Source organism: Coenobita brevimanus, chromosome 115, assembly GCF_032717465.1.
Source record: "Coenobita brevimanus isolate Jiangsu-jjx chromosome 115, ASM3271746v2, whole genome shotgun sequence".
Taxonomy (NCBI): domain Eukaryota; kingdom Metazoa; phylum Arthropoda; class Malacostraca; order Decapoda; family Coenobitidae; genus Coenobita; species Coenobita brevimanus.
In genome coordinates this window covers 169,198-237,500 of record NC_137068.1, presented here as the reverse complement: position 1 = coordinate 237,500, position 68,303 = coordinate 169,198, and the positions used below count along the sequence as shown (strand labels likewise).

Here is a 68,303-nt window from a genome sequence, read left to right as displayed (position 1 = left end):
GTTTGGAGAGGTGAGAACCATGAGACTGACGCTGTGGTTAGTCGTGGGATGCTGCCTGCTGGCCCACGTAGAACCCATTACCGCCACGGAGAGTCAGGTGAGTCAGGGAGAGTGTAGTGTGTGGGAATGAGAGCTGGTGAGAGGGAGTTAGCGGGAGTTAGTCAGGTGAGAGTCAGTGAGTTAGTTGAGAGTTTGTGAGTTAGTCAACAGCAGTCAAGTGCAAGTCAGTGAATCTGGGTAAACTTATGCTATATATACTGTACGTGGCTATTGACTACCGGCATATAAGCTAAAGCCATAAAAACACACTATCAAGACACTGCATAAAACACACACAACACACACACACACACACACACACACACACACACACACACACACACACACACACACACACACACACACACACACACACACACACACACACACACACACACACACACACACACACACACACACACACACACACACACACACACACACACACACACACACACACACACACACACACACACACACACACACACACACACACACACACACACACACACACACACACACACACACACACACACACACACACACACACACACACACACACACACACACACACACACACACACACACACACACACACACACACACACACACACACACACACACACACACACACACACACACACACACACACACACACACACACACACACACACACACACACACACACACACACACACACACACACACACACACACACACACACACACACACACACACACACACACACACACACACACACACACACACACACACACACACACACACACACACACACACACACACACACACACACACACACACACACACACACACACACACACACACACACACACACACACACACACACACACACACACACACACACACACACACACACACACACACACACACACACACACACACACACACACACACACACACACACACACACACACACACACACACACACACACACACACACACACACACACACACACACACACACACACACACACACACACACACACACACACACACACACACACACACACACACACACACACACACACACACACACACACACACACACACACACACACACACACACACACACACACACACACACACACACACACACACACACACACACACACACACACACACACACACACACACACACACACACACACACACACACACACACACACACACACACACACACACACACACACACACACACACACACACACACACACACACACACACACACACACACACACACACACACACACACACACACACACACACACACACACACACACACACACACACACACACACACACACACACACACACACACACACACACACACACACACACACACACACACACACACACACACACACACACACACACACACACACACACACACACACACGTAACAGTTTCATCGTCAGTAGTAACTAACGTTTTTAGCTGTCTTTCTTACACACCCAAATAATCAACCCACTTCAATAAATGCAGAATATGTAAACCTGACGAAACAAAATGATATCTTTCTAAACACTAGACATATGAAAAGCTATATGTAAGTGCGAGAGATAGTTATGTCCGTAGCAACCCTTCCTCGACGATTTATTTTGTGTTGTGTCTTGCAGGATGCGGTTTCGTGTCAGAGCATGATGAGGAGGTGGTGTGGAGTCCGCAGCAAAATCTGTCCTGAGTTATAATGTTCAGGACAAATCGCCAGAGAAGAATCGTTACGAACCTTCCAATGCCACTAAGAATATGATTTTTTTTTTTCTTTTTGATTACAGGATGCGGTATCGTGTGAGAGTATGGGAGGGGAGTGTGTGAAGGATGGAAAAGACTGTCAGCTAGACGTACCATTCTCCTGTCAACAGGGATACGTGTGCTGTGTTGGTGAGTACTTCCCCCTACCATATCTTTGAGCTGCCCATCCTCCTTTCTGGGGACAGGGAAGTAATAAGGAATGTTTGTATAGCCAGACAGTTTGTATAGTCACATGAAGACGCCTCTACCTCCACATAACACAGGTAGGACGGACGGCTGAAGGGATAGCTGTTTGCTGCAATTGGACGATTTAATTTGGTGAGGGCGGAAGGATGAGAGTTATGTGTTGTATGTCCGCAGATATCAGTTCATTTAATAAAGTTTCAGAGAACCACCTAGCACCAATGGGGTAAATAAAAGCAGTATTGTATGTAACTCCTCCATTGAATAAGTCTTTCCCTAGCTGAGTAGAATCGTCTGGAGATTACAGGACTGATATGCAAAAATGGCATTATGTATTTAAATTTCACTGTGTTTATGTAACGTTAGATTATGTTAGGGGTCACATGGAGATATAAATAGCCTTTTCCTTTACTATCCTTGTCTTATTCTAGTAGTTTAGTAACTCTTGTAGGAGCTGTCTAGCATGGGACAGCTAGCCTATTGCAGTAATTCTCTCTTCTTATGTTTTTATGTTCTTAAAAAGATTGTATAGGATCATTCATTCATTCATTGCCAGACGCCATGTATCCCAAACGGGGTGGAAAGGGCTCAGAGTTAATTGTTTTACAGGGAGGGGCACTAATCCTCCACCAACCTCACTTGACACGTAGGGATGCGTATAGGATCACTACACTTAAAAAGCATAAATGGAAATTGACAGGCTGTGTTGTCTCAGAGATGGAATGAGAGGAAGAGGTAGACAGACTGCGAGATGAAATTCGGAGATTCGTTGGGACTGGATGGACCAGGCTAACAACCAATAGGTCAGAGTAAAGAAAGATGGGAGAGACCTATGGCCTACAGTGGACTGACTCAGGCTGATGATAATGATGATAATGACCGTCATATATATATATTTTTTCCTACAGGTGAGGCAGTGGCAAGGTCCCTCAGCAAGAGAGAGGCTGGACGGGCCGCACAGCACATGCGCAAAGGATACAAGCGTAAAGAACATAACGGGGCCGTAAAACACAGAACAAGCAGAAAGAACAAAGGGGTGAATGAACGGAAAAGCAAGAGAAGAAGGAAGGAAGAACACACTGGTGAACGCCGCGGTAAGAAAGGGATGAAAAGTTCGAGGATGCGGTCAAAGAAATTCAGAAAAGAGAAGAAGGATCGAAATATCAATATGAAAAAATTCTCGAAAGGAGATACGCATAAGAAGACTGGGAAGAAAATGTCCAGGACCGAGAATCGAGGCAAAATTAGGCAGAAAAAGAAGAAAAAGCTCCCTCGGTACAAGGAAAACGAGAAAATGGAGAAGACACGCTCAAAAGGCAAGAAAAATAGGAAAACTGGGCTGAAGAAACTCTCAAAAGGTAAGAAAGATGAGAATATTGAGCAGAAAAGACCATCAAAGCGGAAATTAGGTAAGAAAATGAAGAGAAAACTTTCAAAACAAAAGGAACGTCAGAAAAAGCAACGAAAACAACTCACGATGCGCAAGGAATCTAAGAAAATCAGTGATAGTAGGGGATATCAAGAAAATCGATCAGACAAGGGCAAGAAGGGGAAGAAAGGAGAGAGAAAAGAGGGAAGGAAAGAAGGGGACAGGAAGACAAAATCCTTCAGTGGAAGACAGAAGACGGGAAAGATGCCCAAACACGAAAGAACGGAAAAGAGGAGGAAGACAAAGAAGATGACGAAGAAGGAGGAGGAGGAAGAAGAGGAAGAGGCAAGAGAAGGAGAGACAAGAAAATTGAGTAAGTACTTCTTAGCACCTATCCCTGAGCGATTTCGTTTGCATGTTACACTTTATAATTCACGTGTGTTGTTTATAAAGTTACGGTAAAGTTATGTGTTGATGTGAATGTGATTAAAGGGTTAGGAGAAATACTCTGAGATGGTTTGGCCATGTAGAGAGGATGGAAAATGAAAGACTGACTAGAAAAGTGTATGTTGGTGAGGTGGAAAGGGGGAAGGGGAGACTGAGGATGAGATGGAGGGATGAGATGGATATATATAATGAGAGTGGGGGATGTGAATTGGAGCGTGGACATCATGATGGCACAAGACTGGGCACCACGGAGGTGATTTGTTTGTGACCACCCCTTACGAGATTAAGGAATCTGACTGTAGATAGGCAGATGTATATACAAAATAATCAAGCTTTATCAGTCCCATTTAACTATCTATCTATCTATCTGTCTGTCTCTCTATTCGTCCATCTATCATTTATATATGTATCTGTCCACCTGCCTATACTGTATAATATGTGGGTATACAATCCATCCATCTCACTCTGTTATATTTGTCTGTCTAATCATCCATCTGTCCATCTGTTTACCCATTTATCAATCTATCTATCTATCTATCTATCTATCTCCACAGAATGCTGGGCCACCGACAAGTGTACAATGGCTGCAGGAAAATGCAAATCAAAGTGTTCTAAGAAGGAATGGGAAGTGGCCAATGGCTGTGAAGGAAAGAATTGCCGATGCTGTGCCAAGGGTGAGTACAGAGTTTTCACCTAAGGGAACCGGGTCACTACTTGAATACAAAGGTGTGGTTGCTTGATTTAGCCTTAGTTATGAAGTAGAAATGATTCTCCTTGGTTACTAGTCAAATTAACCCCTTCAGTCTGACTACACCTGGTCATCACCCGAGCTCGTAGCTGTTATTAACTCACTCTACCTCACTCTGACTCACTCTACCTCACTCTGACTCACTCTACCTCACTCAAACTCACTCTATCCCTCTCTAACTCACTCCAACTCACTCTAACTCACTCTACCTCACTCTAACTCACTCTACCTCACTCTAACTCACTCTAACTCATTCCATGTCATTCTTCCCCACTCTAACTCTACCCCACCCTTGATTCACTCTGCCCCAGTCTAACTCACTCTATCTCTCTCAATCATTCTACCTCGCTCCAACTCATTCTACCCTACTCTAATTTACTCTCCCCCTCTCACTTATTCTACAGCACTCTAACCCATTCTACTCCACTCTCACTCATCCTACCTCACTCTAACTCACTCTGTATCACGCTGCCTCACCCTGCCTCACTCTAAATCACTGTACCCCACTCAAACTCACTCTACCCCACTCAAACTCACTCTACCCCACTCAAACTCACTCTACCCCACTCTCACTCATCGTACCTCACTCTAACTCACTCTATATCACGCTGCCTCACCCTGCCTCACTCTAAATCACTGTACCCCACTCAGACTCACTCTACCTCACCCTAACTCACTCTTCACAGGCTGCGGTACTACGAAGAAATGCAAGAAAGCTAAAGGCACGTGCAAAATGAAATGTAAGAAGAAGGAGAAGACCAAGACGGGGCTGTGTGGCTCAAACAAGTGCATTTGTTGTGTCTCTAAAGGCAAGAAAGCTGGTGAGTAGTAGTAGTAGTAGTAGCAGTAGTAGTAGTAGTAGTAGTAGTAGTAGCAGTAGTAGTAGTAGTAGTAGTGGTGGTGGTGGTGGTGGTGGTGATGGTGGTGGTAATAGTAGTAGTAATAATAACAATAATAATATTAAAAAATAATAATAATAGTAGTAGTAGTAGTAGTAGTAGTAGTATATCCGTCTGTTGTATTTCTAAAACCAAAAAAAGACAAAAATATATGTTTTCCTTAACACCACCTCTCTGGCGATTTATTGTGCACCTAATATATCAATATCCTCACTTTTATCTCGTTAGTCGATAAAGCCTGTTAATTTTTTATCTTTTTTTTATATATCATTTAATAACACCTCTTCCTTTGCGATTTATTTACATCCCTTCACTCAATGATTTTTATACAGATATCGGGAGATCTTTGAAAGTGGAGTTAATGGATACACACACACACACACACACACACACACACACACACACACACACACACACACACACACACACACACCGTTACTATCACGTTACAGGGTGCAAAACAGTAAAGACCTGCAAGATGGCTAAATGATGATGATGATGATGATGATGATGATGATGATGGTAAGCTTAATTTTCTTTCTTTACTTCAGGATGCAAAACCAAGAAAGCCTGCGAGATGAGTGGTGGTAAATGCAGGAAGAAGTGCCCAGCGGGGTATGAGGAGAAGAAGGTGGCGAAAGGATGTGGGGGCAGAGGATGCCGATGTTGTGTTAAGACTGTGACAGGTGAGAAATTACCGATGTTAGTATAGTGTTCTTGTTTTCATCTAAGGGAATTGGGTTAGTGGGAAATATAAGAAGAAGTGCCTAGCAGGGTATGTGGAGATGGTTGAGAATGGGTACAAAGACACAAGATGCAAATATTATGTGGAAAACTGGACGAGTATGACAGCTGAGACAGTGTTGATTCTAGTATAACGCATTGCCGTTCACCTGAGGGAACTGGGCTAATGGAAAATACGAGAAAAACTGCCCAGTGGGATATGTGGAGAAGCATGCAAGGAAGAGAATGCAAATATTGTGTGGAAGTGATTATGACGGGTGGCATAGTGTTGACTCTATTAAGGGAGGAATGCTGAATATTAGCTGGAAATGCTACTGACTGAGAGTGATGGGATCTGCACTGTACTATCCTTGTCTTGAAGAGAGAAACCTGTACTTTACACAGGAAAAATCATCCTATATTTTACCACTCATATCCCTGTCTCTCATATACCTCTCCACACCACCTCTCTATCTCATCCTTGGCCTTCCCCTCCTCCTCTCCCCTCTTTACCTTACTCTCTCGCACTCATTCATAACGTCTCTCCTCTCTTCTTCAGTGCATTGCACCTCATTATTCTCTTGTTTTTTACTGACACAAACTATGTCTGTATTTATGCTATCCTTGTCTTATCCTTTTAGATGAAGTATGCAAGAGTAAGGGAGGCACGTGCAAAATGACGTGTTCTGTTAACGAAGAGGAGTTGTCTGAAGCCTGTCCATCTGGTGCAAAGTGTTGTGCTCCTATAGATAGTAAGTTGTCACGTATCTAGCTTTCTATCTGTGTGTCTGTGTGTCTGTCTGTCTGTCTGTCAACGAAAAGGAGCTACGGGTCTGGTGCATGATACCGTGCTCCTGAAGACAGTAAGTTTATCTGTCTGTCTATCTGTCTATCTGCCAACGAAGAGGAACAAACTGAATCCTGTGGGCCTAGTGTATGGTGCTGTGCGAGAAAGTTTATCTATCAATCATTCTATCTGTCTATCTATCTATCTATCTATCCGTCAAAATCTTCAGAACGCCTACGAGTATTGATGTCCCCCTCCGACCTAACGCATGGACAATGTCGGTCTAAGTGCTACGGCTGGCAGCACGAATTGCCAAGTCAATGTGGGGAGAAGTCTAGCTGCATCTAACGTAATCTAACCTATAAACCTATCCTAACCTACTTTCTTCTCTATCCCTTTCTCACACACGTTGGTTAGATCTTAGTAGAATACCCTTTCCCTCTCCCCCCCAGCAGATAGTCTCGTTCTGGGTGGTCAGAACAGCCCCTGTTGCTTCTATTTCCTATATACTCCCATGTACTCCTGTCCTAACTGATCCTTCTGAGACCATTGTTTTCTTCTGACTATCCAGAGTGTCTGTTGATGCCTCCATGCGACCTGACTTACGGCCAGTGTCGGTCTAAGTGCTACGACTGGGAGCTTGAACTACCAGGTCAGTGCGGGGTCAACTCCGGCTGCACCTGCTGTACCGCCAGACCCGCCCAGTGCCCTGCCACCAACAGCTGCCCAGGGACCTGTGTCGATAGACGGATGTGCCCGAAACCACTGCCACCACCAGCCTCTTGCTTGCAGAATTCTAGTTGCGCTTGTTGCCCAGGTAAGACAAATATAATAGTAATAGTAACAGTATTAGTAATTAGTAATAAACATCAGTATCATCAGTAACCCGCTGCTAATACATTTCTGGACGTCTGTGTCGACTGACGGATGTGCCCAAAGCTGCTGCTCCCTCTGGTCTCTGTCTGCAATATTTTAGTTGTGTTTGCTGTCCAGGTAAGTACATTATCATCATTATTATTTACATTGCCATCATCAACGAATTCATCTTCATCTTCATCATCATCATCATCATCAGCAACAGCTGCTTGGGTATCTGCGTCGAACGTAGCATGTGCCTGAAACCTTTGCCCCCACTGGTTTCTTGGCTGCAGAATTATAGCTGCAGTTGCTGTCCAGGTATCATCATCATCATCATCATCATCATCATCATCACCATCATCATCATTATTATCAGCTGGCGAAAGAATGTGCCTGAAACCACTGTCCGGGTAAGAATGGGAGAGATATGGATATCAACATCATCATCATCATCATCTACTGAGGCATGTGTATCAGGAATGCATGGTCCTAAAACCTGTGCCTTCACTTGTGTACAAATGCTAGAGCTGCCTTGGTTTAGACCCCTTACAGGAAAGCCACATTAAAATTATTATATTTTCAGCTGAGGTGACCCCCATGGATGAGTGCATGAAGAAAGGAGGGGCGTGCAAGATGAACTGCACCAAGGATGAAAAACCCATCATGGACTGTGGAACCAACGCCACTTGCTGCTTCAATACCAATAGTGAGTATTATGTTCAAAGCACCTTCAGAGACTGACTAGGAGAGTCTGTGGGTGTAAGATGGAGGGAAACACTGAGGGAGAGGTGAAGAGATGGATTGGAGACGTATATAAGCAAGGTCTGTGAATTGGAGAGATGGCAGCCTGATGGCGGAGGACTGGATGACATCCAGGTGATTCGTTTGTGACCACGTCTTCCAGGATTAAGGCATCAGGCTATAGAGGGATAGATAGATAGATAGATAGATAGATAGATATGTAGATAGTCAACTAGATAGATAAATGTATTGCTGCCAGTGTGTGACTTGAACTTGGACCAGTGTAAGTCAAACTGCCATGATTTATTCAAGATGGTAAATGGGGCTTCTTTATACCTTTTCCTTAGCGACTTATTTGTTCCGACAGAGTGTGCGTTGCTACCAGCGTGTGACGAAGGATATGGCCAGTGCAAATACAAGTGCCATGAATGGGAACGTGAAATAGCCGGTCAATGCGGGGGCAACTCTGCCTGTGTTTGCTGCACCACAAGACCCGCCAAATGCCCAGCCAACAACAACACCTGCCCTGGGGTGTGTGTGGACCGTAGGCTGTGTTATAAATCCTTGCCAGCGCCTGCATCTTGCTCGGGAGAAGACTGTGTATGCTGTGAGGGTGAGTTTTAGCGAGTTTTCTCTCTATCTATCTATCTATATTTATCTATCTCTTTACCCATCTATCTGTCTATCTATCCATCTATCCACGCCTGCTTGCCTGTCTGTAAAACTCTGGCATCACCAGCAATATGTGCAGTGAAGGTTAGTCTGTCCTACACTGAAACACATTAAATTCAAAATATGGCCTGTATGTCTCTCCATATATCTATCTGCCTCTCTGTCTGTCTGTATTTGTCTGTCTACCTGTCTGTCTATCCATGTATCTGTCTGCCTCTCTATCAGTCTGTCCCTGTCTGTCTGTCTGTCTATGAGGCTGCCCCACGAGACTATAGTGAAATCCTCAGGAGGCGATGACGGAGCGTGTTAGGAATGTGAGCTCAGTCTGTCTATCTGTTTACATATCTACCAGTCTAATTATTTATCTATCAGTCAGTCTATCTGTCTATATGTCTGTCTGTCTGTCTATCTAACTATCTATCTATCGATCTATTTGTCAATCTATCCATGCCATCACCAGTAGCTTCTCCAAGTGGTGATTACTGAGTGTGTTGTGAATGTGAGTTTAATTTGTCTATGTATCTATCTTCCTATCTATCTGTCTGTCTATCTATCTGTCTGTCTGTCTATGTGTCTGTGTATCCATTTATCCATCTACCTATCCATCTATCTATCTATCTGTCTGTGTATCCATGCCATCACCAGTAGCCTCTTCAACGTACTTGCCCCAAACATTACTTCATTACCTCACAGAAGTCAAGTTAGTTCTCCTTCTGTCAGTTTTTTTTCTTGCCTTATGGACTCTACCTCACCCTGTCCTCAGATGGAAAATGATTTCTGGATGATGGTGATGATGATGATGATGATGATGATGATGATTTTTATTCTTGAACGCAACAGGAATGAAAAAAAAAAAGTTTTCGGACAGAATGGGATACTGTAGGCTTAGACCTTGTAGGAAACCACACTAACTACATGTATTTATTATTTATTTATTTATTTATTCCCAACAGATAACAAACCGATGACTGAGTGCATGAAGAAGGAAGGAGCATGCAAGCTGAACTGCTCTAAGGATGAAGAGAATATCCAGTCGTGTGGTCCCGGCACCTCTTGCTGCGTTTTTGTTGACAGTATGTGTGTGTTTACGTGTGAATGTTTATATCATGTGATGCTTGTAGGTGAAGGGTTATATAAATGTTCAAATGTACGTGTATCAAATGAACGGATCTTGAATTCGGTTCTCTGTTACCTTGGGTTTCCCTTTTCTTGTAGGGAAAAATCTTGCAGGCTTCTAGCCTTTGTTTCCTTCTTTCTGGCATTACCGTAAAAAAGAAGTATCATTAGCACAGTCGGATCTCCAGAAACAGAGGAGCTAAGGAGGGTTCAGGCCCTCTTCTGGGGAGTCCACTATACCAGTATATGCGTATTAACTTAATCTGAACTCGGTTTCACAACATCGTGTGTAAATTCAAAGAAATGCGAAATTTCAAATGGGGGGGGAAGCAAGAGGAGGACGAAGGGTCTGACTGAAGCACCCCCCCGCCCCCGATCCCCCTAGCTACGCCACTGATGAGTATGTGAGTTTATATGTGACTTCATATGAGTTTTGCTGGAACAGGCAATGCAGTTTTTAAGCCGTAATGTATGCCAGCGAGGGACCAAGGCTATGGACAGTGCAAGTCGGCCAAGTACCATGAGTTACTGCAGGTGGCATAGGAGGATTTGTAGCAAAGAGTCTATCACAATTTAGTTCTTGCAGCACAATGTAAGTTGCTGCCAGACTGTAACTAGAGCTGTAAACAATGTAGATGAATATATCACAAGTTATAGGTGGCATGTAAGGCCTCATAGCACCATTTCCTTAGCGACTTATCTGTTCCAACAGAGTGCAAACTGCTGCCAGCTTGTGACCAGGGCTACGGACAGTGCAAGTCGACGAGATGCCACGAATGGGAGCGTGAGGTTATGGGAGAGTGTGGCGGGTCCCCTGGCTGTACCTGCTGCACCACGAGACCAGCCACATGCCCTGCTAACAACGTCACCTGCCCTGGCGTGTGTCTTGACCCCAGGCTATGCTATAAGACCCTGCCTTCGCCTGCATCGTGCTCAGGAAAAGACTGTGTGTGTTGTGCAAGTTAGTATCCCCATGTCTCAGTGCAGAATCAGACATTATAGCAGGTTTGTTTTCATCTGAAGGAACTTGGTCATTTCCACAACTTGAATACTACGTTGTGGTTGCGTAAATACTCAGTGAGCCTTAGTTATGAAATGGGATTGAGTCTCCTTGGTTACTAATCAAATAAGCCCTCCTGTCTGACCACACTTGGTCATAAACTGGGCTGAAAGGTGCCAGAGACTCGTCAGATTAGAGAGAAACATGCTACAGTAACAAATATCACTAAACAGCTGCCTTGCCACTGGACTACAACTCTTGTTTTGTCGCAGCACTGTCTACACAAACAGACTAACAAAATGTACGTTGTCACTGAATTCCCCACTTCGCTATCTCTCTGTCTATAGCCAGACGTCTTAATCCCGTAAAGGGTGGCTACAAACAAATCGTCTCCATGTCGCCCTGTCCTCTGCCATTGCACTGCCCTCCTCCAAGTTACACCTTCTCTCTCATATATCTCTCTACTCCATCCCTCCATCTCCTCCTAGGTCTCCCCCTCCTCCTCCACACTTACATCACTCTTCTAGTCGGCCTCTGCTTCTCAACCGTCTACTGTTCTGTGTTCTTCCGACAGATAACAGACCCATGGTAGAATGTATGAAGAACGAAGGAGCCTGTAAGCTGACCTGTAATAAAGACGAGAAGGCTATCCAGTCATGTGGACCCGGGACGACCTGCTGTACTCCTGTTGATAGTGAGTAGTTCTTGTGTGTGTGTGTGTGTGTGTGTGTGTGTGTGTGTGTGTGTGTGTGTGTGTGTGTGTGTGTGTGTGTGTGTGTGTGTGCGCGCATTAGTAATGACACGATCTCCAGAATGTTTGTTTATTTGTGTGTGTGTGTGTGTGTGTGTGTGTGTGTGTGTGTGTGTGAGTGTGCATTAGTAATGACACGATCTCCAGAATGTGTGTTTGTTTGTGTGTGTGTGTGTGTGTGTGTGTGTGTGTGTGTGTGTGTGTGTGTGTGTTTGTGTGTGTGTGTGTGTGTGTGTGTGTGTGTGTGTGTGTGTGTGTGTGTGTGTGTGTAGAGATTGTTGCCATCGCGTGACCAAACATACAGGCAGTTCAGATCAAAGTACTGTGACTTGTTCTAATCATATGAGGCTTGGTATCATCTTTCTATTGGCGACTTTATAGGAGGCATCAAAACACCTCTTGCTTAGCGATCTTATAGGAGAGTTTGTAGCGCCTTTTCCTCATCGATTTATTTATCATAACAGAGTGCAAGTTCCTGCCAGCGTGCGACCAGGGCTACGGGCAGTGCAAATCCAAGTGCCACGCATGGGAACGCCAAATTGCCGGTCAATGTGGGGGTAACTCTAGCTGTGTCTGCTGTACCACAAGGCCCGCCAAGTGCCCTGCCGCTTCCCCCCACACCTGTCACGGCGTCTGTCTGGACCGAAGATTATGTTATAAGACTTTGCATCCGCCTAATAAGTGTTCAGGAGGCGATGACTGCGTGTGTTGCGCTGGTAGGTGAGATGGGAGGCTTGCTAACACTTCCTCCTTAGTGATTTAGGCTGTACTTTACACCTCAGTAGTCTGTGTCTGTTGCTTCCTCCCCTCCACCAGAGCCACCAGATAAAATTTCTATCTGTCTATCTATCTGTTTGTCTGTCTATCTACCTGCCTTTAGTTCTTTCTTGTAGTGAAATGACTTACAGCGAAAAAACTACAGAGTGTGTCCTCTTCTCGACAGACAACAGACCGATGGAGGAGTGTATGAAGAAGAAGGGGGCATGTAAATTGACTTGCTCCAAGGAAGAGAAGGCTGTTCAGTCGTGTGGACCCGGAACTTCCTGCTGTGTTGTTTTTGACAGTGAGTATCCATAGGCTCTCGCATGCTGGGGAGAAATCTAGCATTATCAAAGAGTAGTGCTGCAGGAAAATGCAGCTAATGTTTATCCCCCCAAAGCTAAATGCCTGGCCCCTCTTGCTGCGTTGGTTTAGACACTGAGCATTCGTGTGTTCTTGAGTGTGTGTGTGTGTGTGTGTGTGTGTGTGTGTGTGTGTGATAAGTCCGTCAACATTATGTGCACAAACATGAGCAGCAAATCGCCGACATTCCTCAGGCACCCACACTAGCCTTATGTCGGGTCTGAGTAGCCTAGCCCCGGGCTCCTATGGGTGTGATGGAGCAAAGAGGATTGGTGATGATGATGATGATAATGACGATGATGGTGATGATGATGATGATGATGATGATGATGATGATGATGATGATGACCATGGTGATAGAAAGATTTTTTTTGTCCGACCACTGGCGGGAACACACAGTCACTGGGGGTGGAACAGATGTATAAAATGGCACATGATAACTGCATTACATTATGGTGCACAAATTTGTCTAACTATCCACATACCCAGATGCATTAATCTTGTAAGGGGCGGCCACAACAAATCGCCTCCATGTCGCCCTACAACATGCCATTTCGAAGCTCTCCCCTCCAACTTAACCCCAACTCTCTCATATACCTCTCTTCTGTATCCCTCCATTTCATCCTCGGTCTTCTCTTTCCTCTTCCCCTCCTCTTTCCACCTCACTCACATACACTCCTAGTTAGTCTCTCACTCCCCATCCTCTCCACATGGTCAAACCACCTCAGTGTATTTCTCCTACACTTTCTATGACATCCACATTCACACCACGACGCTCCTTCACTTCCCCGTTTGTCAGCCTGTCTCTCCATTTATCTCCACATGCTCCTCTCAAACAGCTCATTTCCTCTGCCCTCATTCTTGACTTGTGTCCTTCCAACAAGGTACTTACTGTAGGTGCGGGCACGTCAAGGCCTGGGTGGATGTCAGGCAATGTAGGTGGGATTGGAGGCTTCGTAGCACATTTTCCTTAAATATTTATTTGTTCCAACAGAGTGCCAGTTGCTGCCAGCGTGTGACAAGACGTACGGACAGTGCCGGTCGAAATGCCATGACTTTGAGCGTGAGGAACCAGGTGTCGTATCCATATTTTTCTTGAGTTAGTTTATGCCAAAAACTTTACAACTAAACTAGACTGAAAGAAAATAGCCTCTGATAATATCTCACTGCTCATATTATTTATTTAACTTATAAAATGACATCCTTGTTCAGTTCCATCAGGTGAAAGCAAACCAAGGATACATGTCTCATCAACTTAGGTCAGTGTGGCGGTTCCCCGGGATGTGTATGCTGTACCACACGACCCGCCAAATGTCCTGCCAGCCCCAAAACCTGTCCCGGAGTGTGTGTGGACCGCAGACTGTGCTACAAAACTCTGTACCCGCCGGCGTCTTGCTCAGGAGGCAAAGACTGCGTGTGTTGTGCAGGTTGGTTTGACACTCACTCAAGTAAACATGTCAAACAGGAGTCAAACATACATCACACTCATCAAACACACATCAAATCAAGCGTGTACCCGCCAGCACCTTGTTCATTTTGTTTAGGAGGCGAGAACTGCGTCTGCTGTGTAGGTTAGTTTCTCCCTAACTCAGACATGTTTCACAAACTGAAAACACACGTCAGACACACAAACACACATAAAACACACTTCAAACACTCGTTAAATATATCAAACACACATCAAACAGAAGTTCTGTCTCCCTGTCTGTTTGTAGCCAGATGCATTGATCCTGGAGGGTTCAAATGACTTTGGGAGAGTAACATAAACACTCTTGTTGTTGTTGTTGTTGTTGTTGTTGTTGTTGCTGTCGTGCTTAACCCTGGTTTGTCTGGCTGATCAGACTCATCGACCACAAGTAAGCAACTGCTTCTGTGCGACCATCCTACAGGTATACTACAGTACAGTACATACACCGTGTAGGGATCCGGTACCCTTTTGTGGTAGATGGTGCCTCACACGGGGTCTTTTCCACTCCGAGGTGCAGGGAAGTATGAGAAGGTTGGCTCCCAGGTGGACGCCACAGCTGGGCCACCCATGGTGCTCAACATGTAGGTTCCTCATCAGTGCCACACAAACACCGTACGAGTATTTGTAAATATTGGCTTTATATATTGCTACAACAATGACGGACGAATAGTGTGTCTGTCTACTTGTAGCCAGAAGCCTTAATTCTGTACGAATAAGGGGAGTGGTCACAAACGAATCTCGTTCATATCGTGCTGTCCTCTGCCATCAGTCACCCCTCTCTAAATCCCACTCCACCCTCGTACATATACCTCTCCACCCCAGCCCTCTACCTCCTCAGACAGGACACAGTATCAGCGAACATGATGTGGGTTTAGATATTTGAAACAAAGCCACATTAAAATATTATAGAGACCTGTTTTATTTGATCAGTTTCTTTCTTCATCTTCCTTCTTCTTTCTTTCATTCAAACACTTTTCACTTTGGTGATATTCCATAACTTCTTCAAAATTGGCGTAACCAGGTATTGATGGAGGCGGGGGAGTGCCAAGATAGGCCAAGCCCTATTTTCTTTTTTTTTTATTGAGGGGGGGGGAGGTACAGTCCTCCACACTGTTCACACATTTAGTTTCGAAATTTCAAATGGTGGGCCAGTGGAGAGGGGAGCAAAGGTCCGACTGGGAGACCCGGCCCCCTCCAGGCCCCACATAGCCATGCCACTGTTCCTCACAAAGTCAGTTCAAAGTTAAGATAGTTTTTCCTCAGTCAAATACCCCGGACACCCCTTGTTTTTAAATGTTTTTTTTTTTTTAATGATTTTATGGGATAAAAGGTCAAATCACACAATTTGGGATCCCATGTTCTCGTATGTTCATTAATCTATCTATCTTTCTATCTTTCTTTCTATAGTCAGATGCCTTAATCCAGCAAAGGGTGGCCACAAAGAAATCTCCTCCATGTCGCCTTGTCCCCTGCCTTTTCGCTGTCCTCCCCCAACTTACTTCCCCTCTCTTATGATGATCAATCTAATTAGCACAGACACATGTCGGTGCGCAGTAACTGGAACCCATCTTGCAAGCATTGGAAGTAGTAGCAATCTTTAAGTTTTTTTGTCTTCCTTCCCAAGATACCTCCGCTTTGGACAAGTGTATGGAAAAGAAAGGATCGTGCAAGTTAAGCTGCTCTGAAGACGAGACTGCTCTCCAGTCCTGTGGACCCGGCACTTCCTGCTGTCTTCCTGTTGATAGTAAGTATACCTATCTATCTATCTATCTCTTTAGAGGTTGCTTGCCAACAGAGTGAAGTGTCAGGAACTTTCCAAATGCCAGGGGTTGTAGCTGAGAGGCATTTTACTCTTCTCAGTATATATGGATGTATAATCGAGGTTGGTTTTGGTACATGGAGGATTTTTGTCAGACCAACAATCGACTTTTTTTTTTTTCAACAGGATGCCAGATGCTACCAATGTGCGACAACAAAATGGGTCAGTGCCGAAGCAAGTGCCAGGGCTTGGAACGCCCGGTGTATGGTGAGTTTTGATCGGCAAAAACAGATTAGCAAAAGTCGCTATATTTGCTCTAAAAATGGGTTAGAAAGTGTTAGGCAATGCTAAAAAATACTTGTATGCTAAATCTGCCAGAATATGACTTAGATTTGGTTAGGATCCTTAGAAAATATATATTCACAACTGTGATCGTCGTCATCGTCATCATCATCATCATCATCGTCAATACTGTACATCCTCAGTCAGTTGGGTAGGCCGTACCCACTGTCAGTATAATGGGGGTACGACTTACCCATTATTAAAATAGTGGGGGTACGCCGTAACACCTCTTAACCAGTGGCGTAACAACAGGGGGGGGGGGCAGGAGGGGGCCTACCTCTCCGGTCAGACCCATGGACCCCTACTGTAGCAAAGAATAAATAGTAGATGGACAACCAGAGTAACTGAGTGGCAGCCTAGAGATGGAGTGAGAGGAAGAGGCAGACAGGACGAGATGTCGAGATGAGATTTGAAGATTCGCAGGGATAGGATGGAACAGTTTAAGGGCCAGCTGGTCGGAGTGGGAAAAGATGGGAGAGACCTTTGTCATCAGTGCACTGTTTCTGGGTGATGACTACGACGATGACGACAGTGATGATGATGATGATGATGCAACCCCCAAACTGCTAATCTGACCACCATAAATCTAGGTCAGTGTGGCGGGAAAAGCGGCTGCGTCTGCTGTACCATTCGGCCGCTTACGTGTCCGGCCACCAGCACCTGTTCCGGCATCTGTGTGGACGGGAGAATGTGTCAAAATCCCGCTGTCCCTTACAACACCTGCTCGGGCGACAAAGGATGTATATGTTGTGCTAGTAAGTCGTGTTTCAGTCTGTAATGAACACACACACACACACACACACACACACACACACACACACACACACACACACACACACACACACACACACGCACACGCACACGCACACGCACGCGCACACGCACACGCACGCGCACGCGCACGCGCACGCGCACGCGCACGCGCACGCGCACGCGCACGCGCACGCACACGCACACGCACACGCACACGCACACAATAGCTGGCAAAAAAATCCCTTATATTTGGTCTTTTATCAACACGGAATTTGTATATTGTTAAACTCTTGCTTAATTCTGCTGAACACTGCTAAATTCTGCCAAAACCTTCTCATTCCTCCTTAACCCTCTGTCTTTCCCTTGTAAATTCTCGTAAAAACCATGCACCTTCCCTTCTGTCAGCTCCCGTCAGTAACTTCGTATTCCCCTCTCTTAAGCAGTTTATTCTATATTTTTGTTATATTTCAGAACTGAAGCCTACGACTACCACGCCTCCTGGTCCTGTCACAACTACCACACCTCAGCCTACCACAACTACCACACCTCAACCTACAACTACAACACCTCAGCCTACAACTACCACACCTCAACCTACCACAACTACCACACCTCAACCTACCACAACGACCACAACACCTCCCCCTACTACAACCACAACGCCCCCCGCTACCACAACTACCACACCTCCTGCCACCACCACTACCACCACCCCTCCTCCTACTACCACAACTACGACCACCTCAGTGCCTACTACCACAACTACCACCACCTCAGCGCCTACTACCACAACTACCACCACCTCAGCGCCTACTACCACAACTACTACCACCACCACCACCACGACCTCGCCCAGTACCACCACCACCACGACCAGTTCAACCTCGAGTTCGACCAGTACGACTAGCAGTACTTCAACCAGCACGACCACCTCCTCCACCTCCACCTCCACCTCCACCTCCACCTCCACCACTAGCACCACCACCACCACCTAGGCTAATATGGGTTAGGTGGTGGAGGTAGAGGGTCCAAGGGATGAATCTAGAAAAAATGAACTGCTCAGAGAAATTCCGTCACTCCTCTTTGACGATTTTTCTTACCGCGTGTATTTTTCTGGGTGTAATCCGTGTTAGGCTTTGGAAATGTCGTAACACTTCCTTCTGAGTGACTTAATCCACCAATATTGTTATTTTTGAGTGAAGTAAAAGAATTCAGCAGCATAATAGTACTTGTGTATTGCTCTCCTGCTTTCATTATGCTTTGCCTCTTCCATCCGATCGCAGCGAATCTGTTGGACTAGACACTACCCTACACACTCTCACACTACCCTAGTTACCCTTAGTCCCTCACATTACCCCACACACCCTCACACTACCCTACATTCTCTCACACTATACCCCTCACACTACCTTCATATTCTGGCATCAATCTGTTACAACTCACCATTCAACATGGAGAAATGGTAATTGTAGACCAAGTTGGGATGTTATGGAAATGCTGTATGAGTAAAGCTTTATTTCATTCTACCATTAAAGAACGGGCAATCGGCTTAACGGGGCAACTGAAATCAGTAATATACCATCACACTAACTAAAATCATTGTTTTGGGGTAACCTGTAAAAATTGGGTAAGTTTGAAGAGGTTATCCGTACAATTTGCCCCAGCTACATTAGATTTTATAAATAGCTGGAAATAAAGCTAAAGTCTTCAGATTATAGAAAAATACGGACAGTGATTAATATTTTGTAAAATTTGATGATACATCTAGAAATAATTGCCTACAGTTCCAAAAAGTAGTCGTAGGCAAAACACGAGTGACGATACAAAAGAAGAAGAAGATTAGAAGGAACAACATGAGTCCGGCTGGATCGTCAAGAAGCGTGTTTAGAGCATTAAATGGTGTTTTTCCCATTTTAAAGCCAGCCGGAAATACTTCAGCACAAACTCTAAACCACCTGAAGGCAAAGCTGAGAGATGGTGAGCGTGTACAGAGACAAATGAATACTTGGCATGACTGCGAATCTCACTGTTGCACGGGTAGTGGCGTACCTAGAAAGTTGAAAAGGGGGGGTGGCTTTTTTTTTTTTTAATCTTTTTAACTGTGCAGACCCTGACTTTGGCGAGTGCAGCGAGCCTGTACGGCTGGGGGGTTCGGGGGAGGGCGCTGTAAGCCCTTCCCCACCCCCCCGAGAAAATTTTGCATTTTGGCCAATTTTATTATCATTTTAAGGCCATACGGAATGGGTATACGACATAAATATATTCTAAAGTAATTTTTAAATACACTGTCCACTGAGTTATGATTCAGTCTCTCCAATAACGTTATACTACTGCAATTCAAAAGCTCGCATTTCGATCAAACAACTTTACAACTGTATATAACTAATAAATTATACATTATATCTATCTGTCTGTCTATCTATCTATCTTGCAAAAAGGGGGGGGCCATGGCAGAATGGCCTCCCCCCTCAGTACGCCACTGTGCACGGTGATTTAAGTGGGTAATTTTTTTTTGGTGTTTTGCAGCTGTTGACAATCATACCCCTCACTTAGGTTAGGTGGGATGGTTTAGTTAGGTTTGGTTAGATTAGCTCATGGCTATTGAACTACTCAAGAGTAGGGCGGTATTATGAAACTCTAACAAAAGGGCCATACATTATTTTATCTATATTTTTTATTGCAGTCTAAACTCTAATATACAGAATGAAACGAGAAATCCGAATATTTTATACATTTACATTTTCTGCTGAATGAGTAAAAAGAAAAACGTAAAACTTTCTTTAAGCCTGTTTATTTTCATTGTGAGTTGATCAAAGAGTCAAACATAAACATCTCAACGTACGGATTTTGCCCGCAGGCTGCCAGTTGAATAGCCCTGGACTAGCTGGTAAATGTATGCTTTGCTTTGAGCAGCAGAAAGACCATACCAATTCAGTTCATATTAATTATGATTGATATTGACATTGTATTTCCAAATTTCCTATTGGAATAAAGTTTTGACACATCCCATTGTTATTTTTTATAGATTAGCATATATAGTGAGATTAAAAAAATATATATATTTTTAAATGTTCTTAAATAGTAGGTTTCATTTTTGTACGTAATATATACTGCGCATGTCCTATATTTTACGGAATATGAAGTGATTTAATTCAGTCCCCAAGCGCTGCTCTACTAACACAAATCATATATTAATGGCTGTCTCCTGTGTGATGTATACTGTATAAAGAATTGCTTTATGATCATCTGCCTTTGCCATCACATGGTCGTGTGACGATTGTGCCATGATTAACAAATGCTCTTAACGCATGATGCTATTTTGGCACAAGCTTTATGCATTGCACATTTTAGTTTGCACACTGTTAGGTAGGTTATAATCACTGGGGGATCTGGAGGGCAAAGCCCTCCAGTTAGGTTTCACTGCTGATTGGGGGGTCTGGGGCAGTGCAACAATATTCTAGATAGGTATCTGCTGAAATGTTTGGAAATTAAATTGTGTACACATGAGTATGATTGGTGCACTGGTGCATTCATGGGTGTTGTTCAAGAGGCTTTATTTAATATCGCAAAGTTAGTTTTCATTCATTTTTAAATGCTCCAGCATACGTGCATGCATCGGCCTTGGTCACCTAATGGCAGCTCTCCATGCATCTCAATCTCTAGCAGCCTCCCTGTTCAATCCCTTATCCCTGCCTCTCTCAGCCCTGCCTCTAATGTTAGCACTTCTCACTCTCTGCACCCAGTTGTCATCCCCCATCCTAACCACATGCCCAAACCACATCAATCTACTCCTCCTTATCACAAAACCAATACACTCCAGTCCCATCGTACCTCTTAACTCTTCCATCATAAACCTAGCCTCCCCAGGCCCCGAACCTGAGGACGCACTGCACATCCACCTAGTCATTATCATTTTTGTAAGTTTGAGCCTGCAAAGATCCACTTCCTGTACTGCCCAGGTCTCACTACCATACAGCATTACACTCCTAACACATGCTGCATTTAAAGATCCTTGAGCATGGAGAGAGAGCCCTCTCAGTGTCAGGAGAGGCAACAGCTCACTGAACTTTTTCCAGTCACTCCTCACTCTAGCCGCAGAACTAGCCCAAGCCCCACCTCCAGCACATAACATGTCTCTTGGATAACAAAACTCTTCCACACACTCGAGAGACTCACCAGCAAGATCAATCCTTTCACGCCTGACAGTATCCACATGCTCTCCCTGACACACTGCGCATATGAACTCAGCATTATCTTACAGTCAGCCTGTAATACCACTGCATCTCTTATGCACCCACTTATCACAAACATTGCACAAGATGGAATTACTTCCCACACCCTTGTGGCATGTTGCACATGGGCACACTCCCTCTTCTTTGACAGTACTGCCACCAGCCCTAAATACTGTGTATTTACTTTCAAGCCCTTGTGTCCCATACCATATCTCTACTTCCTAAATCTTTCCTCTGCCTCCCTTTCATTCTCTGCAATCAACACCAAATCATTGGCATACAACATCTCCCATGAGAGTCCATTTCTGATGTCATGTGAGAGGGCTTTAGGTATCATGACAGACAACAAAGGGCTCAAGACTGACCCCAGATGCACATCAGCATTCACAGAAAACTCATCACTTAAATTTCCATTCAATCTTTCCTGGGTACGAGCACCCACATACATAGCCATAACCAGCCACTTCTTGATCCAAAGCTTTTTCATTGACCATTTCACTGTCTTCTTAGGGACTTTCTCAAAGGCCTTCTTCAAGTCAGCAAAAACAAAACACAGATCCCTTTTTGTTCCCATATATTTTTCCTGAAGCTCTCTAACAATGAATGTGGCATCAGTTGTCCCTTTTTCTGGCATAAACCCAATGATCACTCTTTCTCTAATCGTATATACCTTCTAAGACTGTCTCCATTACCTTCATTACCTGGTCCAGATGCTTTATGCCTCTATAATTTCCTATTTTCCAGGGCATCACCCTGCCCCTTGTACACATTTACAGTCACACTTTTCAGCCAGTTATCACAAAGTAGGTATATTTTGCTTGTTCTCTTTCTTTTGCCAACAATTAAATGTTAATTACCTGCAAGATATCTAGTACTAAAATTAATTTGGTTAATAACGTTGGTTTTAAGAAAACAACTGGGATCCCTGCATCACTGTTGTTCATATTGACCTACTTCATATTCTCCCAGTTTGTGTTCTGTATTTTCCTATATTCAGGGTGGTAAATTACCTTTTCCTCCTGAACAATTTTTCTTGTTATTATCATCATGTTCCTTAACCCGTACCCATGATAGTTTGTTTCCAGGGTAATGGAAGAAACTTACTCAGTGTACTCAGAGGTGGATTTTGTTTCCCAGTTTCCCAACTGGAGGTCAGGTTAGGTTAGGTTAAAGTACTGTATTAGTTACAGTTAAGTTAGGTTAGGTTAGATTTAGTTAAACACTTAGGTTACAACTGTTCCTTCTGCCATTATGCTGATGAATTGTCACAGCAGAACAGCTAAAAACAATGGGGAAGCAGACTTTACAAGAAACAGTTATTTACTATCCCAGAAATAAGCAAAGTATAACAGATTATGAAGAAGAACTGATTTGGTAAGGTGCTTCTACTGCTTAAAGTAAAGCATATGGTTACTGATTAGTTTTGTTAGGTTAGTGGTATAAGTTTCAGCTTATACTATTCTTTGTGATCGATTTATTTTTTCCTTTTCTTTGTGTATGCCTGTGTGATTCGTGTTGTTTGTTACCTTCATTTCTGTTCGATATCTCTATCCCCCAATTCCTCTCCCGTAATGGTGGAAATGTACAGAGAGAATGGAATAGAACAAGTCATTTTAGACACTAACCTACTGTGTCCCTGGATTTACTTTCAGTTGAATGTAGGGTTGCAATTACTACTACTACTACTGACTGTCTTTGATGATTTTTTGCCAACACCAGGTTCGACTATAATTTTCAATTAATTATTTCAGAGCTGGCTTTGAAACTTCCCTGGGAAGATACAAATTTCAAGTTAGGCCATGGTGGAACTCTGGATTCATCAGCCTATGGCGTCCTAGGTAAGCAGTCTTTTACATTTTAAGTATACCAGTAAATACCCAACTTAAAGGCACTATACTTATGATAGTCTACCTATTTATCTGTCTACCAGATGCCTTAATCTCATAAGGAGTGGCCACAAACAAATTGCCTCTAAGCCACCCTGTCCCCCACCATTTCTCTGCCCTCCTTCCAGCTCACATCTCCCCCTCTCTCATGTACCTGTCCACTCCATCCATTCATCTCATCCTCAGCCTCTTCCTCCCTCTCCCCCCCTCAACGTCACTATATACACTCTCCTTAATTTTCTGTTCTCCATCCTCTTCACATGGCCAAACCACCTCAGTGTATGCCACCTAACACTTTTTGTCACATCCACATCCACATCCACACCACAGTGCTCCTTCACATCCTCATTTGTCAGTCTGTCTCCCCATGTAACTCCATATGCTTCTCTCAGGTAACTCATTTCCACTTTTTTCACTCTTGACTTGTGTCCTTCCAACAAGGTCCAGGCTTCACTTCCATATGTTAGAGTTGGTATCACAATATTGTCATGCAGCAACTTTTTTACCTCCATGCTGACTTCCCTATTCCTTATCGCTGCATTCAAAGAATGAGCAACCTTTCTTCCTTGTTGTGCCCTTCCAAACACTTCATCCTCCATGCCTCCATCCTTACTCATCACACTACCCGAGTACTTAAATGCACTCACATTTTCTATTCCCTCATCGTCCAGCCTCACTGTACGTTCAGTGACATCATTTCTCTTGAAGACCACAACTTTATTCTTCCTACTTTCACCTTTAGATTTTGCTTCTGCCAAACTCAGCCACCAAGCCTTGCAGTTCCCCTTCATCTTCACTTAACAGTACAGTATCATATGCAAACAACAGTACAGGAAGTTTCCAAACACTGCCCTCTGTCATTAGGGCTGCTCCAGCATCCACTGCCCACATCCATTCTAGTACCGGTACTATCTATCCCTCATGCTTCAGCATTTCATCACATATTGCATCAATTCCTGGGGCTTTTACTATTTTGACTTTCTTCATTGCTTCCACTACTCCCATCCTACTGATCTCTTCCTTTCTCATCTCCCTCCTTCTCCCAGCCATTCCCTATCCACTTAAACTCGCATTACTTTCATTCTCTGTGTTGAACAATTCCTTAAAGTGTTCCCTCCATCTGCTTACTGTTTCTCCCTTTTCCACTAGCAATCTACCATTTTTATCTTTGACTAACCTACTAGCTTCTTTATCACCCTGTCTAACTGTCTTTACCTCTTTCCAGAACATTTTCTTACATTCCTTCCACTTTACACTCAAATTCCTTCCAAATTCCTCATCCACCCTCTTCTTTCTCTTACTTATCTTTTCACCTCTCTCTTCCTCTCTGCATATGGCTAACTCTCTCTTGCGTCTCTGAACTTCCTCCATGCCTCTGCTTCCCACCCACTCCCTATATACTTTTTTCTTCTGCATCACAGCTTGCTCACCTTATCATTCCACCATGCTGTTCCATGCACCCCCTTTCATCATCTCCTCACCAAAAACACCACCTCACATGCTGCACAGATTTCTTCTGTGAATATCTTGCACACACCTGCCACCTCCCCATCTGCTCCAGATCATATTTACCTAATCGCTCCTCCACATCTCTGCCTTTTTTCCATCCTTTTGCAGCCCCTCTACCCTCCTTGTATGGACTATCTCCTCCTGTCCTTCCCTCCTTCTGTTTCTCCATTGCACCTGAACCTTGACTTTCATCACCACCAAGTGGTGGTCAGGAAATCCACTCCCCCAACCTCTGTATGCTCTTGCATCCATTTCATACTTTCTCATTTTGTCAACACACACATAATCAGTAATTGCCTTCCTTTCATTCTGTTTGCCACCCACCCTTCTCATCATTTGCCACGTATTCCTGTGAATCATTTTGTGCCTGAAGAGGGTATTGGCTATCACCAACCCCCTCCCTGCACAAATGGCCACCAGAGCACTGCCATTCTCATCCACTTTTGCAGGCACACCCCATTCACCAGCTATATACTCCATCCACCTTCACATTCTTTTCCATTTGTATCCAGTCAAAAACACTCTCTCATTCCTCTCAAACTTTTCCATGCATGCCTCCACATTTGCTCAGAACTCTTCTTTCTCTCAGCTTGCACGATTTTGCGTTGGCACATACACTCACACACAATCGGCCACATTTGTAATCCTGCTTTCGATCTTACCCACACAATCCTTGGACCAACTGATCCATATCCTATTCTCCTTCCAGCTCTTACACACATCAATACATACTCCCTTTTTTGCCCTCTCATTCTCACCTATTCCTGCACATATACCTCGTCCATACTCCCGCTTTCACCTCTCCATTTAATCAGTCATCCTTGTTAATTACTGTACATGCTCTACTGCTCTAAACAACGAAATATCTCTCCAGCTATTAAAAAAAAAAAAAAAAAAAAAAAAAAAAATCTGACAGCTAACCAAAATTATGTACAACGTAGCTACCAGTAATTAAATCTTTGAGCAGAAGGGGTAAATTTTTGAGAACTTGTGAATTAAAAGGATGTAGTAACTGGTGATGATGATGATGAATTACCGAAGATATGATTAATGCCTCTGAACAGTCCTATCTATCCTCCTATCTTCAGATTCCTTAATCTCACAAGAGGTGGGTACAAATGAATTGCATCTGCCTCACCCTGTCCTGATCCTTTTGGCTCCCCTCTCTCCAACACACAGTCCTCTCTTTCATATCTCTCCACCCCATCCCTTTGTCTCTTGCATGTTATTTATAAGTTAATCAGTTTGATTTCAGGTGTTGGCATTGGAGAGGGTACACAACAGCTGTCATGCTTGCTCCATGGCGGGAAGACATATCAGGTTATTGGATGTCTTGGCGTTGCAACCACCACCTACAACCAGAAGGGCAAGATTACCATGGAGATGCCTTTTGGTTAGTTGTAGAGAATTTTCATTATGTGGTAAGTCATAAGAAACAGGGGTGCATGACAGGGGTTTGGCATCCCATAATTTAACCTGACAGTCTTTGGACTAATTCTGGAACTGGATTTCTCCCACTACATGAATGTTAAGTCACGGGGACATGAAAGATGATGAGTCTTTGTTATGAGGTAGGAATGAGTCAGAAGTCATATGTCACATCAACCCTCTAGTTTGACTACTACACTGGGCAGTTAACAGAGCTGAAAGGAGTTAGAGGTCTTTGTTTGGGAATAATAATTACGCAGTTAAATTATTTACCCATGTGTAGAGGAGAGACTTTTGGAAAATTAATGCATTGCTTAATGTGTTGCAGGTCATGTGACAGAGACTTTATTACAGGAGAAACTACAGCACTTCCATGGCAGCATCAGTCAAACACCCCCTGCATATTCTGCCCTCAAGAGGAAAGGCAGGAGATATTCAGATTTGATACAGTGAGCATCAGCCAGTGACTACAGTACTTCTTGTGGCAATGGTGGTACAATAGTAATATTATTAATACTGGGACTTTTATTATCTTTAGTATTGGTTTTAGTATTAGGTAATGCTATGGCTCTGTAGTGTTATTATTAATATTGGGACTTTTATTATCTTTAGTATTGGTTTTAGTATTAGATAATGCTGTGGCCCTTCATTGCTTCCGCAACGCTTTTTTGTGACTAACATCACACTCAGGTGCTAATCTGTTGTTACAACCCAGCATTCATGATAGAGAGAGGGAAACATGAGTCGAGAGTGTAAAAAAAAATACTGTATATATAAATCTTTGTAATTTCACCTCCATGCCTCCATCCTTACTCATCACATACCCGAGTACTTAAATGATGTTAATAAGGTTGCATAATATTGGGTACAGACTCATATCATCATCTTCATCATCATCCAGTCCCCTTTTGTCCTATAGGGCCCATGCTAGGCCACTTAGTCCCATCATTTAAGGCAGCAGTGACCAGCCTCACTTTCCCTGAGTGGTATTATGTGAGCAAGAAACCTCAGCCACCCCTCATATGGAACCCTTATATGCTCCACTCAGTTGGAGGACCTTAACCTACTAAACCACTTGTTGTCATTTGATTATATGGTTACTACAGTGAAGAGCATGTTAATCAGTACAGGTATATGACTTTGATGTTAATATTGTTTCCGTTTTTCAGAGCTGGGATAGAGTTCAGCATGGAGCCTCGAGTGGTCCGTTGTTACAAGGTAGAGCTTCGTGCATTCAGGTCCCCACACTTCACCTTGGTTGTGTCATGTGGGCCAGGATTCTATATTAGGAGTCTGATTAATGACCTGGGCATGGGTGGGTATAAATTTTTGCATAATGGCTAAAAACACGTTATCACTATTTGTTGCATTGTGATATTGTTGTGGATGTGGAGTTATGTAGAGAGACAGGTATACAGATGAGGTAGTGATGCAGTATTGTGGTTTTGATGTGGATGTGGAGTTAGGTGGATAGACAGACAGACAAATGAGAAAGTGATGGAGTGTTGCAGTGTTGATGTGTTTGTACTAGAAAGCATTAAGAGAAATACTTTGAGATGCTTTGCCCATGTAGAGAGGATGGAGAATGAGAGACTGACTAGGAAAGTGTATGTTACAAGAGGATGGAAGAAAGGCAGAGTATAAGAGAGAAGTGGAGGAGCAATTGGGTAAGTATGGATTGGAACAGATGAGAAGTGTGGAAGGTGTGTGCAAGATATTCACAGAAGAAATCTGTGCAGCATATGAGGTGGTGGGTGGGGTGAAGAGAAGATGAAATGGGGTGCAGGGCACAGCATGGTGGAATGAAGAGGCGAGACAGGCTGTGGTACAAAAGAAGAAAGCATAGAGTGAGTGGATGAGAAACAGGGACATAGAAGAAGTTGAGAAATGGAAGTGAGAGTTATATGTAGAGAGGAAGTGAGAGGTGAAAAGATTAGTAAGAGAGAGTAAGAAGAGAGTGGATGAGGAATTTGGAAGGAATTTGAGTGTAAAGTGGAGGGAATGTAAGAAAATGTTCTGGAAGAGGTAAAGAGAGTTAGACAGGGTGTCAAAGAGGTTAGTCGGAGAGTGAAAGATAAAAACGGTAGATTACTAGTGGAGAAGGGAGAAAAAGTGAGCAGATGGAGAGAACACTTTAAGGAACTGTTGAACATAGAGAATGAAAGTAATGTGAGTATAAGTGGTGGGGAATGGCTGGGAGACGGAGGGATGTGAGAAGAGAGGAAGAAATCTGTAGGATGGTGGTTGTGGAAGCATTGAAGAAAGTCAAAACGGGGAAAGCCCCAGGAATTGCTGGACTGTGTGGTTAAATGCTGAAGGATGAGGGAGAGATAATAGTAGAATGGATGTGGAAGATGTGCAGATTGGCCTGGGAGGAAGGTAGAGTCCCAGAGGATTGGAAGTAAGGTATAATTATTCCCCTGTACAAAGGAAAAGGGGAAAAAGAAGTGTTTGGTATTCACAGGGGCATTTGTCTTCATAGTGTAATAGGAAAAGTATATGGTAGGATGCTTATTGACAGAGTTAGGGAAATAAGAGAGGAATTAGTTGGAGTAGAACAGGGAGGTTTTAGGAAGGGGAGAGGTTGTGTAGATCAGATATTCATTCTTAGATCTTTAGTGGAAAAGTTTCTAGAGAAGGGAAAGATGTTGTACTGTATGTAGCCTTCATGGATGTGGAGAAAGCATATGACAAGGTGGATAGACAAGGATTGTGGAAAGTATTAAGAATATATGGAGTAGATGGGAAGTTGTAGTAGTAGCAGTAGTTGTTCCATAGGCAACCTGTCCTAACAGTCCCAAGCCCCTAAGGAAGGCCATGACCGAGACATGGCTTTCCCACAGAACTCTCAAGGAGTGTATGATGTGTTGTTGGTGCAGGTGACTGTGTGCAATGCAGTCTTCCATTATGTGTGTGATAGTTGCATCCTGGTCAGGCATCAGCGACAGAGTCATCCAGCCTCTTCTGATAAGAAGGCTGGATGATGCCCACATCTCAGCCTGGCCAGGTGGACCCTGTCCTCACGAGGGAGATAGGATTCAGAAGGGTGGACATCAGGAGGCCGTGCATGCAGCTGTGTGTCGTCTTTGAGTGACTGAATGGAGCAGCAAGTGATTTGAGTATGGATATGTTTCTGGAAGCTGGTCTGAGGCGGGCGAGGAGGGAGGAATGACAATATTTGTGTATGATATTGTGTGCTGGGTGTTCTTTTGATGTTCCTTGGTGTGTGTGGATATGCTGCCATGTAGTGTAGTGGATGGTGTGGGTTTGTGGAGGCTGCGGCGAGAATTTGGGTGCCTCTCATGGCTAGATGATCCTTGACTTTGAGGACTTTGGTTTCTTGGTGTAGGTGGTCTGTGGGTGTAGTAGCTGTGCAGCCTGTGATTATTTTTAGGGCCTTGTTCTATATGGTCTGTGGAGTGTTGTAGTGTGTTTTAGTGAGGTTAGAAGCCCAAGTAGGGCTTGCATAATTCATCACTGAACATATATAGTGTTTGTGTACTGTGGTGGTGGTTTCTTTGTTGTGTCCAAATGTTGTATGGGCAAGTGACCTCAAGGTGTGGAGTCTTGGTGTTGATTTTTATCTTTAATGTTTGTGATGTGTTGTTTAAATGACATTGATGTATTATATGTTACACTAAGGATTTTGTGTGTGTGTGTATGTGTGTGTGTGTGTGTGTGGTAGGGGAGTGTTGTTTATTGTGAGTTATTGAATGTGACTATGTTCTGCTGTCCATTTTGTGAGAAGGGTCACTGTAGATTTGGGTGGGGCTATTTTGAGCCTGTTTTTGGTGAACCATTTGTGTAGTGTGTTGAGGTAAAGTTGGAGAATGTGCGTGGCTGTGTTTGCGTTTTGGTGTGTACATGTAAATGTTATGTCGTCCACATTGGAAGCTCTGTGTATTTGTGCTGTGTGGGGTGTGGGTGTGTCATGCATGTATAGGTTAAAGAGAGTAGGGTACAAAACAGATCCTTGGGGGACACCATTTGTGAAGTTTCTGATGTTCGAAGATTGGTCGGCAAATGTTACGTGTACTCTTCTGCCTGCTAAATAGTTTGACAGCCATCTTTTTGTGTTATTGTGCATGTTTGTGTTGAATATTTTGTTTGTAAGGTTGTGGCAGGGGATGGCATCAAATGCTTTGCTAATGTCTAGTGTGACTAGGAGTGTTCTGTGTGATGGCCTAGCTGAATTCATGCCATCAAAAACTCTGTGTAAGGTCTGTAAGAAGAGTGTTTGTGGAGTGTAGTGGCCTAAAACCATGTTGTGATGGGGCTAGGAGGGGTGTGAGGTGTAACTATTTGTAATACCAGTGTCATAAAGACTTTGTAGTTAATTGTAGAGAAGTATATGTTAGACTTGTGGTCGAGCGGCTTTTATATCTTGTAGTAGTTTCCCCACCAGATGTCATGTAGTGACGGGAGAGGTAAAGAATAGTATGGGACTATCTTTATTTGTCTTGGAAATATTAAACAGGTATAATAGTATAAGTCCTGGGTAGCTACCTCCCTGTCTCGCTATCTCTCTCTCTCTCTCTGTTCTCAAGCTAATCTCCGTCTCGACCTCTCTATAGGGTCGCTTGTCTCCTTCTAAACTCTCTTTCCTCACATCTCGTGTAGTAGGGTGTGTGTGTCACGTATCTTCCTCGTGGCAACAGAACTTTCTCACGAGAGGACTGCTGACAGCTAACTGAATCATCTTACTGGCCGCTGTCGTCAGCTTTCCCCGTGTAAGCGTTTAGCGCTGCTAAGCTTCGCAAACACAACACCTTCTCATCGTTTGACTTCTGCTTCTATCTGTCTCTCTATCTATCTATTTATCTATCTATTTATTATGTAGTCCTATATTTGCTCGGCCGCGCGAAAATGACGTACCATCGACATTTAATAGTTATAATATATTAATACATAATACATACACATGATAATGAACTTATAAGCTAATTAAGTGAAATACATAATATTGTAAAGTAACATAATTGTATGAATATTGTATACATATATTATTCATAGTAAATAGTGATTATTCAGTAATATTACATTTTAAATAAGTTGAATACATATTGGAATAAATGCATTAAAGTAAATTATTTAACTGTAATACAGTATGTACTTGGGTTATTATAGTGAATTGCATACATGCAAGAATAAAAATAGTTTAAAATTAAGATTATTGTAAGAGTTATTAATATTTCATTCAAAGATAATGGTACTGGTTTGTCATATATGGGTCATTCTTCTTTGTGTTATTAATATTATTATTATTATTATTATTATTTTTTTTTTTTTTTTATATATAATTAATACTATATACAAAATATATACACTTCATTCAGGGTGGTTAACTGTGATGTTAACTCTCCCCCCACTAAACAATGACTCCAAATTAGCAATTCTTGCATGCATTCTGTGCATGGCCAACAGCAATACTGCAACCACAATGCAGATAATTATGAAGACAGAAGGTGCTTGGCTATACACATAATATGGGTTGAACATACTCAAACTCAAAGCTTCCCAGGGCTTCATTGTTTCATTGATCAGCTGCATAGTTTCAAACTTAGGTGAAGTCAACTTAATACTTGTGCTCATGTTTAAGTCCATATCAGGCAGTGGGTGGAAATGTTTGTGTGTATGGTTGAGAATGGCGTAGTGATTGATGGTGGAAAAAGTAGACATGGATGGTGTAAATACCGCACAGTAGTCTGGTGCTATGTATAATCCTGAGGCTGATGTATGAGATGGTGGTATATCTGGACAGACTATGTAAACCGATGTGTTATGAGGGAAAAAAAAAAAACTGCGAGTGTCCAATGCGTTGATGGTGTACAAGTTTATCTGGAGCAAAAGTGAAGTTGCAATGATGATGAATATTGTTATTGCTGATGATAGCCATTTCACAAGGGACCGTATCAGTAGGCTGAAACGTGAAAATGTACGCAGGACAAAGATGAACAGCATGTAAGGATGTACGGCACTGTCGCTCAATCGTTGACTCACTTGCGAAAGTGACAGTGTCTCGTCTCTTGGAGACCATGATGAGTTCGGTGTCTGTGTTGATGTTGATGATGACTAAAGTGTTGTTGTTTCTATAGGGGAAGGGGTGTATTTGGTATACTGTGAACAGGTCTTCCGTGATGAATGGTACATGAACTATCACTGATGTTGGTGTTAGTGTTGCTTCCAAGTACGGGTAATATTGCATAAATTCCCTACTGCGGAACAATGGCTTCAATTTATGTGTATGTATGCCTTGACTAACTATCTGACGTAGCTCATGAACTGGGAGTAAGTCATTTGTGATCTTGCCATCACCAGCATTCGAAATTCCTTGCATAAGTGCCCTGAAATGATCTCTAGTGTTCTCTAATTGTAGTAGAATCGTGTCAATATGTTCTGTGATGATGGAGAAGTGCTGGAAAAGGGTAACGTTACCCTCCAAGCTATTTATTTTATCTATACTCGAGAGCTACGTTTTCTGATTGTTTCAGATTTTTCACAATTGTTTTCATTGCTGAGTTCTGTCCTGTGATGAATTTATCTTGGTATGTTAGTACCTGAGCTATCTTATTAAAATTTTTGTTTATTTCTTTAAGGTCATCCTCTGTAGCCAATCCAAAGATGTTCCCAAGAATTGCGCCGCCCAGATCGAACAAACCGCGCTTTTGGCGAGTACGTGTGATGTTGATCCTGTCGCTCAGCACCTCTGTTCCAGAAGATGGGAGATCTTGGATCATGACGAGCATAGTTGACTTCGCCTGTTCTAGTTTCCATTTCGCTAACTTCACCATTTCATCCACTTCCTTGGTGATATGTGATTGTGAAACATAATTCCCTATCTTGAAGTCCAGAGTTCGCATCGGCACGTCGCAAGTCTTTCTATATAAGTAGGTAAGTCATACAAGTAATCTAGACTTATTTCAGTACTCATGACATCCTTGACGATTGTAGTCGTGGCCGTTGGAGCTATGAGGCATCTTGTCGTACTATATGCTTGGGGTCTAGGTGCTGCTCTTACTATGTATAGGAGAATCCATAGCATAAGTCCCTTCATCGTAACCTACCGAAAAAAAAAAAATCTATTAATTTCCTATAAAGCTGTGGTTGATGATAGTGATGATGTGCGTTACGGTTGGCTGTTATTTCATTTATAGAAGGAGTTTAAATCGATATTTAATTCTCGTAAATGATGTACTGTAGATTTCATTGGAATAGTTGCACCTATGTTCGATTGTTTGGTATATGACCTTAATTTCTTTTTGTAATCATTGTTGTGTTCTTGCTTGGTTTCTTGAGAGTACGTTCACCTGTTCGGTTGTATCCGAGGCTGAATAATTATGTGATAATTCCCTTGAAACTCGTTTTAAATGGTCAATATGAACTTGTTTTTCCTCGCCACTTGAAAGTGACTTAATTAAAACTTTGTTTGCCTTTATGTTAATTACTCTGTATGGGCCCTCAAATTTAGGGGATAATTTATTGTCTCTCGTATGAATGACTCCGTAAACAATGTCTCCTAAGCTGATAGGTGAATCTTTTGCCTTTTTGTTAAATGCCTCCGTCATTTCTTCCTTGGACATCGTTAATTGTTTTTGCACTCTTTTGTGGAATGTCCTGGAATTCACGTAAACGGAGTTTAGAGTAATCATCGTAATTGTATATAGGCATGCTGTCACCTTCTAGGAGCTCATATGGTAATTTTTATCTGTGCCATATATAATGAAATGTGGTGTGTCACCAATGGATTTATTTATAGACCCATTAATGGAGGCCTCTACTCTGGAATCCAATCATCCCAGCTTGCATAATTTTCACTGAGAATGTGTCGTAGCACATCTAATACCTTTTTATTTTGTCTCTCTACCAACCCATTCGATGCTGGGTGATAGGCCAAAACGTTAACCTTTTTAATGTTGTATTGTTTACATATTTCTTGTAAGATCTCAGAATTAAATTCTCCTCCATTATCACTTATTAGTACCTTAGGGGTAGTAAAGCGACATATTACATTATCTGTTATTGCCTTTGCTACTGTCTCTGCTGTCTTATCTTTAATTGGAGCTAAAATGACATAACGGGAAAAATGATCCGTTGCTACGAATAAGTATAGGTTATTATTGTATGATAATGGCATCTTGAGTAAATCAACAGCGACAACGTCCCATGGCTGATGTGGTACTGGGTAATTACCCATCGGTGCAGGTGTGATTGGGTATCCTTTGTGTTTCGTACATGATTCGCATCTGTCTATATGATTGTGTATATCTCTTCGTAATGAAGGCCAGTAATATAATAGCTGGGCTTGGTTGAATGTCTTATCCTTTCCAGGGTGTCCTGCATGTGGGCTGTCGTGTATCATTCGTAATACTTGGGGTATCATGTCATTAGGTACTACCAACTGGTTAGTATTTCTTTGGCGTTTTGGTTGTTTAGAGTTAATTTTGTATAATGTATTATTGACCATTGTGAATTGTTCAAGTGGGACATGCAGTTTGGGTAATTGTATGTCATCTCCACTTTCTAACTTGTATATTACTTTTGACCATACTGGGTCAAGTCTTTGTGCCTTTGCGATATCCTCGTGGTTTGGGATATTTCCTTTGAGATCTAACGCCGCGACTTGAATTGTGTTCGGGTTCCTAGATAATGCGTCAGCTACTATATTCATTTTACCTTGTATATAATGTATTTGTACATTGTAGTTTTCAACTGTACATTTCCATCTTGCTCTCCTCCCAGAAAGGAGTTTTCTTTAAACATACCCACCAGTGGTTTATGGTCGGTGAATAAGTGGATTTCGTAACCATATACCAAATCTCGAAACTTTTGTAATGCAAAAATCACTGCAGAAGTGCCTCTAAGTCTGTAGTGCTATAATTTTTTTCTGCACCTCTTGTTTGTCTGCTGGCAAATGCAATTGGTTGATTCTTTCCTCTTTTATCTTCCTGCATCAGTACAGCCCCTAATCCTTTAACTGATGCGTCTGTACAAATAAGAAATGATTTCGTGTAATCTGGATATGCTAAACAAGGTGCATTCGTTAGTTTAATTTTTAGATTGTTAAATGCCCTTTTTTGTTCTTCTTCCCATTGGAATACAGCATCTTTTTGAGTAGTTGGAATAGAGGGAATGCTATATGAGAAGAACTGTGGTACGAAGGACCTATAGTACCCAGCCAGACCTAAAAATTGTCTAACTTCGTCAGTCGTAGTGGGTTCAGGAAAATCTCTCACTGCCTGTATTTTGTCATCAGTGGTGTGAATACCATCAGAACTTAATTTGTGGCCTAAGAAATTTATTTCCTTAAAGCAAAATTTGCATTTAGAAAGTTTAATTTTTAATCCAGCATCACTAAGCTTTTGTAAGAGTAAGTCTAATTTCCTGAGATGATCCTTAATATTCTTCGTTGCGATAATAATATCGTCAAGATAAACAAATATTCCTTGTCCTAAAATTCCGGACAATACGTAATTCATAAGACGCTGGAACGTGCCAGGGGCTGTCCTCAGTCCCATTGGCATTCTTGTATATTGATAATGGCCTCTGTTTGTTGAAAAGGCAGTGTATTTACGTGACTCCTGAGATACCGGAATCTGATAGTATCCGTTTAGGAGATCGATGGTCGAGAATATATTATTCTCAGGACCAATATTCTGTAGCACATCACTTAGCAATGGCATGGGAAATCTGTCTGGGATGGTGTGATTATTTAGTTTACGGTAATCTACTACCGCACGCATTTCTCCATTTCTCTTGAGCACAAAGAAAAGGGGAGGCGTTCCACGTAGAAACTGAAGGCTCAATAATTCCAAGCTTTAACATTTCATCGACATACTGATTAGCAAGTGTACGTTGGGAGTGTGGTATGCGATAAGCTGGTACGAAAATTGGTGGTGTTTCTGGGTGCACATTAATCATGTGATTAATCAAGTTAGTACACCCTAATCGTTCTCCGGGCAAGGCTACGGTGTCCCTGTGTGTTTCCAGCAGGGTTAACAAATCATTTTCTTCGTCAAATTCACCTGAGTGAATTAAATTCTCTTTTATTCTTTCTCTATCCGTAGATTTTATCTCACTTGTTACTCCACCAATATTTATTTCCTTCACAGGGGCGAAACATTTTTCAATATTAACTATGCAAGTTCCCTTCTTCAACTGAACTTCCCATTCATGTGATTAATAATGAATATCTGAGTTAGCCCTTCGTCGTTCGTATGACATAATGCGTTTTCTACTGACAATCCTTTTACTTTACATAATTCTTCTAAGACAAGAACAGTACTATTCCGTAATTTGCTCTTTATGGTAACCTTCATGTATGAATTAGGTGGTATAACCAAATCATTAGTGAGATGGGCTGGAAAAATTGATAAATCAGTACTGTTAGCTGGGTCACTAATTCTGGAGGATGGGGTTGCTGGTGTAAGTGGATCTATACACTCATCTGTTTGTGTATGTTTGTTTAAGCCTTTAATATTACCAATTCTTTTTGGCTCTCTTCTACCAATCGGTGAGGGCTCTGAAAGTATTTCCTCTATAAATTCATTATCAAAGTCTATTCCATTCATTTGTGGGAGTATAGTTATGTTCTCAGTTCTCATGGATCTTAAGCCCAGTAACATATGAGCTTTAATTGCTAAGTTTTCTAATATATAGAACAATGAAGAGAATGGTCTTGTAGTTTCTGTGAAACTGAGATTTAATCTTATCATACCTTTTACTGTAATCTCTTGACCATCTACTGTGTTTAATTCTAAATCAGCTTCATCCAAAAAGTTACTTTCTTTTTATTTTTAAGAATTCTATTTAGTTCTTCATGTGTTATTAAGTTCACTGGAGAGCCTGTATCTAAAAATAAGGAAACGTTTTGATCCTCACATACAGCTGGTATCAAGATACACTCATTTCCCAACATGCCTCCTATGTGAAGTTTAACCTTGTTCTTTTTTATGTTTGTTCGTTTTTGTCATGACTTGGTCTTCCCCCGATTTGAACATAGACACAATTTTTTCTACTGTTTTGCAATCACTAGTCCAGTGCCCTTGGTATCTATGATGCCTACAGTAAGGACCAAACCCTTGTGTCTTTTGATTATCCTCTTTTGCCTTGATAAAGCATTCATACCTTGTGTGTCCTGGTTTTGCACAGTAATGACACAGAATGGACCTATCCCTTGACTGTGACCTACGAGGTGATTTCCCATAAAAAGTGTTGTTTATAGCGCGAGACCTACTCGGGCTGCGCGAAAACTTATGAAACTGCCTGTAGGAAGGCGTGTGGGAACGAGGTCTAGGCGTCTTTGCTTGTTTGGGCTGCCTCTTTTCAGGTCGCGATCGATTTTGTTCTCTGTTTGGGGTCGGTGTTGATGTTTTCACAGCTGATACTGTCTCAGGTACCCTGATTCTACCAGAATGTGCATGTGTGTCGACCACACCTGCTTTACTGCACTGCATCTCTACCTCGTTCATTAAGTCTAGTAAGCACATTCCAGGGATGTACGCGATTGTTTTGGCAGTCTTAAGGGTTCTATCAGGTAATTTACACAAGGCAGCTACATAACCAATGATGTCCACGACGAGGTCTGGGGACATCTTTCCATCATCTGTTATCCACTTAGAATTCTCCAGAGTAGCTAATAGGGTTCTCTTGATTGTGGAGACATCAGCAGTTATTTCACTGAGCACATGGTTTGTAGTGTGCTCCCTTACAAGATCTACAATTTTATGTAATTCTGGAATTATACCTGGCAAGAAGTTCATACCTCCAGAAAATTTCTTCAGAAATTCAGTTTTAAATTCATCATATGTCCTAGCACGATGTAGCTTATCGGACGCAATAAATTGCTTGCTGGACATCTTTCCTGGCTTATGCAAGATGAAAAAATAGCAATTTTCTCTTGTTCATCTAGTATATGGCGCTTGATGAACATTTGTTCGCACTGACTGATTAATGAAATGACATCAATGCGATCCTTGTCTGTGCCAGAGAATTTTGGGGCAGTCTTATCCTCGTGATACACAAAAACGTGAGGTGTGGTTTTTAGATCAGCAGTATTTGTTTCTTGATTCATCTTTAATGATTGCCCTGTTAATTCAACTTGTACGAGTTTATCGTTATGTGAGGGAATGGTAGAATATGTATGACCGGACCGGTGAACCCTGTTAAGTATATTGGCATACGTATTTAAGGCAGCTGCGAAGTCGATACTCTCAACATCTGATGGGTTTCCCTCTCATCATCCGAAACTCCCGTATTTGTTTCCTTATCTATAACGTGTGGTGTGGGTTGTACAATGGGTGGGCTGTCTCTTAATTGTGAGTCTGATGTTGTGGCAATTTGTGTGTCATCTGGTATTAACGTGGGTGGTTGCGAAAATATTCCTGTCATTAAGATATGATGTTATGAAATATGCCTCTTGTTTATTTATGTCCTAGCAAACTAGATGATTAAATAAGTTGAATATAGCTAATTTTAGCACTGAGAAGAAATGAGCAAGTATAATTTTACCCACTTGATACAGATCGTAGAGGTGTGTCGATACCAAAGTCGATCTCGGAAGAAAATACAGGTTTGATTGAAGATCTCTTGATAATTCTAGTGGTGTGTTGATGGACGATATTACTCAGGAAACTCCATGGCCTGGTATTTGTAGTGGTTAACGGCTGTCCCAGGCAAACCTCAACATAGAACGTCGAATTTCCAACTTAACTGTGAAAATAAGTGAATATGAGTAGGAGCTATGTGAATAATGAGTAATGAGTAGTGGGTGAGAAGTGCCTGGTGTCCGTCACACGTTGCTTGGCATGGCAGACTCGCGTTGTGATGTCATCTCAGCACATGGTGACGTCGGCTTCCCACACTGGTAGCTGTGGTGAGTGAATGAGTAGCGATGAGTAACTTGAGTGAAGACGAGTGAGTAAGATGAGTTGTAAATCGTGTCTCACTCTTCGTTTGTTTGTTCCCTTTATTCTATGTGGAAGTTTTCTCTGTCCTTTTCTCTAGTGATTTATTCGTAGAGTTGTTAATTGTAGTTGATTGTAGATGGCTGTAGTTGATTGTAGATGGCTGTAGACTTTGTAGAACTGAAGCTAACCTTGTAGTCTCGGTTGCTTTTGTAGAAATTTGCTTTTAATTCGGAGACGATGTCCGCAGATTTGCTGGTTTGTCGTTAAGCTACTTGCAAGGCGTCGAGTGATCTCTTGACCTCTGCATCAGCGTAATGATCTGGGAGACGGAGGGGCAGGAGCTGATATTGTTGGTTGTTGTCAATCTTGATATTTTGTAGGAATTTAATGTTGATTCGTAGACGAGGTTCGTATACGTTCGCTGCTACCAAATGTCATAAAGACTTTGTAGTTAATTGTAGAAGTATATGTTAGACTTGTGGTCGAGCGGCTTTTATATCTTGTAGTAGTTTCCCCACCAGATGTCATGTAGTGACGGGAGAGGTAAAGAATAGTATGGGACTATCTTTATTTGTCTTGGAAATATTAAACAGGTATAATAGTATAAGTCCTGGGTAGCTACCTCCCTGTCTCGCTATCTCTCTCTCTCTCTCTGTTCTCAAGCTAATCTCCGTCTCGACCTCTCTATAGGGTCGCTTGTCTCCTTCTAAACTCTCTTTCCTCACATCTCGTGTAGTAGGGTGTGTGTGTCACGTATCTTCCTCGTGGCAACAGAACTTTCTCACGAGAGGACTGCTGACAGCTAACTGAATCATCTTACTGGCCGCTGTCGTCAGCTTTCCCCCGTGTAAGCGTTTAGCGCTGCTCGCTTCTCGCAAACACAACACCTTCTCATCGTTTGACTTCCTGCTTCTATCTGTCTCTCTATCTATCTATTTATCTATCTATTTATTATGTAGTCCTATACCAGTCGTTCAGTGACTTTCGAGGGGGTGCAGAGGAGTGTGATGGGGCGGTGTGAGGAAGGTAACTTGGGGTCTTTGTTGGATTTGGAGATAGTGATGATAGTGCCATGCTTCCAGATGCTGGGTATTATGTTGTGTGGGTAGCTGTAGTTTGATATGTTGGTGAGTGCCTGTAAGCCTTGTGGTCCAAGGTGTTTAAGATGTATGTTACTTATGTTGTCTGGTCCACAGGCAGATGAGTGCTTAAGGCTGCTATTTATGTGCTTTGTCTGGTTGTAAGTGAAAGGTGTGAAGTCTGGGTCTGTGGGGAACTGTCTCTTGCATCGGATGACATGTCGGTTGTTGTGATGGGGGTTTAGATGGTTGACATGTGGAAAGTGATTGATGAGAGTGTTTGCTTGTTCGTTTGAAGGTATGGTGTCTGTTGTTGTGATTGCAGCATGTGATTGTGTAGTGTTGCTGTTGGAGAGTGTGATGCTGTTTAGTGTTTTGTAGGTTTGCAGATGTTTGTTTTGTGAACAGTCATTTGGAGATAATTATTCCAATTTATTGTGTGCTGTTTTGATACTTTATTGTTTATTTGAGTGTTGAGTTCTTGTATTTGTTGTCTTGTGTATGGGGAGTTGGGGAGTGTCGTAGTGTGTCCTGTTGACTGATGAGGCCTTGAATTTCTGGTGTGAAGTTGGGGTTGTGTCTCATTCTGATGCCTCTAGGGATGTGTCTTTTGTCTGCATTTTGAATAATTATTTTGAAAGTGTGCACAGCAGTGTTGATGTTTGTGATGGGTGTACTGTTTAATGTTTCAAAGTGTTGTTCTGTTTCAGTTGTGAAGGCATCCCAATTGGCTCTCTTATAATTTGTGTATGTGTGTCTGTGACCAGTTGGGGTGATTCTGGTTTTGGTAGTGATGATGATTGAGAGGTGGTCAGAGCCAAGGGTTTTGACCCTTGTGGGGGCGAGGTTTGGGGAGCAAAAGGTGATGTCTGGGGATGATGGGAGGAAGACGGCTTGGTGTGGGATATGGGTATGTTGATAGAGATTGTTGAGTATGAAAAGATTATGAGTATGGGATTGTAGTACCAGCCTTTTGTCTGTGTCAGGGTTGTTGACATGCCAGGGAAGATGTTGAATGCTGTGAAGAGTATGTATGAGGGTGCTAAAGCTGAAGTGCGTGTGGATGGTGAACTGAGTGAATTTATCTATTTGAAGGTTGAATTGAAACAGGGATGTGTCATGTCTCCATGGTTATTCAGTCTGTATGCAGTATGAATGGGGTTATAGAAGAGATACAAGGTAGGACAGTGGATGTTGAAGTGGCCCTAATGAGAGAAGGCAGTGTTTGGAAACTCCCTGTACTGCTGTTTGCAGATGATTACTGTGTTGTTAATTGAAGACTAATGGGAGCTGCAAGGCTTTGTGGATGAATTTGAGAGGGTGTGTAAGAAACTGAATCTAAAGGTGAATGTAGGGAAGAGTAAAGTTATGGTCTTCAAGAAAAGTGAAGTCATTGAATGTACAGTGAGGTTGGATGAGGTGGAAATGGAAAATGTGAGTGCGTTTAAGTACTTGGGTAGTGTGATGAGTAAGGATGGAAGTTTGGAGTGTGAAATGCTTGACAGGGTACAACAAGAAAGAAAGGTTGCTGGTTCCTTGAAAGCAGTGATAATAAACAGGGAAGTGAGCATGGAAGTGAAAAAGTTACAACATGACAGTATTGTGATACCAGCTCTAACATATGAAGCTTGGACCTTGTTGGAGGGACAGAAGCCAAGATCGAGAACAGTGGAAGTGAGTCATTTGAGAGGAGCATGTGGAGTCACATGGAGAGACAGACTGACAAATGAGGAAGTGAAGGAGCATTGTGGTGTGGATGTGGATATGATAGTAAGCGTTAGGAGAAACACATTGAGGTGGTTTGGCCATGTGGAGAGGATGGAGAGCGAGAGGCTGACGAAGAGAGTGTATGTGAGACAGGTGGAGTGGGGGAGAGGGAGGGGGAGGCCAAGGATGAGATGGATGGATGGAGTGGAGAGGGATGTGTGAGCTGGGAGCAGGGCAGTGAAGTGGCGGGGGACAGGACGACATGGAGGCGATTTGTTTGTGGCCACACTTTTATGTGATTAAGGCGTCTGGCAATACATGCGTGTGTGTGAGTGTGTGTGTATATATATATATATATATATATATATATACTGTACACATAAAGTATCAAATGGGCAGGGAGATCAAGGGTTGACCTGCTTGCTGTGTACAGGTGTAGTGCATTATTCCCGTTGCTCTCCTACAATTTTTAAATTGCTGGTGGACTAATGAGTTAAAATGCTTCTACTGGATATAGCTCATAATATCATTTCAAGAGGTTGCTGGGGTTTTGCTTACATAATGCTGCCAAGAGGTGAGTAACTGGTCTCTCTCTCCATAAATGTCTGGACTGAGTAACCTATCCCTGGACCTCTATGTTCCTGATGAGATAGTACTGGACTGGATCAAATGTATGGGGAATTTCTGATTTTTAACTGTTTCACTTACTGCTTTCCTTTCCTTTCCAGCTGTGGGAAGTTGTGCCCATGTGTGTGAACTTCTGAGAATCAAGCATGGCCCCTTCCACCTTGCTGATTGCCTGCCCGAGGAACAGTGGACTTGTGCTGCCATAATTAATAGTATAAAGAAACACAGAAGACCAGTTTATGAATTGTACAAGAGTTATAAAAAGAAGAAAAACTGTGACTGGTGATGACGTACGGAGAACCCACATCTTTTGTGGTACGTGACTTTTGCCCTCTCTGTTTTTCATGGTGATTCATCTGTCACAAAATACACTAGCTTATGGTGTATTGTGGGGTACATACATACATCATATAACCTGTGTTGCCCCATAAGGAGCATAGGAGCCTGGGGCTAGGCAAATTGGTCCTGACATTAAGATAAGAGTGACCAACCTCAGTCATCCCTGAGAGGCATTACATGAGCAGTAATCCCCAACCACCCCATGGATATAAACCTACACAGGCGTAATCCAATTGGAGTGCCCTAATTATCTATTAAAATACCAGGTGCCATAAGTTGGTCATATGATTACCACCCAGCGCAGTAAATGGTTTCCTGGTGTACAGGAAACCATTTGGCTTGTCACTCAGTGTAGAGTCACCCATAGATAGAAGGAAGAGAAAAGAATGAAGGAAAAAAAGACAGAAGAGGATGGAAAAGAGGAAAGGGCTGTCAACCCAAGAGCAGCGCTGCATCGAGTGAGTGGATTATGGGGTAAATTAACATATTTGACGTTAAATAATCTCAGAATACGCTAACCAAGTAGAATCTAATGTGTGGAGATGTTCTGGGGCATTAGAAAGGATTTTTAGGCCATGAAATAGTTAAATTATGTCTATGGGAACCCTAGTTTTTCATAACTTCCCATAAAATCACTAGTCATGAGGGTCCGTAATACATAACCCGCCCACAATAGACAAGAGTGTACCTTATGCAGCTGTGTTTTTCAGGTATCATTTCCTACATTAATCTCTTCATCATCATTACCTTCATTAACCTCGTCATTGTAGTGGTGTTTTTTTTTCAATATATTCTTGTAATTTCCAGGCAGTTTTGGAGACTTCTCAGACTAGAGAAGGTGTGTGGCATTGTTTATTCTATTTTTGCTGTTTCCAGACAGTTTTATCATGCAAAGGAGAGACTTTTCGAACAGGGGGGTTAGATATAGCCATCATTAACTCCTTCGCTGTAAGATGTCTCCCTTGTGCTGAAGATAATCATCTGGAGGCTCTCACTCTCCACTCCATCCCTCCATCTCATCCTTGGTCTCTCCATTCACCTCACCTCACATACACTCTCCTAGTCAGTCTCTCACTCTCCATCAGGGTTGGCATTGATTAAATCTAATTGATTTAATCATGTGATTTAATCATTGATCTTTTTGCTAAAAAATTATTATTATTTTTTTTTTTTAGATTTTTTTACCTGAAGTTAACAAAAATAAATTTGAAGTTGTGTTGAAATGGTTTCCTGTAAGCCAAGAAACCATTTACAACGCTGGGTGGTAACCATATAACCAAACCATACGTGCTCCCTACGTGTCAAGTGGGTTGGTGGAGGGTTAGTGCCCCTCCCTGTAAAACAAATAACTCAGAGTCAAATGACCACCCCGTACAGGATTATGGCGTCTGGCAATAGATAGATAGATAGATAGTGTTGGCATTCATTTATTTAGATACTTAATCATGAAGTTAGCAGATTTTAGAGAGTAACGCCATTAGAAATTGCTGCATTGTATGACAGAAAAAATATTTTTTCATTTGCTTAACTAATTATTGAAATTACTGAGGATGAGATGGAGGGATGGGGTGGAGAGGTATATGAGAGAGGGGGGTGTGAGTTGGGAGCAGGTCAGTGAAATGGCGGGGGACAGGGCGACGTGGAGGCGAATTGTTTGTGGCCACCATGAATGGGATTGAGGCATCTGGCAATAGATAGATAGATAGATAGATAGATTTGTACATCTGAAATAATGAGCCATAAATCAAAAACCAAAGCCATAAGACTAAGTGGGCTGTGCTTGGTCACTTAAGGCCATGTCATAATAACATCAGCTAAACATTTTTCTGTGGTAATATAATCAGCTTTGGAGTATGCTGTCTTGATTACCTCTGGCAACTCAGCCTTAACCAGTAGTGTACAGACAGGACTTGAACAGGTATGTATCTAGATTAAGGGCAGTGGCTTTCAACCTGAATCATCAGTGGATAGACAATATACTGCTTTTGAAATATTAACTATATAATAAACAGAAAAGGCAGTTAAAGAAAAAAAATAAATTGAATAAATGAAAAGGCAGATAAAGAAAAAAAATAAATTGAATAAATGAAAAATAATTGATTTTATAATTTTTTTGATTTAAAAAAAGATCAACAAAATCACCAGCCCTGCTCTCCATCCTCTCCACATGGCATATCTTTTCATGGTCCATTTCCTTTCACCTGACTAAATCTGCATGTAATCCCTTTTCAGTTTGGTGGTGGGGAGGGATGCTTTCAGGCGGTGGCACTGATATAGCTGGATGGCACTACTATCCGGTTATACAAACGTCCCTGAGTTCCCTCTCTATCCCCCGAAAAGAGAATGGTGGACTGCAGGAGGGTAGCTTCATCCTGCATTCCACTGGGTTCACATTTCAGATGAACTTGGGGCTACTACTACTACTACTACTACTACGGCTACTGCTACTACTACAGTACTACTACTTCCACTACTACTAATACAGTAGAAGTCCTCTCATTCGGCACATGGTCTTATGCTACTTCCGGTCTTTTGTCAGTTTTCATAAATAGTTCAATTACAAAAGTTCTCTGTTCTTTCGGCACATATGCTGAGCCAATCAGCACCCACACTGGGGGCATCGGCTCGGCTCTGGTACCTGTGTGCTCATAGTTGCCAGTTTAGCTCTGTTGGCACTAGATCTAGCTCTTTTCATAATAATTTAGCACTAATAAAGAGTAGATTTTCTTCTATATCTAGTGCATTTTGAAGTCCAGTTTAGCGTGAAAATTTTAACAGTTCACCTATAGCTTAGGGTGTTGTATAGTTGAGTTTAGCGCTTTTGTGCATTTCTGCTTGCCACCACTGCATGCGCTGTCAGCCATCGTGACTCATGCATGTCCGGCTTTGTGTGCGGGACCTTTCGAAAGTTTGGAAACTTTGTCGCGCTGTTTTATGGTGTACATATGTAAATGCACCTAAGTTAATTTAATGTGTATTGTACAGTATCATTAAATACATTAAATTTAAGTTGCTTATTAAATATATAATGCTTAGGGTTGACCAATAATACTTGTAAGACACTGTGATTGCTTTGGGAGGACCGACCATGATTGCTGGAAATTTTTTGGCAGGGTTTTTTGGTCATCCGGCATTTACTGCTCTTTCGGCACCTGCTTGGTCCCAAAGATGTCTAAGGAGAGGACTTTGCTGTGACTATTACTGCTACAATGACTGCTACTACTACAACCACTACTATTACTTCTACTGCTGCTGCTACTTAACTCAGCTGGTGTCCAAGTGTAGTCAGATTTGAAGCTTGAATAGTAATCAAGGACAGTCACTTGTCCCTCAGAATCAAGACTCACTGAATATCATGCAGCCACCAGTTAGTATTAAAGTTGTGGTGGTTTACCCAGTCTCGTCACATGAAAACAGACCAGCTGTACAAATAAATAGATTAAGCCCATCTATCTGATGACATATTTTGTATCATATCGTTTGTACCGTATTGTTTATAAAGGCTCCAACATGCTTGCATGCATCGACCTTGGTCACCCATGCTCTCCACATTCCCTTGTCTCTGGCAGTCTCTGTGTTCAGTCCCCTATCCCTGAGGCTACACTCTATGACTTCGTCCTAGGTCTTTTTCGGTCTGCCTCTTGCAACCCTGCCCCTACACTTGTCACTTTCTGCACCCAGTTGTCATCCTCCTTCCACTCCACATGCTCAGACCATCTCAGTCTATCCCTCCACATCACAACACCAGTACACTCCAGTCCATCCTTCCTTCCAAACCATCTCAATTTACCTCTTCTCATCACAACACCAGTACACTTTAGTCCCATTCTTCCTTTCATCTCTTCAGTTGTAAACCTAGCCACCCCAGGCCTCGCATTCAAGGATGCACTACACGTCCACTAAATCATTGTCATTTCTGTAAGTTTGAGCCTATGAATATCCTCTTCTTTTGATGCGTAGGTTTCACTGCCATACAGCATTACACTCGTAACAATGCTGCATACAAAGATCCTTTAGCACAGAGGGATGATGAAAGTAATTTGAGTAGAATGGGGACTGGTCTAGAGAGAATATTGAGCAGGGAGAAGGAGAGGAAACTGTCTATTTATCTGTCTGTATGTTTATTGGTCTGTCTCTCAGTGTATGGCATAAGTGTGAATGTATATTCTTGTGGGATGGAGTCAGGATTCCGGGAGCTTGAATGGTGAGTGAATGAGAGTGTGGCACACTCAATTAACCTGACTTTTAGTTAGTTTCTCCTTTAACTGTTTTTTTTTGCTCTCTAGACCGTATCTCTCCCCATCCATAGGTGGGAAAAAAGATGTAGATGATGATGATGATGTACATGTCTGGTGGTACTAATATATAATATAAATAATCCCAAATGACCATTCTCTGGACTGTATTCCAAACATCTTTGCCATTTCTTAACACCTCTTCCGTAGTGAATTCTGCACAGTACGCCTCAATATCCTCGTGTATGGTATTGATTCAAACTATATTGATATTCTATCTATCTATCTATATCAGTGTAAAGCCAGATGCCTTTATCTCATAAGGGATGGCTTCATATTGCCTCCATGTCGCTCTCTTCTCTACCATTTGGTCTCCGTCCCTCCAACTCTCCTCCCCTCTCATGTATCTCTCCACTCCATCCCTCCATCTCATCCTTGGTCTCTCCTATCACTCACATCCACCCTTTTAGGCAGTCTCATGTGGTCCATCCTCTCCACATTGCCAAAGCATCTCAAAGTATTTCTCTTAAAACTTTCAAAATCAGATCCAAGAAAATCAGATAAAACAAAAGTGATGATATCCAGGGTTGGTGGTGGTACAGTCAAAGAAGAGGGAGAGTGGCCATGTGCAGTTTGCCACAAGGGTGTGGAAAGTAATTCCATCTTGTGCAGTGTTTGTGATAAATGGGTGCACAAGAGATGTAGTGGTATTAAAGGTAGACTGCGAGATAATGCTGATTTTATGTGTGTGGCATGTCGGGAAGAGCAGGTGGAGATTGTCAGGTGTGAAAGGATTGAACTTGCTGGTGAGTCTCTTGAGTGTGTGGAAGAGTTTTGTTATTTGGGAGACATGTTATGTGCTGGAAGTGGGGCTGGAGCTAGCTCTGTGGCTAGGGTGAGAAGTGGTTGGAAGAAGTTCAGGGAGCTGTTGCCTCTCCTGACACTGAAAGGACTCTCCCTACATGCTAAGGGGTCTTTGTATGCAGCATGTGTTAGGAGTGTGATGCTGTATGGTAGTGAGACCTTGGCAGTAACGGAAGAGGATATTTGCGGGCTCGAACGTACAGAAATGACAATGATTAGGTGGATATGCAGTGTGTCCCTACGTGCAAGGCCGGAGGGGGCTGGGTTTACGATGGAAGAGATGAGAGGTAGGATGGGACTGGAGTGTATTGGTGTTGTGATGAGGAGAGGTAAATTGAGATGGTTTGGGCATGTGGAGAGGATGGGGGATGATAATTGGGCGCAGAAAGTAAGAAGTGTTAATACTGGGGGTGGGGTTGCGAGGAGTAGACCGAGAAAGTTGTGGGACGAGGTCATTAAGTGTGACCTCAGGGTTAAGGGACTGAACAGGGAGGCTGCCATAGATTGTGCAGCATGGATAGCCGCCATTAGGTGACCAAGGCCGATGCATGGAAGCATGTTGGAGCCTTCAAAAACGAAATTAAACAAAATGTAATTATCCACATCAACACCACAACACTGCTTCACTTCCTCACTTGTCTGTCGGGCTTTCCATGTAACTGCACGAAAACTTACATACATATACAGACATGCACAGACATACACTCCACTCCCCTATTCAGTCTCTCTATCTCCATCTTCTACACCTGGCCAAACCATCTCCAGGTATTTCAGTTACGCTCTCAATCACATCCACATCAACACCCCAACACCCCTATGCTTCCTTATTTGTCTGTGGAACACTGTGGTGTAATAAGCAGGGTAAAGCACTAAAGCAAGGATGTTAAGAAGCTTACAGGAGAATGTTAAAGGTGTGCCATGGTTAATAAATAGTGAAGGAAGGGGTGCTAAGGAGCCTTGTGTGGCACCAAGAATGCTGCTCTCTCTGTTCCCAGATTTTATGGTGAAAAGAAAATATTTTTTACCAGATTCTTAATACAGTATAAATTTGTGAGAAGGATTTACTGCATTTATTTTTTCATTTAAATAGTTTTACTGATATCAGCGTCACGTTTATTTTATAATTTTAACTGAATAAAAAAAAGTGTGATTTTTTGTTTTGTCTGGATTTCATATCATAAAATTTTTTAGGGTTAAGTTGGAGTTTTGTGTGTGTGTGTGTGTGTGTGTGTGTGTGTGTGTGTGTGTGTGTGTGTGTGTGTGTGCACATGGGTTTAGGCTGTCAGCTACTGAGAGTGGTTCACTTAATATTCCTCTGCACTTCTTCATGACTAGGTTTTCTCATAATTGGTGGTTTAGTGGGTTCAGGCTCCCTGATTGTGTTCCACTGAGATGGCCACAAGATCATGTTGTCTTCTCTTAATGGAATAATGAGTCTCCTTGGTTACTGTTCAAATATCTCTTGTTTTTTTATCTGATACAACTGGATGATGGTGAGTCTCCTTGGTTACTGTTCCCATATGTATTGTTTTTACCCAATAGAACTGGGCAAAAAGTGGAATTATTGAGGTATATGGAAAAAAGATAGTGTTATGTCCTGGGTCATGAGTCTCCTTGGTTACTATTCAAATATCTACATTTTTTTATCTGATGGAGCTGGATTATAATGAGTCTCCTTGGTTACTATTTTTTTTATGCGAGAAAGAAGGAACCAAAGGCTGAGCCCACAAAACGTTCCTTCCATGGCTCTTGTTTTCACCTATTGGAAATTATTGGTGTAACTTGCAGAGAAAGTGTTTGTATTTTACGGAAGTAGATGATGAGTCTCCTTGGTTACTAGGCGAATATCTATGTTTTTTTTAATCACCTGGTGGGACTGGGCAAGAAGTGTAATTGCTAAGCTATAAGATGGTAAAAAGTGTTATCTCCTGGGTCATGAGTCTCCATGGTTACTATTCAAATATCTGTTTTTATCTGGTTACTAGGCAAATATCTGTTTTTTTTTTTTCACCCATTGGGACTGGGCAAGAAATGTAATTACTATGTTATAATATGGAAAAGAATTGTTTGTGGAATTTGAAATATTATTAGGCAAAGTAAGGTAGGAGAAAAATACTATGTGCTTCAATAATACTAAATGACTTTTGTTTATACCCGAGGGAACTGGGCGAGAGGAAGGGGAATTATCAGATGTAAATTGAGATGGATGAAGTATGTTTACACTCAAGGGAACTGGGCAAGAGGAAGGGAATTATCAGATGTAAATTGAGATGGATGAGGTATGTTTACACTCGAGGGAACTGGGCAAGAGGAAGGGAAATTATCAGATGTAAAATTATGTAAAGAGAAGAAGAGAGTTCAGTTCTTATTTTCACCCGAGGGGACTGGGCAAAAGGAAGGTAGATTATTGGATTTAAAATTACATAAACAGAAGACAAGACAGAGAGGATTGGATGAGAGGAAGGGAAATTATTGGATTTGAACATGTAAAACGACGTTATTTCCTGTTTTCACCCGAGGGGACTGGGCAAAAGTAATTTCCATGGCTATTACTACTGAAATATAACGTATTTTCACTGGGTCAAATTATCTATTGTTAGCCCAAATAATTTAGAGGAAATTATTATAAATGCTGAAATAAATATACACAACTTAAAGATGTGTTTCTTTCACCTAAACTGGATATGGCTATTTGTGTTAGGGTTTATGTAAGGTGGTTTGTATATTATGATACTGGATGGACTACTGCTACTACTGATGATGATGCTGTTGCTGCTGCTACCGCTACAACTACTACTACAACAACAACTGCAATTGCTACCACAACTACTACTATACTCAGTTTTTTTTTTTTTTTTATGGAGGCAAAGATACACTTGATAGCTTGGTGATGCTTGAATGCAACATGTCCAAATAACATCGTATTTCTGAGAATTACCTGTAATTATTTGAAATATAATGACATTCTTTGGATGTGTTGCATTCAGCCAGTCATCACCAACCTGGTGTGTGCATCTTTGCCTTGATAAAAAAAAGTATAACTACTACCGCTACTACTATACTACTTTTTAAGAATACTGTTGTTATGTTAGGTGTTCTTTGGTCGACCTCTCGTCCTTAGAACACTAGCTACTGAGCTGGGGTTCTCTTTCTAGACCGGAACTAGAATACACAAGAGGAACAGTGCATAAAAACTCTGCTGACCAACCTTACACATGTATTGCCTTAGTTGCATTCAGTAAACTACAATAACAATAGTATACATAGACAGGTTAAGGGGACACAGTTAGACAAATAGACTCTGGCCTGGGCTGTTGTGGAGTTGGGTGGCTTACAGGTGGCACCTGGGCATGGGAGGTAGCTTGTCAGGTGTGCCTTCCCTTAGGAGGCACGGGACCACTGCTGAGGGGCGATGTCATCCGGACAGGGCTGCTGGTAGGCATGGAGGTAGGCTCTTTCATGGTGGGGCCTCAACAGGGAAGGCAGCCCTCTGGACTGGGGCCAAACAGGGCCAGCAGCGGTGTTTGCCTCCGTCTGCTCCTGGAGGAGGACTGTCTGTGGGTAGGGCTGGGGAGGTCACACCCCGGAGTCCTAGGGGTGCCCCTGGGTGTCTGGGGGCTGCGGTCTCTGCAGGGTTGGACCGCCGTCACGAGCTGCCTGTGGAGTCCCTTCCTCATGGAGTCCGTCAGTGGAGGGCGTCATCCGGGGTCTAGCTGCAGGGCACAAATCCCCAGGCTCGAGATGGTCCCTCACCACAGCTTCTCTAGCTGCAACTCCTCTGGGGGGCTGCACCTGTAGGGAGAGAAAGAAAGGCGTCCCACTCTGGGTGGATGATGGGCCGAGCCAAGGACTTCCTCCAAGGGAGTAGTCTCAAGGGCAATGGACAAAGGGCGTACAGAGGCCGTCACCGCGGGTCCACAGGCCCTAGAGACAACAGCCGAAGAGAGGACAGTGGCCGTCTCTTCCTTCCCGGTGTGTACAGTGGCCGTCACCGCGGGGTTGCAGGGGGCAATAGCTGAAGGGCGTACAGTGGCTGTCCCTTCCCCGGTGTGTACAGTAGCCGTCACCAAGGTGCTGCTTGGGACTGTACTAGGACAAGTCCCATCCCAATCCTGGTGAGGGCTGGCCTGGCTGGAGTGTAGTCTGCCAGGACGGTGTTCCTGCTGGTGGCCGTGTTGAAGGGAAGAGGGGCGCAGGGTCGTAGCCCAGTGAATCCTAAATCACATTTTTAATTTTATTCTTAATACCTCAAGACGACTTTATTTAACATACTAAAGATCTGTGACAGTGGAAGTTAACTAAGATATTAATCCATTCGCAGGGGTGACGAACGGTCAGTAACAGGAGCAGCCAACATAGAGCTATGTGTTTTTTACTGCAGTGTGTCACCATATCCCGCCCCACACCACCACACATCCCCGCCAGTCCCTCTCTACTCACCAGTCTTCAAAACGACCTAACATTATCCTTCCAAACCCACGAAGTGTAGAAGTCAATACAAGTAAACGTGAAATGCAATTATGTCTGAGTTTTTCTCCTAACCTGAGCATGTCATCAAATAAATAACTGGTATCTTGTGTAATTACTCTCTTTTGATATTAACAGGCTGAAAGATTAGCCGTAAATAACAAGTATAATTAGATAAGCATCCTGTGAAAATGCTCTGAGAATATATTGGGTTAATTAAGGACACCAGAATTTAAGAACAAACCAAAGAAAAGCCAGCGAACTCAGGCATGACTAAAAGCACCCCACATGGCCTCCCTAGCATTGGAGTACTGGATATGTTGGTACTCCACTATCTGTGTTAGTCATGGAGGCTCAGTAGTACCCTTAAGACAAGTTACTATATGAAAATCTGGTTGGAAAACTTTGAGAGCTTAGAAGTGCAGAGATACCAAGAGCTGAAACGAAGCTCAAAATGTCGTCTATTGAATTAAAAGGAACCGATCAAGCCAGTCACTACTCAGATGCCTTAACTCTACCGGACAGCGCTAGCCTGAAGGTTCCATATTATTCGTCAATTAAATCTGGAATGCTGATCTCTCAAACTACTGCTACTACTACTGCTACGACTACTAATACTACTATTGACGATGATGAAAATAATAATAACAATAAATTCCCAGCCCAAAAGTAGTCAAGATACAGAGGGTTCCCAGCACCTACATCACTCCAAAATCTCCTTACCTAAAGGCTCGTGGCCAATGAAGTGCAATGTTATCGCACAATAGGACAAAATCAGTTCACGTTTAAGAACACTGTACGTAAAATGAATAAAATGTTAGTTTATGAACTACAGGAGTCTGCCACAACTCTCCATTCGGGGAAAAAATGGTTAAAGGCAAAAATCCAGGCAGAGGCGAACTGGAGAAGGCTGTGGTATCAGACTGTTGGGGGTACTATCGATGTTTTCACTGCCTCTTTCTCTCTTATACAAAATGAAACTAAAGCTTTATTAATCCCCAAATACGCACATCATTGTTGAATGACGTGATCTGGTACGAGTATGGCTGAAAACAAAATGTGTTATGAGAAAAAAGACCAGAAAAAATGATCGTTTTTTCTACAATTACAGCCAACGGAGAAGGCCCAATGAAGCTAAGTGTTTGGCCGGGTTTATATATCTGTCTATCAGTCGGTCTCCCTGTCTGCCTGCCTATCTGTCTGCCTTTGTCTGCTTGCCTGTCTGTAAGCAAGATTATCGGAATAAGTCAGCAGATTATCCTATTTTTTTTTTTTTTAAGGTTTGAATAAGCAATTCCGGACAAGCCCTTCCAATCTGGGGAACGTTGTAGTTGGAAGCCAAGCAGGAAAAGTCAGCGGACAGTGACTAAATTTTCGCAGTTACTCATCCATTTTACTGCTTTTCTCTGAACAGAAAGCCCACCCCGACTTAGTCTGTTGCGTCACAAAAGGTGCGCTGGGAAGTCATGCGAGCAGATCATCTCTGTTATTACACTTTGAATTAGGTTAGGATGAAGTAATTCGATATTTGCAGCATTCAGTAAAAGGTCAGAGCTACAAGGATAAAGATTCGGCCACCCATCATGTCCGAGACAGAGATTCATCAGTTTCGAAGCATTGTGACGAACAAGCAATAAACTGTAGGTCAGAGGTAGACTCCGTGGAGAGAGTGCGTCAGTACATCACGTATACACGATTATTTTATTTTCTGTTACCATACTCTAACATCACAGGTGTCTAGTGATAAAGTGGACTGGCGTTTGAACCGATTGTGAGGCACGAGTGTTGCTGGCGTCACTTCATAAGCTGGTGGTTAGATTTTGCTGGATTTTCCTGCCATTGTCCTCCTGCCTGTGATCTCACCTTGTTTCCCGCTGCACCCTCAAAAGGTATGCCATTTGGCTTTTACTACTTCTGTACTCGTTTTACTCTAACTTGGCCCAAATTTCCATCTCTCCAATCTGAATGCTGAGATGTAGCAATAGATTAATGCAAGAATATGTAAGTCACAAGAAAGGGCTGTGGAAAGGTAGCCGCAGCGTTCTCCTTGTCTAGCAATGACCCATGTGAATTAAGCGGCAAAACTGAGGAAAATCTGGGCCAAGTTAAGATGAGAAAATTTGTATACTGCATGATGGTATGAATATCTAGGACGTTGTGGAAGGATGAGATGTAATTGTCGTTTACAACAGAGGGACAGGCAGACAGTGAGACAGGCATATAGAAGACAGATAGACGAAGGTTAAGGAGGCAGGAGAGGAGGGAAGAAGCGTGGCGTATTGATGAGAGTAGCTGACTTTATAGTACATTAAAATATATTTGTGCCCTAACTTTAATAGCATATTTTCTTATGTATGATCGAGGTCCTTTGACAAGTTGTGAGCTAACACACACACACACACACACACACACACACACACACACACACACACACACACACACACACACACGGCAACCACATCAAACCATACATTCCCCATCTCCCCACCCCCCAACACACACAACACATCCACCCACCCTCTCATCCAACCACCCACCCACACCCACACCCACACCCACACCCACACCCACACCCACCCACACACACACACACACACACACACACACACACACACACACACACACACACACACTCACTAATTGTGTTATGGAGCCTAGTGCAGGGAAATGTGAGTATGTCTGCGATGGTGTATTGAGGTGGGGGGGTTGCCATGGTAAGACAGAATCCCTGCACCAGCCAAGCTAAAACCATGCGTATTGCCCACATGACCTCTACTGAAAGGCTTCATTACGCCTGTTCTCTAGCGATGTATCCTGCATTCCGTATTTTATTTTTTGTGGGAGAGAGAGAGAGAGAGAGAGAGAGAGAGAGAGAGAGAGAGAGAGAGAGAAGAGAAACAGCCATAGAAGCCTAAGTAAAATATATAGTCCCCGACTGGAATAGGGCAATCTGACGTAAGTTTATCTTTCCTACACAGTCTGACGAAAGTTTATTTTTCCTACGCAAACTGACGGAAGTGTATTATTCCGACGCAAACTGACGTATTTCTCTGACACAATCTGACGTAAGTGTATTTTTCCGAAGCAACCTGACGAAAGAATTTTTCCTACGCAATCTGACGTGTGTTTCTGACGCAATCTGACGAAGGTATTTTTGCTACGCAGTCTGACGTAAGTGTATTTTTCATACGCAATCAAACGAAGGCATTTTTACATACATACCGTATGTACTCAGACAATCATCAATTTTTATACATGCAGATAAAGCGATATACATACGGTACATACATAGTCATACATACATAGTCATTCATTCATACAGCCATACACGAAGATAGGCTTCATGAAAACACACACACACACACACACACACACACACACACACACACACACACACACACACACACACACACACACACACACACACACACACACACACACACTAAAGTAGCCAGTCAAGCATTTACACACAGCCACATGTCCACACACCCAGCCACACCAATACACCCCCGTCCCACACACACAGCCACGTCGCCAAAGTCACATGCAGTGGAGTACGACACAGAAGACCCTGCTTGTGTTATGGGTTTGTGTGGGCTCAGTTTGGGGTGTGTTTGGGGGGTTGTGTGGGTTCTGTTTGGGGTGTGTTTGAGGGGGTTGTGTGGGTTCTGTTTGGGGTGTGTTTGAGGGGGTTGTGTGGGTTCTGTTTGGGGTGTGTTTGGGGGGTTATGTGGGTTCTGTTTGGGGTGTGTTTGGGGGGTTGTGTGGGTTCTGTTTGGGGTGTGTTTGGGGGGTTGTGTGGGTTCGTTTTGGGGTGTGTTTGGGGGGGTTGTGTGGGTTCTGTTTGGGGTATGTTTGAGGGGGTTGTGTGGGTTCGTTTTGGGGTGTGTTTAGGGGGTTGTGCGGGCTCGTTTTGGGGTGTGTTTGGGGGGTTGTGCGGGCTCTTTTTAGGGTGTGTTTGGGGGGGTTGTGCGGGTTCTGTTTGGGGTGTGTTTTGGGGGTCGCGTTGGTTCTATTTGGGGTTTGTTTTGAGGGGTTGTGTGGATTCTGTTTGGGGTGTGTTTGGGGGGGTTGTTTGAGTTCTACTTGTGGTGTGTTTGGGGGGGTTTGTATGGGTTCTGTCTGGGGTGTTTTGGGGGGGGTGTTTTGGGAGTATGTGGGTTCTTTTGGGGGTGTGTTTGGGGAGGTTCTGTGGGTTCTTTCTGGGATGTATTTGGGGAATTGTGTGGGTTCTGTTTGGGGTGTGTTTGGATGGATTGTGTGGGTTTTGTTTTGGGTTTGTGTGAAGGGTTCTGTGGGCTCTGTTTGGGGTATGTTTGGGGGGTTGTGCGGGTTCTATTCGGGGTGTGTTTTGAGGGGTTGTGTGGGTTCTAAGGTTCTGTTTGGGGTGTGTTTGGGGGGTTGTGTGGGTTCTGTTTGGGGTGTGTTTGGGGGGTTGAGTGGGTTGTGTTTGGGGTGTGTTTGGGGGGTTGTGTGGGTTGTGTTTGGGGTGTGTTTGGGGGGTTGTGTGGGTTGTGTTTGGGGTGTGTTTGGGGGGTTGTGTGGGTTGTGTTTGGGGTGTGTTTGGGGGGTTGTGTGGGTTGTGTTTGGGGAGTGTTTCGGGTGGTTGTGTGGGTTCTGTTAGCGGCGTGTTTGGGGGATTGTGTGGGTTCAGTTTGGGGTGTTTTTGGGTGGTTGTGTGGGTTCTATTTGGGGTGTATTTCGGTGTGTTTGGGTTGTTGTGTGGGTTCTTTTTGGTGAGTGTTTGGGGGGTTGTGTGGGTTCTGTTGGGGGTGTATTTGGGGGTTGTTTGGGTCATTTTTGGGGTGTGTTTTGGGGGTTCTGAGGGTTCTGTTTGGGGTTTGTTTCTGGGGTTGTGTGGGTTCTGTTTGGGATATGATTCGGGGGTATTGTGGGTTCTGTTTTTGGTGTGTTTCGGTGTTTGTGTGGGTTTTGTTTGGGGTGTGTTTTGGGGATGTTCTTTGGGCTCTGTTTGGGGTGTGTTTGGGGAGTTGTGGGTTCTGTTTGGGGTGTGTTTGGGGAGTTGTTTGGGTTCTGTTTGGGGTGTGTTTGGGGTGTATTTGAGGTATATTTTGAGTGTTGTGGGGGTGTATTTTGGGTGTATTTTTGGTGTGTTTCAGATGCGTTTGCAATGTGTTTGGGATGTGCTTGGGGTGTTTGGGGGTTTATTTGAGGTTTATATGGGATGGGATGGGAGGTTTATATGGCTGAATCGGTAGAGAGGCGGCCTGCAGTCCTGATGGACCCAGGTTCGAATCCCAGCTGGGGCAGGGAACTGTTTAAGGATTTGAATTTCACAAAAGCAGACTTTCCTGATCTACCAGATGACCCGCCGACATGTCATAAAAGTACCCCCGCTAATACCAATACACAAGTCCTGTATGAGACAGCCCTAGCATGTATTCAATATGGACGGTGGGTGTTAGCGCCGAAGTGGTGACATGTAGAGAGGTGTATGGTATGTAGGAGGACTACTGGGCCTTGAGAGCAGGCTGTGAAGCCTATGCCCAGAGTCGGACACATAAAAAAAAAAAAAAAAAAAAAAAATCCCAGATACACTCCTTAGACACTCCAAACATACCCCCCAAACATAACCTAGATACACTCCATACACGCCCCAAACACACACACACCCACACACCAAACACACCCCAGATACACTCCATACATACACCTAATACACATAATAAACAGCCCAATACCCCCCCCTCCCCCGAGTCCGACACACCCCTTTGAATAAAATTTCGGTAGTGAAACTTGGGTCGCTTTATCCGTAGACTTTTCTCATGAACCTTTGCTGGCATGTCCGTATGCTTTTACCAAAAACACTGTTGGCACGCCTTCACGTGGTGGCACTGATGAGAGAGAGAGAGAGAGAGAGAGAGAGAGAGAGAGTGAGCGATATTTAGGTGGCGTGGCGGTTTGCACGAGGCGGATGAGGGTGTTGGGTGGGTTTTGTCTAATTGGGGCAGCTCCTGCAGCATCTAGGACATGAAGGGGGTGGGGGCGGAGGGTTCAGTGGGTGGGATGTCTGGGTTGGGGTAGTTTCTGCCGCTCTGAGTAGTTCAGTTGCTGGGCATTTTAGTAGATAATGTAGTAGGGGAAAAGGAGTGTTTGCGTTGCAGTGTTTGCAGTTTTGGTATTGTTCGTCGATTATATTGGGAAGGGGGCGATGTCTTAGCCGTAACCTTCAGATCAGTGAATGAGTGTAGTTGTTTTCTAGTCTGGGATAGTGGCTAGGGATCCAGTGTATGATTATAGTTTTTCTTGCTGATATTTGGTCTGCCGTGTTGACAATGGTGCTGCAGATGTTGATATTGTCGTAGCGATCTGGCTGGCGTAGTACTTGTATTGCAGAGAGGGAGTCAGTGTGTATAATGATGGCTGGCGATACAGTGGTGTTTTTGGCGTCTATTAGGGCTTCACGGATAGCTACGAGTACAGTGAGGAGGGTTGATGCTCCGTCTGTGATTCGCCAGGCTGCTGTCTTGTTCCCGCAGATGAAGGCGGCTCCTGCTTTGGGTGGATTAACAGATCTGTCGGTGTAGTATATGATGAAGTTGGGGGGAGTGAGGTGAGCGATGAGTTCTAGGCTGAGTGGGGGTGTTGGCTTTGGCGGAGGAGTGTGGAGTTATTAGTTTGAAAGGGGGTGAAGCTCAGGGGGGTGGCTGCCGGTATTCTGGGTCGGGAGCAACTGGTTCTTGTTGTATGACGGTGTCGAGGTTGAAAAGTCGGATGGCTTTCACAGTGCAATGGGTCCAGTTTTGTTTCAGCAGATCAGGGTGAAGGTTGATGCTGGCTCGACTCGTGTTAGGGGTGGAAGAGGTGTCGCACTGTGGGTTATTTTCGCTATGATTCCTGCAGCTCTAGCTTTTATTCGGTGTCGAATGGCTTCGATCTTGCACTCCATGCGGAGATTGCAGAGGCTTGTCCATCTGGGTGAGTTGGTCATGATAAGGAGTGCCTCGTTTTGGGTGGTTTCGAGTTTTTGGATTAGGGTGGGGTTTGCGCCGACGGGTATAGGGGCACAATCGTCGATGACGGAGCTAATAGATTGGATGTCAAATAGTCTGAGGACTTTATATAAGGCCCTTTTGCTCTTGTCTGTAAGGGATCTGAGGGCGCTGAGTCTAAGGTTTGTTCTCTCTTTTAGGAAACTGATTTCGGGTCTGAAGGATAAATTGGAGTCGATCCACACTCCGAGATAAAGGTGAGAGTTTACATATTCGATCGGGTTGTAGCCGAGATGTAGAGGACGTGAGGAGGGGGGTTGCATGCGTGGTGCTAGTGCTTGGGTGTTTTGGGTGTTTATAAATAGACCGAGATCTATACATCCTTGGTGGAGTTGGGAAAGGGTTCATTGAGCTTTGTCATAGAAGGGGCCTCGGTTCACTATTAGAGCTAGATCGTCGGCATAGCAGAGGACGCGTATGTCTGGGCCGATGTTCGTTTGTAGGAGACTGTCCATAAGGGTGTTGTAGAGAGTTGGGCTGATTATACTGCCCTGTGGAGTGCCGTTGATGTGTCTGTGGAAAGTGGAAGAGTGTCCTTGGAAACGTACGAGAGCTTCTCGATCTCTGAAGAAGTCTTCGAGCCAGCCGAGGAGGCGACCCCCAATTCTCTTGCTGGCAAAGGTAGAGAGGGTTGCCTCGGGACAGGCGAGCTCGAAGACTTTTTCGAGATCGAGAAAGATGATTAGGCTCTTCCCGTTGCGTACTTCTGTCATGAATGTGGTGAGGCATTCTGCTGTCCCCCTTCCTCTGGTGTATGCAAACAGATATTGGTGTGGCGTGGGTGTGCTCCATTGCAGACGTTGGTGAAGCATCCTTTCCATGGTTTTTCCGAGGCAGCTGAGGAAGGATATAGGTCTGTAGTTACCAAGGTCTTTGGGTTTAGGGATTGGTTGAATGGCAGCCTTTTTCTTTGTAGAGGGAAGTTTGGCTAAAGGCCAGAAGTGATTTACGAGGTTGAGAATGACAGTGGTGGCATTCGGTCCAGCGTGAGATAGCATGGAGTAGGTGATTTGGTCAATACCGGAGGCTGTGTCGCTGCTGGTTTTGAGTGAACGATGGAATTCTTGGATAGTAAAGGTTTGGTCTGTTTGGGCAGGGGTGTTTTTAGCGAGGTGTATTCTTGCAGCGCACTCGGCGTGTAGGGTGTTGAGGCGGTTTTGTATGTGTCGTGGGTTGCAGAACGGAGAGATTTGATGGGCGAAAGGTGACGCTATTCTTTCGGCCTCTTCCAGAGGGTTGGGGGGTGTTGGGGGACAGGGTTGTGGGGGTTTTAAGACGGCTCTTAGTGTTTTCCAAATGTGGCCTAGGTTGATGTTGGCGCTTAAGGATCTGCACCACTCCAGCCATTTGTTTTCTCTTATGGTTTGTGTTTCTTTAATTGTATGCTGGACGACTGCCTCAAGACATTGTCTGTTTTGGGGGGTGGGGTGGACTTTGTATATTTTTCTGGCACTATTAGCGCGATGGTTTAACTCTTTGAATCTGTCATTATAATACCAATAGTCCTTGAAATGTCGCTGTTTGTGAGAGGTTGTAGGAATTGCAGTTTCGGCGGCAGTGGTGAAGGCTGCTGAGATTTGGTGTTCGTGTTCGTCCAGGTTGTCTGAAGGTTCGAGTTGGGTTATGATTTCTTCCAGTGAGGCTGTGAAGAGTCTCCAATTGGCTTTTTTTGTGCACCACCTGGGCGGGGGTCCGGGGGGGTCGGGGTAGTGGGGGGAGATTACGTGTGCAGACGATGGCGAAGTGATCTGATGTCAGGGTTGGGTGGGGGTCCCATTCAGTGTGTGTTGCCATTCCTGTGGTTAGAAGCGTGAGGTCGAGTCTGCCACCTTGTAAGTGTGTGGGAGCGCCTTGTAAATGTGTGGGAGCGCCTTGTAAGTGTGTGGGAGCGCCTTGTAAATGTGTGGGAGCGCCTTGTAAATGTGTGGGAGCGCCTTGTAAATGTGTGGGAGCGCCTTGTAAGTGCGTGGGAGTGTTGGGGTCATTTAGGAGTTGTATGCCAGGAGTGAGGGTTAGGAGTTCTGATATGTGTCGTCCTGCGGGGTTGGTGGGGGATGTGGATCCTAGGCAGGGGTGATGGGCGTTCAAGTCGCCTTCGATTAGCGTCAGTTCATTGGCTGCGAGGGTGAAGAGTTCTGCTAGGTCGAGGGCGGCGCTAGGTTTGCGATAAATGTTGAAGATTTTTAGGGGAGTGTTGGCTAAGGTGATGGATACACCCTGAATTTCGACCTCTTTGCCGCAGTGTGGTGGATGTGGTATTTTGTTTGCCTGAATGTGATTACGTATGAGAATGGCACAGCCTCTGGGGCCGCCCCGGGAGTGCGGAAGGAGAAAGGAGTTAAAGCTCTTTAGCTTGAGGGAATGTTGTTTTGTGATGAGGGTTTCTTGTAAGAGGAAGATGTCTGTTTTGTCTCTGTGCGCAGCCTCGTGAAGAAGGATGAGTTTGTTTTGGCGCCAAGGCTGTTCCAGAGTATGATCTTTAGGTTGTGTGTTGGGGGTGGTGGGTTTGCTGTTTGGTTAGGACGGTGTTGTGGCCCGGTACTAATTAGTGGGGATGTTTGGTCCGTATGAACATTGTTTAGTCTTCTCTGGCTGTTGTGGAGTGTTCGTTGATCGGGAAATGGGAGCGAGGGCGTTCTCGTTTGTCTAGGCCCGCTGAAATGCTCCGTGGTTTGAGGCGTTGGGTTTGTGGAGGCGGGAGGGTTAGGCTGGGGTGATGAGGATTGGGTTTGTCTGGTTGTTTGTGAGAGGAGGCACTCGTTGCTAGGGTGTGTTCAGGGTCGGGTACGGGGGTCGTTGTGGATTGTATTGGGTTTTGTCGATTTGGCTGAGGATCGCTGAACTGGGCGAGACTGTTGGAGAAGTGTGTGCTCTCTATCCAGGTGTCTGTCATGGTGTTGAGTGCTGGTGTGAGGAGTTGGGGGTTGAGGGGGCAGTGGAGCTGAGCCCCAACACATTTTATGATGGCTGTTCCGAGGTAATGGCAGGAAGATCGTAGGGTTTCTTTGGTTTCATGCTATTTGTTCTGGGTTCGTGACGAGGGTGTGCAGAAGAGATGGTGCTGTTGTTTCTGACTGAGGTGGAGGGGGAGCTGTTTGGGTTGCAGCTTCGTGTGTTATGTGGGCAGGAGACGGAGGCTCGCCAGAGGCTTTGGTCATACAGCGGGCGGCTTCAACTTGTGGGTGTCGAGTGATGGGGCGTAGGGGGTTTTTGAGGGGGTAACCCATTAGCATCTGTTTTCGGGTGTTGAGTTGAGGGTCGATCTTCTGTAGTAGAATGGGTTGGTGTCCTGCCGTGTTGATCGTTGCTAGGAGGTAGAGGGAGTCTTCGTCGAGTAGAACCACGACCGTGCTGTTGTTCTTGTCAGGTATGATTGTGATTTTCAGTTCGGGGTGTTCCTCTTCCAGGGCCAACAATGTCGTAGCTGGTTGGGAAGTGGTCCTGTCGTGGAATCTGGAAGCCTGGGAATTTGATGGGGGTGAGGTTAAGGGTTTCACTGGGACCATGGGCTGTCTTCTGTCGTAGGTGCTGGGTTGCGGTGATGGATGGCTTCTGGCCGAGGAAGTGGCGTTTCCCGAGGGTTGTGGTGTATGAGAGGAGGGGAGGGGGGTCGCTGTATTATGATGGGGGTTATCAGTGAAACAGCGGCTGTCTTCTTTTCCGCTCCTTCTTTTCTTGGAGGCCGGCTGGAAGACCTCGTCTTTGATGGTTGTGGTGGAAGGGGTGGAGGTGGATGCAGTGCTGGCGGTTTCGTCTGGCATGAGGGCAGTAGTTGTTCGTGAAGCGAAAGAGTTTGAGGAGGCGGTTGTGCTGGTTGTGCGTGTTTCCTCTGTTGTGCTTTTCATTGGCTCCTCCTGATTGTGGGTGGTTTGGTTGGGAGGAGTAGTTTGCGAAATGTCCATGGGGACATGAAAGTCATTGTCGTTAGGTTCATAGCTTGATGTTGATGGCTGTGGCGGGGGTTTCTCCTACGTTCCGTTATTGGGGAGTTGCTTCTTCGTTGCAGCAAGCTCAGGTGTGGGTGGCTGAGGCTTTTTTGCTCTGTTGTCTGCACGTTTCTGTCCCGATGCTTGTTTTTTTCAGATGAACTTTGTGGATTGCCTCTGTGGATGGTTTTTGATCCCGATCTCGAGTCCATTGTGTGAGATAGTAAAGTTGGGTGCCAGGCCTACCTATGCCAGAGATCCTGGGCGCCGGGTTTTTACCTCCCCCGCCCTCTAGAGGACGTCGTGAGGAGGGACCCTGGCGCCTACTCCGGACTGCCCCTTGACGGGGAACCTAACCCTAACAGCGGGGTGCCTTCCTGTTACCCCCTGGCTCCCCAGTCACTCTAGTGACCCCCGTCGTGTCAGCCCTAAACGGCCTTCCCTCGGGGTTCAGTTCGTCAGTAGCGGGGTGACAGGAAATCCTACGGCAAAGTGGGCAAGGAGAGCAGGGGGTAAGGGGGGATAGCATGTACTGAGTACGTGTGTGTGTGTATGCCTGATGTTGGAAGAGGATTGGGAGGAGGAGTGAGGCAAGAGGAGAAGTGTGCGAGGATCAAAGCTCTATCTGACTGCAGTATACAGCCGCCAAGAGAGGCAATGTATATCTGCAGTCGAGATGAAGGAAATCTTGGTGGAGACGATGGTGATAATGTAGGGTCTGGAGGTGGTGTGGTCAGAGTAAGTGAAACCTGGGTAGCAATGTCCGTAGAGTTTATGCAGGACTGTGCTGGGAGAGACGTCTTTTCTCGGCAGCTGCTCGACCGGATCTGTGGGAGGTATACGAGAGAGCGAGGGTGAGCTGGGAGCAGGGCAGTAAAATGGCGGGGGACGGGGCGACATGGAGGCGATTTGTTTGTGGCCACCCCTTACGGGCTTAAGGCGTCTGGTAATAGATAAATAGTATTCAAAAGAGTATATGATGTTTTGGCAGGCTCGTACAGTGATCCTGGCCACGCTGCTCGGCCAGTAGGGAAGGACAGGACAATCGGTAGCACCTGAGATGGAAAGCTTTGGGTTACGGTGGGGCCACACTTGAGCCAAACATGTGACCGACAAGAGGAAATGACGCTCAGGGGCCCTTCCAACGATCAGACTCGGATATTGCAGCGGCTCTAACCCGGTGCTTTGTGTCGTCTTCTCGGTCACGTGTTTCGCGCAAGTTTGGCCGCACCCTAAGAGTTGCTTGCTGCTGCAAAATGAATCTAGAGGTAATTCTTAGTCCTGTGGTCTCATCAGCTTAAGTACCGTATGCTTTCCTTAAGCTTTCTCCATAGCAATATCCCAGTACCCCTGCTTGTCGTAAGAGGTGACTAAAAGAGGCCTTTTTGTCCCTCATTTTTCTCTCCTTACTGTCCTCTTCCTCTCCTCTGTCCTACCTCTGTTCTTGATATTTCCTTGTTTCTCGCGGCCTATATTTTCCCTCTACTTCCGCATTGCCATATAGCCATATTACGGCTCGGTGCTTACTCTTGATTATTCCTTCCTTCCTTCCGTAGCGATATTTTGTGTTTATTGCTCCTAGATACTGTACTGTGTTGTCTGCAATTTGTATTTTTGTGATGTCAATAAAGACTGCGTGAATAACATACAAGAATGCATTAACTAACAATATATTTAAATAAACTGGTAAGTTACAGGTGTTAGGGGGTTAGCATGTGTGGTAAGCAGATTTCTGGAGTCATTGAAGGTAGGAATGACGGAAAATGAGAGAGAGAGAGAGAGAGAGAGAGAGAGAGAGAGCAGACAGACAGACAGACAGACATACAGACACAGACAGACAGACAGACAGACAGACAGACAGAGACAGACTGAGAGACAGGAAGACAGACAGAATAAAACAGAGAGACAGACAGACAGACAAACAGACAGAAAGAGACAGACAGAAAGAATGAGACAGACAGAAAGAATGAGACAGACTGAGAGACAGGCAGACAGACAGACAGACTGAAACAGACAGACAGACAGACAGACAGACAGACAGAAAGGCAGACAGAAAGAACGAACCAGACAGACAGACAGACAAACAGAGTGGCTGGGGACGAGAGGCCAGAAGAGACGGGCTGGGGACGCTCCTGATGTATCATATTCTCTCGTTTGGCTCGTCCCCAGCCCGTCTCCTTGACTCGTCCCCAGCCACTCCCACCCCCCCGCCTCACTCTCTCTCTCTCTCTCTCTCTCTCTCTCTCTCTCTCTCTCTCTCCCTGTATACTATTAAAAAACTTACACACACACACACACACACACACACACACACACACACACACACACACACACACACACACACACACACACACACACACACACACACACACACACACACAGTCAACGTGTATACACCTACATACTTAAATACATACATACACACGCACACACTACATACACACACGCACACACTACATACACACACACTTCATATACACGCACACACTTCATACACATACACACACTACATACACACACGCAAACACTTCATACATACACGCACAATTCACACACACACACACACACACACACACACACACACACACACACACACACACACACACACACACACACACACACACACATACACGCACACACACATCTACATACATATATCACAAATGTGCACACACTACATACATATATGCATACACACACACACACACACACACACACACACACACACACATCACGAAGCATACACGTACAGTACATACACACGCATAGACACCAACACATATACGTCAAACACACTCACATACACACCTACACATGTAGGCTACGTCACATACACACACGCACACACGTCATACTGATAAGACTGTTTATACTTACGTTCACGAATAAATCGCCGACAGCGCAGGATGATATGACTGATAGATAACACCGCATCACAGATGTCACAGTGCGGTGGGAAGCGTCTTTCCATATAAGGTTTCATTTGTGTTAAAATGGTGGCATTGAGCCGTAACCGTGCCAACACATTTTCTTCTAGGCGACTGGGACGGTCGGCAGTGTCCCAGTCGCCCAGGTACGGCTTACAAGTTGGAATATTAAGTCTGGTCCACTGACCTTGCCACAGAAGATTTATTGATTTCTTTCCGAGAGATAGACTCGACCGTAGATCACGAGGAACGTCCCAAGTCTCCTCGAGCTCTACAGCCGACTTTGCAAGTAAGTCAGCCCTCTCATTGCCGTAGATACGACAATGACCAGGCACCCAGATCAGCGTGAATGACTTGTTGCATGAGTGCAAATTATTAACGATGCGGCCCTGGATCTCGTGAGAGTCCGTAGTGCAAGATGCAATTGCCTGAAGGGCTGATTTTGAATCTGAAAATATGACAAATGAGTCATGCCTAGAATTGAGAGTATAATCTATGGCTTTGTCAGTAGCAAAAAGTTCTGAGGTAAACACAGATGTATGAGTCGGCAACCGATACCTGAGGGCACATTCAGTCGACCACACACTTGCACCCACACATTCACTCGACTTGGAGCCGTCGGTGTACAATTGATGGGACCCCAAATGACGAACAATGATGTTACGAAACAAGTGGTGGACCTCCGCCTCCGGCGCCTTGGCCTTTGGTGCTGGGAGCCATGTAACATCCGCTGTCGATGGTTAGCCCGCCGGTGAGGTTGTCTCCGATCCAGGCTCACCTGGTGTCGGGGCAGTTGCGGGGAGAAGGGGCACAGGTCAGTGGTGGTTGGGTGACCCTCTTGCCCTGGGTCATTAGCCCCCCCGTTGTCCCTTCCTAGGGTGGTGGTGGGGTGGTGGTGGCCCGGTGGTGGGGTGGGGGGTGGCGGGGTGGATGGTCCGGCGGCGGGCATTTTATATATATATTAATATCATGAGACTCGGTGGCAGATATAATTAAAAAGGCGCATCTTACGTAGAGGTTAATGGATGATGATGCTATAAGCGATCATTTTCGACAGGTTTTACTCTAGATAATTAAAATCGTCTGACAGTAATATGAACAGAGGCAGAGAGACGTTCTCAAAGTGAAGTGGTTAATGTAAAGATAATGATAATGTTTAAGTATATAACACATAAGTGAAAAGAGTATAGTTAAAATGAAATATACAGTAAAGCAAATGTTACCGAGCATGATTGAAATGAGTCTTCTGTCTCGAACTGGAACTCTGTGAACCCTTGAAGCTCCGAATCCCATCAGTCACCCTCTAACCGAGAAAGGGGGAGGACGCAGGTGCTGTGTGTATATTAACTCGGTGATGGAATTATAGTGTGTAAACAGCTTCCCCGTCTTCTTGAGGTACAGAAGGGTAAGCGAGGATACTGTTCATTCGTTCTTTGATAGCTACGAGTTCTCTCTGCTGCGCCAAGTCGTCTGTATTAATCTGAAAAAGTAAAGATGCACTGTGGTGTTGATGTGGGTGCGCTGGAGGGTGTTGGGAGAGGTACCTTGAGATGGTTTGGCCATGTGGAATGAAGACTGAGAGATTACC

At 43.9% G+C, this 68,303-nt stretch overlaps 1 protein-coding gene across 1 annotated transcript; it reads left to right on the top strand.

The window, feature by feature from the left end:
- The first annotated feature begins 19,411 nt into the window (after positions 1–19,411).
- On the top strand, positions 19,412–43,230 carry LOC145418586 (pseudouridylate synthase TRUB1-like). Its single transcript, XM_080286953.1, has 6 exons — positions 19,412–19,548; positions 23,555–23,641; positions 26,454–26,591; positions 26,955–27,075; positions 27,796–27,941; positions 43,046–43,230. The coding sequence occupies exons 1-6, from the start codon at positions 19,425–19,427 to the stop codon at positions 43,228–43,230; spliced, it is 801 nt and encodes a 266-aa protein (XP_080143079.1). The 5' UTR covers positions 19,412–19,424.
- Positions 43,231–68,303: the final 25,073 nt, after the last annotated feature.

Bases quoted from the DNA above. Each gene is read 5' to 3' on its own strand.
- LOC145418586 (XM_080286953.1), top strand. From the start codon at position 19,425: ATGAGTCCGGCTGGATCGTCAAGAAGCGTGTTTAGAGCATTAAATGGT. The intron at 23,642-26,453 runs GTAAGCAGTCTT...GTTTGATTTCAG, and splicing joins ATCAGCCTATGGCGTCCTAG to GTGTTGGCATTGGAGAGGGT. The intron at 27,076-27,795 runs GTGAGCATCAGC...TCCGTTTTTCAG, and splicing joins AGATATTCAGATTTGATACA to AGCTGGGATAGAGTTCAGCA.